Source organism: Homalodisca vitripennis, chromosome 2 (genome assembly GCF_021130785.1).
Source record: "Homalodisca vitripennis isolate AUS2020 chromosome 2, UT_GWSS_2.1, whole genome shotgun sequence".
Lineage (NCBI taxonomy): Eukaryota > Metazoa > Arthropoda > Insecta > Hemiptera > Cicadellidae > Homalodisca > Homalodisca vitripennis.
Window position 1 is genome coordinate 33,971,323 of NC_060208.1, and position 72,089 is coordinate 34,043,411.

At 31.7% G+C, this 72,089-nt stretch overlaps 2 long non-coding RNA genes across 2 annotated transcripts in view; one reads left to right on the forward strand and one right to left on the reverse strand.

The window, feature by feature from the left end:
- The first annotated feature begins 5,951 nt into the window (after positions 1-5,951).
- LOC124353779 lies at positions 5,952-41,959 on the forward strand. The gene is made up of 5 exons (XR_006921627.1): positions 5,952-6,063; positions 16,831-16,931; positions 23,262-23,450; positions 35,132-35,217; positions 41,740-41,959. It is a non-coding gene; the product is annotated as an uncharacterized LOC124353779 (long non-coding RNA).
- Positions 41,960-71,942: 29,983 nt separating this feature from the next.
- Positions 71,943-72,089, reverse strand: part of LOC124353781 — a 9,874-nt gene continuing 9,727 nt past the window's right edge. The window contains exon 3 of the long non-coding RNA XR_006921628.1: positions 71,943-72,089. This exon is cut by the window's right edge and continues 679 nt beyond it. This is a non-coding gene — a long non-coding RNA (uncharacterized LOC124353781).

A 72,089-nucleotide genomic window follows, 5' to 3' on the forward strand; every position in this document is an offset into this window, starting at 1 on the left:
TGGGAGTGATGTAGTACAATGTTATATTCAGTTTAAACTGATTTTAGCCCAGTTCCACAGTCCAGCTAAAAGATCTATTCTTCATATTAAATCAACAACCTATATAAATTACGGTTGACCGAAGATAAACGCAAATGTCAGTTGGGCAGTTGACATGTTCCTGCACTTGCCTGCGCCCATTGTCAGTGAAGACAAGTTCCTTCTATTTGTCTTCCGTGTAGTACCACCGGATTGACCACTTACGTTCCCACGGTATGAACGTCTTACACGTGTACACAACACAAAACCAGAGCCATCTGCCGTCTTGGCCGCTTCCTTTGCCCAGCCACCGCTCCCACACGCCAACAAAGACAAGGCGCTTCCTGCTCCAGCCTTGGTCAGGACTTGATAATGGAGTAGAGAAGCTGGACTGGTTTCACACCTCCTCCATTGAAGTGCCCCATATGCATTCGAATCGGTTGGACTGGATGGTAGACTGTCAGAAAATGGTCTTCAAGAGAACCTAAGATGGATCCTAGATGTCGAAGTCAAACTATTAAGAGATGGAACCTACCTGGCGTACCCTTATCAAAATAGGTGACCTTCAGCTTTCTCATCCTTCTACCTATATCAGTGTAAGTTGTACCTGTAAGTTGTTGGAAAAATCAGGAATTATATGGAATATGAGTGATACTATCAAAATTGTGTTTACTACAGTTTTGTTTGCAAATACTACATATTCTTACTCGAACCGTATCATACAAATCCAGAGCGACGTGCACCTATCGATGACCTAAACATATCTTAAGTACTCAAAGTATGAATAGCAATAAATTATTAAATTTCTTATCGTTCACTCTCTAGCTCAAATTTTTCAAAGTTATTGTTCCAATAGACTCGCTGGCCTTGCCTTGTATTGATAAGAGCATGCAATCTCAGGCTACTTGTTTATTCTATCGTATAAGCCAAGGTGACATCCCATTTACTCTAAATTGACCTCAGAATCAATTTGCTTGTATTGCGTAAGAAACCTACCGCCGGACAGGAAACAGGCTGTTAACTCTTATCGCAAATTGAGGATTAATATTCATGAGCAATTTTGTTGTAAAAGTACTAAATGGCGGCCTGTGGCATATTTATGTGGCACTACATATTATCAAACGCTTTTGGAAGTTTTATTGCTCCATTTCATAACACGTTTCTTAAGCACGCCACGATGTGATTATACATATTTACTTTAGTATTTGTGTATGTTTCTTTGGTTCGTGTTATGTACTATTGCGTGCTTTGGAATTCTCGAGTAAATAGTTAGGGGAATCTAACCCATTTTGTGTTTTGAAAGAGTTTGAGATTTTTTTAATACAAGAATAGGACAAAGTCTTGAATTTGACATTAAAATCACTCTTACTCCAATGATAGATATTTCTCTTATCCTTGCTATTACGTATTGTGTGTGTGTGTGTGTGTGTGTGTGTGTGTGTGTGTGTGTGTGTGTGTGTGTGTGTGTGTGTGTGTGTGTGTGTGTGTGTGTGTGTGTGTGTGTGTGTGTGTGTGTGTGTGTGTGTGTGTGTGTGTGTGTAATTAGTATAAATAGTAATAGCGTAATTTTATTTCAATACACATTAAATCACAAAATGTACTCGCCTCGCGGGACTTGAACCCGAATCTCTCACTTGCCGGGTGAGTGCGCTACCACTGCACCACATTGGCCTTACTTTTTATGATAAAATTATTTTGTATTTGCACGTTTCTCTCACATATTCTCATCCGGCAAGTGAGAGATCCGGGTTTGAGAACTATTCGTGAAGAATTTTTATTGAAATATATATACATAATGTTACAGTACTATTACGTATTATTATATGTACGAGTAAATTATTTAAATTTAGTACAAATAATTTAACTAATTATTCAATTTAACAAAAAACTGTATAACATGTGTAAAACCTGCGCAGTTTAAGTTTTTGATTTGAAGAAACAAACATTCATTTGAAAATTAAGGTTTACTTTGTTGTCATAAATGAGTACAAACATTTTTTGTTTGTTTTCCAGATATGAATGAAAGCTATCAATCTCGAATTTCCAAACCTTACACTCTATCTCCCCCTCCAATGATCCCTAAGCTCCTCCAATCCACTGTAACACACGTCAGGTCACCTTGACTCGGAATGACGTCATCAAGAGATGTAATGCTCGACGTTAATTAATTAGGGGCTAGTTAGTCCCTTAGGTCTTCTACTTGGCACTCGGGCAATCATACATCGGTTGGATTTAGATAATACCTAGGTGACGTGATTTGTTGAATGTGCAATACAAAATTGATTTATAAAATTAACAGTAAATATTGGTCGAAAGGATATATTCCCGAAATGTCTAACATTTGATAGTTTTTACTACAGGGCATAGGGCCAACATTGTTCATCTAGACAAAGATAAATTATTTGAAAGACATTCCCTTAAGCACAACCAGGAAACATTTGAACAGTATTTACATTAAGAGGCATTTTTAACATACCGTTAAGCCCCAATTAAAGTGTTAATGATTAAAAATTTGTTTAAATGGAGTCAGTTCAACAAATTATATTGAAAACGAAAAACCCACAGAGATTGAATTAACCTAAACAATGCGCCAGTTTAACTTTAAAATATTTCACAACCATTAACTTATTTAAATTTTTATTTCTAAAATAAGCAATTAATTGTTATAAAACGATTTAATAAGTTTTATAGTTGGCTGGACATTATCAAATGGGTTGCACTATGTGTAAGTTTATTGTGTTATTGATTATTTTTACTTTGTGAAATTATATAAACCTTTCTAGGCATATTATATAACTCTTAATTTAATAATACTTACTTTTCTTATTTCTAATATATAAAAATGTATTTATATTTAGTATAAAAATATATCATTAAAAACAAACATTTGAAAATTTGAAAGTGTTAAGACCAATTCAAAATTTCACGATAATCTAAAAGCCAAATTTGTATTTTACACCTTACTATATAAAAATATTGCACAAAATTGAATCTACAATCCATGATATAACATCTTAAAATTTTTTATTTGCTGAAAGTTAACTAAGCCTAATTCGAGCGGATAGAAAATTATAATTTCTGCCTCTCTGTTTGTCCACACTATATTTCGTAAACGACCTCACCTACAGAATTGAAATTATGCTTTATTTTTTTATCAGGAATACGTTTGATTTAGTGCATGTCATTCTATAGGATTTAGTTGAGAGCGAATACTTTTAAATTGGTGTATGATTGACCATGGTGGCAACTAGTAAATACATTTGTAAAGAAACTAAGTATACTGATAAGAGATTTTAACATGTGAGATATTAACACATGTGGACTAAATATTCCAACAGTTACAATATAATTTTTTAGTGGCTTTTTATTGTGTTACTGACATAATTTTATTGTTTATACACTTATATAAAACCCAGTTTAAGAAAAAAAATTACATGTATCATGTAGCAAGATTTCCAGAAATACTTCATTCCTAGACTTGAAATTTTAAATTAAATCTCATTTTTACATAGACAACATTGAGTTATATGATGGTGCATGTCCTAGCATGGAATTTGGCTCAGTATTACTCAATCACTCAGTAGGCTGACACATTTGTTTTAGGGGATGTAAACATTTCGTTCTCTCTGTCAATAATTAAATATAGACTTCAAATTTTGCATTGGAACTCGACGAAGTCTGTTACGCGACACGTGGTGTGGTGTATTTGAATTTAAATTTATATATCTACATAAATACATATAAGGCAGCTTCTTCTAGAAAATTAACATGTATACCATACGTGAATAATCTGATTCAGGTCTCATGCCAACAACTCGCCGACAAATAAATGCCCTAAACCACGTAGGAACCACAATTACTAGAAAGCCTCAACTGTACATACTAGCGTTCTCTAGGTCGACCCTAAACAGCCAGCTTGCAGCTGCTATATATTAATTATTATCCATATGCTAATCAGTAGAAATCTGATCCGACATTTCCGTTGTTGCAGCGCCAGCACATTGTCTAAGCGACCAGATAGCGGACCGATTTTTTGCCGATTTTTTCTCGCTGCTCCCGACATAATGGTCTAATAGATAACATAACTCATTGTGCCTATGATTGTTCTACATAGATCTCTGAGCTTGACGCTTTTTATGAATGTTAATACCGGTCGTTCCGGTTTTAACCATACACATTTGTTTTAATAAATCTTTTTTCCAGAGTTTTTATACCCACGTAAGTTAAAAAGAAACGTGCAATATATTCCAACTTTCTCTTTCTTAAAATAAAATACAACAATTTTTAAATACATGCTCTACAATTTATTATTTAAAACATGAAACACAATGCAAGTGTATGTATCATTTTACATTAGGGGATGTTAAATTCTTTTTCAAGATAATAAGTTAAGTTTATGAAATATTTTTAAAACTTTAAAAAAGTGTACACGATCACCAAAAGTAAAACATTTTATTGAATATGCAACGTATTTGAGCTTAGATCTTTCAATTTGACACTAACATGTAAAACAAAATTAATTTATTGGCATTTCTTTTAATTAGACGTTTTTATTCAAGTACAGAAACTGTAAACTCGTCTTTTGTTTATTGTAACCATAATTATTTTTTTAGATGTTTCGTCTGGCAGGAAATGGCAATATGTGAACTTTAGCTCAGTAAGAAGAGCAGTGTGAAAACAGAACCTTGTGGCACGCCCAAGAGTGGTCTGCCAGGTGTAGAATACATTGTAAGATCGCAGGCGGGGAGCCCGGGGTTAATTGCATTGAGACATGCAAATGTCCCAAAGGCCCCCCACTAAACACAAAGACCTTAATAAAATAATTTAATTGTAAGCCGTGTGAAGTTCGCTCAACGGCTGCTCTAAGACCCCGGGCGTACAATCAAGAAAAACAGTGGCATTTGCATAAGGTCCCGTTATAATAAGAGGCGTACCTGTCCTAGGTAATGGGGCGCGGTGACAAGACCGGGTCTTCTGGGCTGATCGAGATTTGGATAGGCGCATTTATTAAGTCTGATTTTCATTAGGTTTGATGAATCCGTACAGTGATGCACAATCCGGATCTAAATTTCATTTGGCACTTTGCTCGTCCGCGCTTAAGATTCGCTATGCGTATAAAAAACGTAACAGCAATTTGGAAATGAGGTAACGTTAGTATTAATAGCCAAACTTCACTTTTAATTTTAAATAGTATTTATTTATTTATAGATGCCTACCCATACCATATTGATAATCTATACTATTCCATCACCATGTCTATCTGGCCTCCTCTAGTTTCCTTATCTGTGTTAAATTCTTCTCGGAAATTTTTGTTTACTGTATTACTACAAAGAATAACATTTATTAGGCATGAATTCTAACAGGTATTACTCAGTATTTGTCGTGAACATAGTGATCTTAGGGATCATACGTATTCTGTGAAACAAACGGCAAATTTAAATTAAGTCGATTTTTACTCATTAGTAATTAGTAATTAGATAATTAGTAATAAATTAAAACATTAAAAATAATAACATCAATTACTTCATACTCGAATTCTTACTAACTTGCTTATTTTGTAAAGCTTGCGTTATAACTATATGCCTAGAATAATGCTTGTTACATGTAGTTTTTATAATTTTCATTTAAATTTAGAATAATATATGTGATGGAGCCTTTATAATATATATATTTTGTTCATATGATGGTACAAAAACACATTTAAAATTATAGACCTATATCACTCGTCCTCCAAGACAACTCTTACTGTAGACCTTCCCTTGAAGGGACACGCCCTTAATGACAGTGTAGAAACAATATCAAGCAGAGTGACAGACAGACGGACAGACAGACGGACGCACAAAGGTGCCGGGAGCGTGAGAAGCGTAGAGAGGTATGGTGATGCGCTCCTCCCATATGCAGATCTAAGAACAATGCCCAACCCTTCTGTAAAAACTATTACACACACTTTGATGAAGAGGGGGCACCCGGGAGGGGGGATCTTGTAGTGCTCATTCAGTGACCGGTCGCACTCATTTGCCTACTACGTTCTCTCTGGTTCACCAGGTATGTTTGTGTATGTTTCGATGTTTACAAATTTGTATTGTTGGTATTTTTTTACGTATAAAATGCTTGCATTTTTTAAATTTTGATGAAAACCTTGCCGTAGTTTGGTACGTAAGTGGTAACCCGACAAGAGCTGAGTAAATTGTATGTAGCGTAACTGTCATATTTCATGTTTATAATAATTGTATACAAAAAATAATTTTAATTTAATGTTTTATTCAAAATATAATAAATACTGTTTAAGGGACCATGTAACCTACAAGTTTACTAAAAAGTAATTTTATTGCAATAAAAATATAAAATGTTAAATACATATTTATTTATATTATGAGGAAATATAATGGAATTTTTAGTGCGATTTAATTGCTTTTATTTTGTGTTTCTAATTGCGACCTTTATATTAACTGGGAAGTCAGACATCAACATTATCTTTTGTGTTAAAATTTTGATACGTTACAATGAGTGTAGAACATCTTGCACCTAGCGGGAAAGTTCTCTGGAAGTACCTATTAAGTACATTTTTTGTTATTTAGTACTGTCGTTTTTTAAGGAGAGCTAGCTTTAATTTCAATAAATGCAATAAAGCTTTCTAACATTCTAAACGTAAGCCCAATATTTTAAATTTGTGTCAATTTGACATGTATTCGTTTCAAAAAGAATGTTTTTGAAAGGGTATAGGAATTTTCAAGTAATAATATTATGTGTTGTAGATTTTAGGGAAGGGTTTAGGGATAACATATCAAGTTATAGTTTAGATGGTTATTTTCTAATTATGATTTCTTGATCGATATTCCATTTCATTCTTAAAAACTTGCAACAAATTATTATGCATAATATTTTCTACAATTAGTTCACTTAGAACAACAACCATTAGATAGTTATATTCCATTATTTATATCGTTCCATCAATTATACCTACCTAGTATACGATCCACCATAACGTCATCCCCCTCCCCCCAACCTATGATCTAGCTAGAGTCAAATAAACTTGTCTGGTTATATACAAGAAACCTTCAATATTCAAAACGGATTGAAAACCCGGATAAATTCATATTTAAAAATAACATAAATATCTTATATGTGTAAAGGAGTGACTAAGTTAATATAGAAATACTAAATAAAATAATTTCTAATTGGAAGTTATATGGGAGGTTAGTTTAATAAATAATAAGTAGTGTGAAAATACTGTTATAGTTACATTTTATTGCGTTTCTGTACATGCATACCTTTTAAAAGTCTACATGGAGGCACAGTTTCAGTTTTGGCGATTTTAATTGTGTCCATACACGTGATACAAAATACATCAATTATTGTTCTATGTTTATGGTTATGACGCTTATACTAACCTTCAGTATGTTCAATATTATTAATAAATTAGATTCTATCTCAATTTTTAATTTATTATATAAACTAAACGGGCCGTTGATTTTGTCCTGGCCAACTTATACACAGGTATTGACATTAAAATATGATTTGCGAGGTTTCGTTAGTTATAGACAGTTTGCGGTGCGTGGTGACAGTGTTATATAAGCTTGCAGTCGATGAGCCCAATCAAACTTCCGCTCTACCCGAACATATGGCATAGTCCAGTGGGTACAGCGGTTATTCCTAGGTGACCGGGTCAAGCAAAGTCGAGCGTGCCTGTTCCATGGATGGGTGACCGTTGATTCATCCTGTTCTAGCCAGTAGCCTTCTTGTTCGACCATGAGTGAAAGTGGCGTGTTCTGCGGCAAACATTAAGCCGCAATTCGCTGGTTCAGTTAGTGACTGAGAGCTCTCCTCAGACTTAACGTCGCCCATAAAAATAACCATGTTTGAAAATCTATATTGCTCTACGTAATTTTTGTCACATATATTTTAGTTTGTATCATTTTGACACTAACAGACAGGGGAAACTTTCTGGTAACCCAAAATTGTTAACAGCTACATACTTCATCATCTTTACTCTTATTACGTATTCGAGAACTGTACTGCCCGTCCTTTATTAGAAAAAACACCGCTTGTTGTCCAACAAATCAGTAAAATATGAACTGATACTAATTCAAAAATCCTCATCTGACACAACAACAATATTAAATTACTGCCTCGATGCAGTACAATACAATACATCATTTCCACTACCCTTTACAAGCACTAGCTGTAATTACAATATCTCTTATTAAAACTTACAGTTGAATTAGAATCAACTAATTATGTTTTCATAATAATACCAAAAGGACAATTATCCCTTGCGTATAATGCAGCTCTGATTAAATATTAAACACGCTCTCATTTATTGATCTGGACTCGTTATCGACAAATGCGGCTTTAATTAACAATTAATAACGTGTCTCGTAATTTCAACGAATGCAAACATCATGCTGCCGTTTTAGCGACGAGGAGCCTTGATTAAAAGTACTGAGATAATTAATTCTCCCTTTTAATCATTTATGACGTAAATGCACTCTCAGCATTGAAGTGGAGCATAATTTAATGTAGGCGCCCGCTTAATATTGCTTTCGTCATTAATTTTGTAATATAATAATTTTTTAAGAACTTACTTTAACTTTAAAACGGTTAACTTTTAGTAAAATATAATTATTAGGGTAGTTGCAATGCCTAAAATGTATCGTTCAATAGTAACTTTTTTATATGAAAGCAATATATAAAAAATTTAAACACCTCTTAAACATTAACTCTATAAGATTTTAAACGTTTCTTGCCGATCCATAAATCCATCGAATGGAGTTAATATTCTTTTTGCGTGCCAGTGCATGTATTTGTCCTTACTCGCAGACGAACATGAGACATTTTAATTTACTAATTTTTAATTACTAAATTAATTTCTTCAAGAATTTGAACTGTCTATTATAGTACGTTATTTGTATTATAGCGTTTAGTGTTATGGATGGGAAAAATCAAGAAAAACACTCTCTATCTAGATTTTTCCAAGTTGAAGGAAGTATAAAATCGTTGTTAAGGGTTCATAAATAAAGGCAAATTCAAATATTGATATTGCACCACAAGTGATGAGAAATATAGTTATTTAGAGATGGAAAACAAATCTTCAAATCTATTTTTTATCCCCTTTAGAAAAAAAGTTTGTTCTTAATAGATCACCAATAAATAAAAAACCGTCTTCAAAAAACTTTTAACCACAAACATTTTGCCCAGCATATCTGACATAAGTTATGATAATTTCGAGAAATACACCATAATATCTGCACACTGTCATATTTCGATACTCCAGGACATAACTTTCTAATTTGTATACCAACAGTTATCTTCATGTTACTTATATTGCTATCCAAACAAAGTTTTGGTGCTCCGCATAATTATAATAATAACCTATAGTTGATTAATTTAGACAAAATTATCCACTTTGTGATAAACACAATAATACAAATAATACTGGAGAGCAAAACAATGAATAAAATATTTTAAAATCCAGTTTATAATTATTCGGCGAACATTGAAAATAAGCAGGTTTAAGTTTATTTTTTAAGAAACGTCTCTTAATTGTACATTTATTTTTCAAACATAATTTTTCTAAACTGCAGCAAGGAAACTCAGAAAGATTTTTTTACTTTTCGAGTTTTTAATTCGTATTTAATTTTATGTACTACCTTTATATAATGTTTTCAAGAGAAAAGCCTGATTGATATAATGAACCAGTTAACAAATTTATTTCATTTATATATTTAGCAAAATATCTGTATTGTCTTCGCACCTTACATATATGTGTAAGGAATATCTACAATATGAAGTATAAATTAATTTGCTTGTAATATTTATTAACAATTATGTCACTTTAGTTATTTTGCTTCTTGAGTGATTTACAAAAAATAGCGAACAAATAATACATTTTAAATGTGTAATACGTCGTGGTTTTGGCTTACCATTAGTTTGTAAATCTTTTCTAAAAATGTTTTAGCACCAATTGATATCATCTAATAAAGAAGAAGATGGAAAAATATCTCAGGCACTTTATTGGACAGTTGGATTCACAACTAAAGTGGCATCTTAATTGACATTTGAGAAGTAAGGAGGCGACTTGGTAAGTGAAGTGAACAGGCCGTCAGTAGGCAAATAGACACCACAAATCAACTCGTCATGTCCTGTTTTAAGTAAATCATTTCACTTTCCTCTTGAAACGCAAATTGTTCGATTACATCAGTGACAAGCCGACTCGGCGTAATTTGTCGGAAAATGGCAATCGCGGTTCAGAAACAGCGTGGAGACAGGTGGAGGGAGGGAAAGACTGTGTTAATGAATTAGATAAAAGGGGAATGGGGAATAAAGAGTTAACGAACGAAATAAGAGGGAGTCGACAGGTATTGGGTGGAGGAACGTAATCAACTTTTTCTAGAAGAAGAATAAGAGGGCTGAAATGATGCCTCTATGACAAAGAGGATTGGATCCACGGAGCAATTGAACGCGCTGATTGTAAAGAAGATCGCAGTTTTGAGTTAAACCCTCCCCCCCCCCCCGCCAAACGGTTGTGGTCTTGATCTGCAACCCTTTCGTGTTCGATACGCGTCAACTATAATTTCACAGTTTGTATCTTTTAGTTCATCGTGTACTGGTAAAGCAGGAACATTATTTGATTAGAAAGAAAGTATAATTGAATTCTTTCTGAGAGAATATTATTATAACTTTATAGATATTCGGGTGAGAATAAAGACTGCCTTTTGGGTACTTTTTTGGGGTATATATTTACTGCGAATCTATACTTAGTTAAACCAACTAATCTTACTGTGTACCTTAAGGCGTCTGCAGTAGTCAACATAATAAAAAGTAATTACTGCATAAAACATCTTAAAAAATCATACTCTGGTGTTTATTTTAAGTTATAGTACAGATTTTAGTCTTTAAGTGTGTGTCTTTTTATTATTGGGATTCTTGTGGCAATTACTGTATATTTAATAACTCTGTAATGCATGTGTCTTACTTTTGCAGTACTTTTCCTCAAAATTTGTAACGCTTTATAGAATTTTCAAAATTATGTAATAATTTTATTTTTTAAATGATGTATTCGCAAATAGTATGTTTTACCTGTAACACAAAAGCTATCTTTTTTAACATAAATAGCCCAGTTTATTATTAAAATGTTGGATTTTATATAACAATCTAAAAAAATAAAAAATTTTGTTATCTTGAGTTAAATTTTTTTTATAAGACATTAAGATAATAAACATTTCCATAAAATTTCCTTATAAAACATTTGTATTTACTTGGCGCTGCAATTTATAGTTGCAATTTGGTGATTTGTACATACAGTAATATTATTATATCGTATACTATGTAATATAAATTCCTTTTTATTTATAATATCTTCACAACCATTGAAACTTTATTGTCTGCTTGTAGCAAGATACGAACATTCATAATCCTACATTTATCTGTTTATTTTGCATTCTAATACTAAAATTCGTCGAAAACCGTTTTCTTTTTCTCTAGAGACAGTTGTACTTTTTTAAGTAATTAAAAGAAATTTCGTTTAAATTTCATACAATATCAAATAAGAATCTTCTAAATTAAATTTTGAAGGAAAAATATCGAAAATCATACAACTGTATAGATATGATAAAGAAACTTTGAATGGACTGGTATTAAAAGGATTTTTAATAGGTATAAGAATATTTCATTAAATAACAAATCTCTTTTGCAAACATACTTTCTTTTTATTAAGAACAAACAATGTCTTAAAAAGGTACTGTAACAGTAAAATTAATTCCAAATAAGGAATATTAGCATTTGCATATTTTAGATTTAAACCACTACAAAATTATCACAACTTAATGTACAATTACAACAAATAATCACTGAACACTTTTATTCTTTTATCTCTTTACTCGTTCAAATTACACTTTTTTCTGAAAATTTAGATATAGAATTCTTCGTAAATTCCCATTAGCTTGCCTAAAAGTTCACTACGGTTTTCTCTCGAAAATTCCCAATCGTGTGCCCTTACACTTAATAAACCTACCTTTATATTGTCTAACATTTCAAATATATCATAACCATTAAACATTTTCATACGTTACTATAGTTAATGAACATCTTGTACGTAGCAATAAAGTTCCTTAAGTTATCTTTTAAGTATATTTTTTTTATTGGGAATTGCTTTTAAAAAACATTGATTTGAGTAAATAAAACAAATATTTCTAAAACTTTAAACGTAAGCCCGAAAACTTTAAATTATTTCAATTAGTCATGTAGTCGTCTCAAAAAGAAAGTTATGAAAAGGTATAACATAGGTAAGTATTACTAATTTTGTGTTTTAGGTTTTAAAGGAAGAGGGTGGGGAGCATATCAAGCTGTAGCCTAGATGATTGTTTTCAAGTAATGATTTCTTGATCTACACCTTATGAAATTTTTCTCGGAATTTAAGTTTCGAGTTCTTCGAAAATTCCTATTATCTTGCCACAAAATTAACGCGTTTGCCCTTTTACCAATTAAACCTAAGAAAATTACTACTAACAACGTAATTATGATATTATATTATGAACTGTGAATTTTTATTTACATTCTGTTGATCACAAAATTTGTTTAATAACACACGGATACTTCAGACGTTCGCTCAGTTTCAAAGGTTATTACAAAATAACAGTTAATTAATGCCCAATTTGTCTATTCCATCGCGTATTCATACCCACTGAAATTACAAAATATTAATATAATAAAGGTAAAGAGAAACCGACGACATCAAAGTGAGATATCTGAATATACTTTTAGAATTATCAACGTTTTCCTCTTCTCCTTAATTACGGACTCTGCCTTATTCATAAAGTTGTGTTTACCATATCTTTACTTTCAGGCGAGCTCAGATCTTTATTCGTTTAACAATAACATAAAGCTAAGTGGCGGCGGAGGGAGGGAGGGGTAACAGACAATTATTTGTATCCACTACGATTCCAATTATCCTCCACAAAGCTCGACTGGAGCTGGAGTCCAGGAGGCCAATTACCGAAGAAGCAGGTCTGGAGGAGTCGGTGATTATAATATTGCACTGGTTCCTATGCAAATTTCACCTCATTATAGGGATTGTTGACATTGAGTGCTTATTTGTGACTGTCGTTGTTTTGTTCCAAATTAATGCCGCGGATTAACAAGTACTTGGAGAAATGTATTATTGCAGTAATTAAGAAGTAAATTTACATTTATCAGTGAAAAAATAAGCTTCATTTACGTGAAGTTTGCCACTGAATCATACCGAAAATAACCTATGTGTTTTATACCTTATGGTAGTTTCATTTAAACGACTAATTTGTAGGATATTTCCTAAATTATAAATACATAAAAGACTTACATAAGTTTATTAAACCCACATTAGTGATTCCATACACGTTTGAAATATATTTTTACATAAAAACTGAGTGTTAGCTTTAAACAATAATAAGCTTGTATACATACAGCAAATAATAAAAAAACTCCTTATCATGAAATATAAAAATTATATAACCACTTCAGGTTCTTGTAGATTTCTCATTTCGTTACATATGTTTCAAGTTCAGCCTTCCAAAATAAAGTACATATGAATTTCAATAACATTTGGTTTATTAGAAAGGAGTCAACTGAATTATAACTGTTGACCTCTTGTACCAAGCTTTATTTTCTTAATAGATTAGAACTGACGTGTTATTTTGTAATTTATCTATACAGGGCTATGCAGCATAAGTTTAGACATTTTTAGTTCAGTGATAGATCGTTATGTATATTAAAGTTAGTTAATCCACCATACAAACACCTAAAACAGAAGTTTTATGTTTATAGTTGCGTTGTTATTCTACGAATTCAGTTCCGCTAATTCGAGTCTCCTTGTAGTGCATTTTGTGAAATAAAAGTTTTCGGCTTACAGTTTTACGCAATATTAGTGAATATTAGCATTTATAGTGTACAATATTAGTGTATTTCCTTGGAAATAAGAACGAGAAATATGTTATTTACACCACTAGTTTTATATGATCATTTCAAGATTATGTTTTTAGTTCAAGGAAATTTATATAATTAGTGTTTATAAATTAAAATGTACAATAAAGTTTTGAACCGCTATTTAACCAGTACTGATGTAACCTCCTCGGAAAGTAGGAGGAAATCGCCTTTGTTAGGACCGTAACGTGGCTCACGTTTTAATTAACAGCTCTTAATATTTTTATGGAAACATACAAAATTTCAGTTTTACCAATAAAAAATAAAAACTATATTATTTCCTCCTAATAAAGTGGAAGAGTAGAATCAGATTGCACTTAACTATCACTTAAAATAATTCTTATTTTCTGTCTGATTGTTTGACTTTCTGTTTGCCTCTCTGTCCTTAAGTCATTTTGAAAGTAAAATGGGTTATAGACTTGAAATTGTTCATGCTTAGTTAGCATAATTCAAATAGATACTTATCAATTAGAAATAATGATTTTTCAGCTATTTTATGTTCTGATTAATAATATTTTTATCGTTTACTAGCTGTTGCAAACAGCTAGTCAGGCTTAGTACGAAGTTTCAAAGGAATGTTTGAAACAAGTGTCAAAAGCTGTTTAGTGCCAGTACAATTTGGATTATGTCTCAGTAATATTACAACATTTCCTCAAATTCTGAATATTTCGAGTAAAATTTTCAATTTTTTCTCTTCTTAACAACATTCCTTGCGATTCATAAAACATAAAAATAGCCTAATCGGTGCAGCCGATTTCTAGGTTAGCGATTAGCAATGCATTTAGCGAAACAAGATATAACAGATCTATGGAGATATAATATTGTTAAAATACTACATATAAAATAAGTTCGTTTTATTGTAAAGATAAGACGATATTTTTGGAAAATCGCGTAGGCCTACTTTTTAAAAGGAATAAGCATATAGATAACAAAACCTTAAATGTCTAACCCTGTATTACTTTCATTATAAAAACCTCTCTTGATTGAGAACTGAATGAAAATAATTTTAAGTTTTTGTAGAGATAACTTAGTTTTGTCCTATTCTTTCCATGTTTTCTGAAAACCATTGCATATTATATGCTAATAGCCAAGCCTTCCTTTATTACAACACGATTTTCTATGCTTTCTTTGTGATCTATATGTAACCGAAACGAATAAATTTTCGTCACAATAACATTTTTCATCCTAATAGTATTTTAATAATTACCTTTGTGGTACATCTATTTTTCCATTAAATTATAACTGTCGTATTAAATCAATATTATTCAACGTAAGACTTTTAATTTTACTGATCGCCTAAACGTTAATTATTTTTGGAACTTTCAGTTATAACTTCTGACTGAGCCCATTAACATAGCTCACATTTCCACATTAAAAATATAAATAGCAGTTTCTTTGGATTTACGAGTAATTTACCTTTTTATCGGTATGATAGCCACGAATCGGCGGAATAGAATTTTTAATATGACACTCTAATATCGAGAAGATCCTTTGTTATTGCATTCCAATCCGGGACGGGGGCGAGCATACGTAAATAATTGAAGAGGGTAGAAGGCTATGCGGGGTGGGTAACTGGTGCTGCAGTACCACGTCTTGTGAGGCCTCCATTTCGTCAGTCGCACGGGCAAAAATGAGAAGAAAGGGAATGTAAAGTGATTTCTTTGGGGGAGGACGTTCATCCCGTGCCCGAAGCAATACTCGACATCCATCTACGTGCCCCGTCCCGTCTCCCATTGTTGGGAGAATCGCGGATGAAATTAATTATCCCGTGTAAGATATCTGTTTGCACTCGGGATTTGTATTTTATTAGGATCTAATTTCACGGAATATATGAAATTCTATTTTGGTACTTACCGGTGTACCAGATATGTCTCAAACCTTATAACTAAAGTTAGCTTGCATATTATTATCACTAATACAAATTATAAAACCGATTTTCGTGTTATGGATAAAAATATGTATATTTCTTAACAGAAAATATTGTGAATGTTTCTAGTGAATATAGAAAGATAACATTGTTAAATTGGAGATTATAGTGTAAAATAAATTATAAGTTTCTGGTTATAATGGTTTTTGGAATCCAAGTTTCATTTGTGATATTCTATAAGTTAGATAAATGATTAATGTAGTAGATTAATGAATCTGTTTCAAGTAATTTACAATAATGTACTAGTTGATAATGCAACCTTGGTAGTTTGTATGAGATATTTTTTTAAAGTTGTGTAACATGTTTTGTAATCTATCCAAAAACGTGATTTTATAAGAAATTTGTTAAATTTTCTAACTCAGGAGGTCCAAAAACGTATATTTTATTATTTCCTTCCTCGTGATTGTTTTGAAAACATTTTGGATAAGTATTCAGAATTAAAAATAAATGTATATACTCGTATAAAAATCATTGGGACCATGTTAAAAATTTTTACAATTAAAAATAAATACTCGTATTATTAACAAATAATAGGACAGTAACATACACTTCACAACTAATCACAAATCGTCCCAAATATGAAATGACTCAAAAATCAACTTTGACAATATATATATACAATATATATTACATTGCTCATTCTTAGTTACTACTGGTACACAATTCTTCGTTCAAAATATACATACATACCTTGTGTGAGTGTGTGTTAAAGTGAATCTAAAAACGACACAATACCCAAATAGAGACTGTTTGAAGAAATATGTTAGGTCTATTTCCAAATCAAGAATCTCTTGAATATCTTTGAACCTGTTTCACTCTTGGATGCTTGGCACGCAGTAAAACAGGCAAAGTATAATGTTAACTATCTAGCAGTAGTAGCATCTAGCAGTAAATCACTATCACTATTCTAATATTATCTATTTTTTTAGGTTGAGCCCTGGTGGATTCTTCAGCTGTGAGTAGACAGAGAATGATACTATCCTGGATAACTTCAAACTGGTTCATCCATATTTCTTTTACTATAAGATGAGTATGTAAAATTGTTTAAAGTTTAATTAATAGATATTAGTGTTTTCAATTACAAAAAATACATTTGTAAAGAATTGTTAAGTGGATTATTTCTACGGCAATGTCATTTTCATCCATTAAATATACTTTCATAAGGAACACAGCTCAAACCTATTTACAAATTTGTTATTGATCTGACGCATTACACACACCTATGCACACTTGTTGTAAGATAATTCGTATTCCACTCAAAAGTGTCTTAATTGTTTGTAATATAAATGATATGTCACACCATTATATTAAAATTATTGTTCTTTTATAAAGAAAATAATTAACGATTTATTTATTTATTGAGACAGTTGAGTGTTGGCAATCTTGTTCTTTTTTTTATTTATTTATTTTTTTTGTGTTAAAATACATAGTATAGTAATCAAGCGATATATTGAAATATTTAAATAACAATTTGTTTATTTTGTGTAGGTAATCAATGTAAACAAAAGTTCTATACTAAATTGAATTACTCATTATAGGCTTGTAAGTTTTAATAACAGGGTTGAGATATGCATAAAAAACTATGATCGTATACATTCAATAACTTGTATATGAATATTATACATTATGTAGTATATCAAGTAAAAAAATTCAAAGTAAAGATGTCCTAAGAAGCTCTTTGTAACACAACCTGAGGACCAACGGCTTAAAGCTGACTTTATCCACCACAAACAGCCGGGCAGGGAGTCTGCTTGCAAGGATATAGTCGCTCAGCGGTCACCCTTCCGAGCAGCAGCCTCGCTCGACGTTGCTTGATCTGGTTATCTTGCGATAAGCGTATTGCAATACTAACGAGTGTGATAAATAATTAATAGTTAATGAGCTGTATTACACCAGGAAGGTTATATGTTGCCCATAATACATTGAACCACGATTTATGTTCATACAGAAAAAACGTTTTTGATTAAGACCCGAAAGGGTTTAATTAAATCGTGTGATTGTCCGCCTGTCTATCTGTCCGTCTGTGCGATTATTTTTTGTGTACGATCTGTTCGTCGCGTCCACTGTCCGCTGTAACGGTTTATTGTGTACTAATTTTATAATATCCACACTAAGTTCTGTTAAATATTAAATAATTAATTATTGATATATCCAATATTATTTATTAGATAGCCATCCATTTTTTTTCACAAACTTTACGAGCATGGAGATGTCTCAGACTCATACTGCGATATTACTTTGGTTATTATGGATATATTAGATATTACTGATCCACCTTACGGGTGAGAGAGAGTAGGATCCTTGTAGTATTATGCTGTTAACATGGCTGTCATTTCCGTTTTATTAACATCTTCCAAATAACATAAACTTGACGTTAACATACGAGTATATTTGTATTGTATTTTATTACTAATATTAAAATCTAATACATTAACTAAATCATGTGCTTGAATGATGGATACAAATATTTGATAATTTGTCTGAATATAAAAACGTTTATCGGTCCCGAAAGTTACAGAAGCCTTGCTAAGATCCAGGCAGTTAGTCGGACTCAAATGGATTAAAAGTTTAAAGGAATAACGCGGCAAAGTGTAGTTGGTAGAGCTGTATCTTAGTAGGTTTCAGATTAAATCAAATAGTATACTTTAACATTTGAAACTGATCAAACCTTTAATTGAACTTGTATTCCTGTAACCACTTAACTCCTACCACGAGATCGTTAACTGTAAATGTAAAGGAGGGAAACCACTACTTGAGCAAACAGATTAAAAATTACACCCTCTAGCTTGATTATTAAATTCGTCGGGATATGTTTTAAGCGATTTTCCGATGGTAAAATCGTGAGAGAGCCTCATTCGGTCGTGAGGGGCCAAAAATCGGTCGACCCTTATCACGAAACGAACTCATCTTTAATCAGTTGTTTGCATACGTTCAAGTGGAATGCTTCCCCTCAAAAAAAGAAATAAGAAGAAACGCCCCTTCTTTTACCCCACTTGGACTTCTTTCTCCAAATTGTATTTCTTTAATAAAAGAACATCACGGTTCAATAACATCGGCAGCGAAGACTTCATATCAAAAGCAACGATGCGATCCAATATCTCGTCCTGCCCAAGATGCTCTTTGTAATTCTTTCCGTGCCTAATTAGGTGTGAATCGTGTTACTTTGAATTAGTAATTAACACTCGATTTTATCAGTTTTTACGCCACTCATTACACGTTATTTCGCCTTTGATGTGCGCCAGACGTAAAACATTTTTATCTCATCTCTTGTTCGGAAATATTTAAAGAATCGAAGGAATTCTCGAGTGGTCGTCTCGTAATAGTTGCACTTTTTGACGATTCTTGAGTTACAAAGAATATAAAACATTTTGTCGCAATTTAGAGTTTTGCCACTGTCATCGAAAATCATGCCTGATCTTCTAAAAATTACATTTGATCATGTTACACTTCATTTTTCCTTTAGTTATAACTGTGTCCCGTACACATAGATGCCATGCAAACAATTTTAAATATTTTTATTATTATTATGATTTATACGTATGTCTCACGCTGATTGTTCCAAAAATAGCACCACTTTACAAAAAATCCTCTCATGTACGCTTTTGTAATGGCATAAAAATACACTGACTTCATTTATACAAAAGAAAATTTCACATTATGTTTAAATTTTAGCAGAGCTAACATAAACATGTCAATGTAGAAATTAAAAGGAATATAAATAAAAAATAAATATCATAAACTAACTATGATCTACGACATACAAGAAAATAAATGCAATCTACTTAAATGTTCTTCAACAGAATACTATTAATAGGTTTATAAGGTAGCACATTAGGAGTTTTTGTTGATTGTATTGAATAGCCAGCAAGGAACACAAACGTTACGACCATTACGTATTTCAATAATATTGAGCAGTTATAATTATGTTGAGTTGGATAACGTATTTTTTTAATGTTGGGCACGATAGGGTATTTACAAGTGTTTACGCCAAGAACAAATGACGTAGTTGTAAGTCCAAAGTTCAGCTTCCTTAAGTTGTTCACAATAGGTCAAAAACACCTCCTTGATATTAAAGAAATTTCTCATTAGGTGTACTAAATATAGTTGCCTTTTTTTGACGTGACAACGTCTTAAATTAGGTTGCGGCTCGGAGTCACTCATGAAAAAGTGTAACGCCCGGTAACGTTACGATGCCCGTCCAGTGGGTCCGCCGCACGGGATCCGCACGGGATAAAGCAGATAACTGTGGGTCCGCCGCACGGGATAAAGCAGATAACTATGTTTATTCGTGAAAATGTGGAGTGCTTAGATTCGTCATTTACAACAACTACAACAATAAAGGTAAATAATTGTACACTGATATTTCATTATCGTAAACTATGATTGATTGATTAATTGTTAGATTGGCACAAAAGTTGAGAAACTGAGTTTATAGGTTATGTCATACTATTGACAAATGTTGATAGTGTTAAGTAAATTATTAGTTTAAATCACTCTGCAATCAATCGTAATTCAGTCGATTGAGAAGAAACAGCGCGTATTGCTAGTCAAACGTTTAAAATAACAAATTATAACCTCTAACCTGTCATAACAGTGCGACCAAACAAACGAACTAAACCGACCAATCACCACGCGCGGAGTTAGAATTTAACTGTGTTTAGCAAGAATTTCAAATTCCAATTTTAGTAAATGTTTTATTCAACTTTACCATTTACAATAACAAATTTTAATTAATTTCAAATTATGTACAATGTTTTAGTAAACAAAATATATTTCTATAGTTAAAATTTGTGCAATTCTTATTTTCATTCAATTCCTTGTTCCTATTGTGCAATTTAATAATATTCATATCAATAAATATTCTACCGAGAAAAAGACGTTGTCACGTAAAATCTTCGCCCGTAAAACCGACTTTACAGGCAACCATAATTTTTTTATTATTTTAAAATTTGTTTAACTGGTTAATGTGTATTTATTGCAAAAAAATAAAAACAGGTCATTTTTTAAACAATCTTTTTAGCATTCTAAGGTCTAAAAGTTTCCACAATCTTAAAATCAATACTGTAGATTGCAGGTATTTGCCAAATAGACCTGCATGACCAAATTCATCCCATATTTTGCCTTTTAACCAAACTCTGATTGAGCATTTATAAATGTTGGGCAAGATCTGTTTTGACGTTTTGAATTGAGTTAATTTGTGTTTGATTTATTTCAGTATTTTATGAGCTTCAATATTCAAAGTATGAATTTTAGAGCCGCTTTTGAAAGCATTTTTAGAGCTGTTTAGTGCATACATTTTTATAAGTAATAATTTTTTGCCAAATATAAAACACGGTTTAGATTAATGGTATCTACAAGCTACACCTGTATACAAATTTCACCAAAATGAGCCGTCTACTAGTGTTTTACAGTGGTATAACAGACTACCGACCTATGGTCTTAGACAGTTAAGTACAAAATTGATTAATTGGTAGGCCTATATTATGTTTTCAAACTCATAATACCTCACGATGATATTAATAGGTCTACCTCAAAGCAATAAATAGACATAAAGAAGAAAAACTAAGTTCTACATGTTCCTTACAATAAATCCTGCGTTTGTTCAATTTATGTGTATGGTCAAGCGGTAACATTGTGGGAAATTGGGTTATTGAGAATTGTACAGAGTAACGGGCTAAACATGTGACCTGTCAAAGTATACAGCGTTATGGGCTATAAATAGCATTGGTAGATCAACGCATTGCACTGAAAATATTAATATGTTGATTATTTTAGTCTTAAAGTATTCGCGATGGGATAGCCTACGCGTTTTTCTTAGTTACTCTTGGACGCAAATGAAAGCAGTGTGATATGTGATCCGACCCCTCATGTGGGAGCGGGGGACCCGGCGTTGTACACGGGATTGGGCAAGTCCCTCGGCCACGGCCTCACCGAAGTCGTAAGCTTATTACGCGATGAAAACACAAGTCGGCTGTGGAAATTTATTAATATTAATGGCAAAACCGAGCAGGGCAGGCGGAAAAGACGGCGGGCCGTGGGAGGTAAAAATGTCCATTGTTAGGGGATATCGAGTGATCCGCGGTCTGCGCATGCGCACACGTTCCCGCCATTCTGTCGCCATGGCAACCAGAAGCGAGTTAACGCGAGTAGGGTGGCTAACCTATTGCCAATAACAATCTGATAAGGAAATAAAATGGCGCAGCCTGGCGGTCGATACGGACTTGTTATTCCTGCCCGGTACACACACGCTGATAACATCCGGGACTTTGGGTTCTGCGGGGACCTTCCAACGGGAAATGCCTTTTATCTTCCACAAGAAAAGGGAAATATCGCTCTGCGATGCCGAGGAAATGAGTTTTTCAATGCAATAAATATTGTTCCTTGCCGAAAACTCGGTATCGTGGGCGATAACTAAATTCATAAGACAGTGTTTTATGCTGTAGGATACACATCCTAAAAAGTCAAGTAAAAATGTATAAATCATGTATCTGCTGTTGTTAAATCAAGTTACCAAACTTAGACGACCTAATAATGTTGTGAGTAATCATAGCTTTTTAAAGCAAATGATTAGGTACGTAGAAGCTCATTACGCAAAGCTACTAATCTGTCCTGAGTACGTTTCTATGTTTCAAATTGCTGCCTGTTACTATCCACACAAGCCCTGGGTTACAGCTGGTCTTCTCTCGTCTGAACGGGTATTTAATTATCAACTAGTCACACTTTCACTTGATAGATCAAATTGAACATACTAAAGGAAAGTCTATTCTGCAACTTTTGGTAACTTTTTTAACCTATAGGCTACTGTATATATTAATAAATAAATTTAAAAAATTTAAAATTTATAAACAATTGATAAATTCTGTATAAAATTATTTGAATTTCCAGTAATCTGTTGTTTTGTATTTCTTTCTCTGACTTTTTTACGTCTAATGATGTGGTAAACGCCAATGTTTTTAAAGATTCAGAGCCAGGCACAGAGTTCGCCTCACGTGACTTTTTTCTTATTGTAAGAAATAAAGATTATGTTCATTTAACTACCCCCAATGAATTTGAGAACCTATGAGTCTAAAGTCCATGTAGGTGACGTCTGACTTCACAGTTTAAGGTGCAAATATTTTTAGCCAGGCTCATTTTTAAGAGATTTAAATTAAAAATAAGCGTTCTAAGAAAGAAGTAGACGAAATTATTACATTGATTTGAAATTATTAAACGTTACCCAATATTTAAAATTTTTTCACCATTCATCTTACAGGGATCGTTTATTTTACACAGGTCGACTTGCCAGAACGTCATCCTATATTTACATGAAGAGAATATAATAAAAAGTTATTTACTATTGATTTTGTGTTATTTTTTCCAGAATGCACGAAAACCCTGCAACAACTACTTATTCCACGCTCGGTCATGATACACCGTACCAGACCACTGGAGCTGGTTTCTAGGCCGATTATGTAAAGCAGAGAGTAAGGGTTAGGCTGACAAATAGCCCGGTCCCACCTGCGGCGGCTGGGGTCAACGCCATCTCACCGGGCCGCAGTCCTGTTGACAGGTAAATGATAGGGCAGTTAGCACCCGAACACGGAACCTCCACGTAGGGCAGGTAGAGCAGCCAGCGAGTTGAGTGAACTCAGATATCCTATAAGGGTGTACCTCAAGGTTGCCTGATTCCACTTTCATTTTTCCAGGTTTCTTGTAAAGTTTTATTTCATTAGAATCTTTGCTTGTTTATCAACAAGGCTCCTAAAACGTTGGCTAAGCTTGTGTTCTTTTCAAGTAGCTTTCATTATCAGGAGAAAAAATCGTTTTTGGTGAGTAGGTCTAAAATTTGAGTTGCCTTAAGACAATTTGCTCCCTTTGGTGAACAACGGATTTTTATCGAGAAACGCATGTTTTATTCAATTTGTATTTCGTAATAATCCATCATAGCTATACTGTCAGGTCTCCTTATAAACACAATTGTGTTTTTTTGTATTTACTTTTAGTGAAACGATAAAAAAGTTTGAGGTTAGAGTATTGAAAAACTTGTTTGCCACCTGATATTTCATATACCTGTTATAAGGTAACGAAAAACACTTCATAGATCAACAAGTATCAAACACAGCTATTTTTGTGCAGAAATGTAACATTATTTCTGTTTGCTTTACTACATAAAGTCCTCAAATAAAAATTCAGTTTGACTTAGTTCTGTTAAACTATTGCAATGTGTTTATTACTCGTAAGATCTGAAAAAATAATATATTATATTGCAATATTTATTAAAGAAAGAAAATTTGCTTCTTCTATACAAGTTATTATTTTTCTGAATTTACATTTTTCAAAAGAATTTCTATGATTGGCTGACAATTACCTTTAAACTATTGTATGTTACCATAATACTCCGAAAATGTAAACAAGATAACTCTGGTATATATTTTTAGAATTTACATTACAATGTTATACTTTTAATGTTTTATTTATTATATTATTTTAATATAATATAATAAATAGTATTTTAGCAAAGGTAAATTTTTTTAAGAAATGAGAAAAAATTGTATTATGAACTTATTATTTCTACTCTGAATGGAAATTTGTTATATTAAAACATATTATCCTCAATTTTGTTTCTAACGACAACAGTTTTACTAAATATGTTGTACTATATTTATATTTTAGTAAACAAAGCATTAGAGAATTCGTAATGAGGAATTTATTATGATGAAAATCGAATACTGTCAAAAATATGCGATTGTTAGAACCAAACATAAATTTTATCTGCCCCACCTCCTTGACCGACACATTACTTCCTAAACCACTTTAAAATATCTATATGTACTACTATTTTTATTAGTGTAAAATGATTGTATTGTCTTGCGTTACAAATCTGTATATGTTTTGCTTTGCTTACCAAGTTCATGCATATAGTAAGTTTATGATCAATGGATTAGAGATTATTAGTCATACGTGAATATGTACACAAAATATAATTTCGAAATGACTTGGTGCTATCAAAAATGTAGTTGATGATTAAATCTACTTAAAAAATCAAATTAAATTTGATTTAAGTTAGCGATGCAGCTTGAAGAAATAGGATTGTATAGGAAGAGTTGGAACTAGTTGTGAACACCGCCGAAAACGTGTAACCACTAATACAATTAATCGAAAGGAAACTTTATCATTTATCCTTCGATCAGTTACATTTCCTGCCACAGGAAGGATCGGTAAACGGTCGGAGAACAATGAACGACGCCGCTTAACCGGCAGCGAGGCTCGGGCGATCTGCGCGAGTAAGTGGGTCTAAGTGTTCGGCAATTACACGGATCGGCCGGGAAACAAAAGTTCAGCCCCACATAATGTATGAGTTCCCCACCTTCGCATGTTTTCAAATTCTCGGGAAAATGAGATACACGAAATGCACCGTGGCCCAGGAGGGGGAGGGTGGGGCCTCGGGGGAGGGGGAATTGAGTTACCAAAGAATAATGACGTATGCGTTCTTTACATTTTATAGTTTACTTTACCAGCGTGTCCTCCTCTCCCCTCGACGTCTCTCCTATTCCCTTTCATTTTTCTGGAATAAAAACGTCTAAATTATTTGCCAACGGTGTATGACGCAGCAGACTCAGTCTCATTATTGGATGATTATTTGCCCCCACCTCCCATCACTACCCGAAACCTCCCCTAACCTCCATCTGACGAAAACTCAAACAATGCACCGTGAATCAAGTATGTTTCTGGGCTTGAAACAAATTGCCTTCAATAACTTAATTGCTGCTCTCTCTATCCGAACCGGGAGATGGTTGCCGTTTAATTGGCGGAGGAGCGACAATTTGGAAAAGTAGCCCTTAAAAGTCGAAACTCGTTTAATTGTATGAAAGCAAATTCGTTTAATTGACCGAACATTCGCGAAGTGTCCATAACTCAAGCTATAATCCATATAGTAGCCTCTGCACTTTTTCGTTACAATCGATTTACCAAATTGATTAAGCACTAACATGCATGTGTTTACTAACGGAAGATTTCCAGTGATTTGCAGCATGATTACCGGGGAATGTTTGATCATTTCTCTAAGTAAAAGTATGAATGTAAGTATATAGATCAATATCAAGTGATCCATCTAGATATTGACGAGACAGGACGAATAAGAAAATTATATGTATTATCTCGTCCTCAACCCGTGTCCCAATGTCCCAAAAATGCTATTGATTTATTCTATGAAGCTGAATTATGGCAGGCCTATTTTAGCATTAGTGTAAAGTAAAGCAAATAAAAGTTTCTTTATGAACCATTTTTTTTATATAGTTCAAACCATCTTTTTATAAAGTATACAAAATAATAACAGAATTTCAAATGTATTATATTAAAAAGTGATGTAAGATTTTAAAATAATTTCAGATTTTTCACCGTAATGACACTTAAGGAATCATTTTCCGATAGTTAATAATACTATTATGGTTATTAATATTTAAAAATATGTAAATAAAACTCTATGGTTTCTACGAACCTAGATCTTTACTTATTTTTTAGCCCTAAACTAAATTAATGAGATTCCTAAACAAAGAATATAGAAAACGTAATACGATGATAATACTAGCTCTACATTAAATTATTTAAACCCATTGTTGCCCTTAATGGCGCTCTTGTGACACTCAATAATTTTTTTAGTGATACTGATTATAATGTTTTTATGAAAGAAAGGGAAACAACAAACTAAAAAGACTTTAAAAAATAAAATAGAATACTTTAGTGTTATTACTATGTAATAATTATTCTTGGCACAAAACTGTTTGCAAATGATAAATATGACCAAATATCTATGAATCTATTTCGACATTTTTGTTATTTATTTATATAAAGCTATATTTATGTAACTCATATACATCACTAAAATATTCTTAATTATTATTTAAATCTTAATGAATTTCCTTTTGTTACAGAATAACGTTGCTTGAATAAATCACTAAGAATAGTTTTTGTAAAGTTATTATAATTAGGATTAAATTAAAAACGCGTATTTTTCAGCACAAAAAAGTCTCTTTTATAGCAATTCCGTTTTTTACAAATTGTTACAAAGGGATTTTTCACCAAAGGCAATAAGTAAAGCACTTTTGCTTGTGCCTTTATTAAACGAAAATACTGGCAAATTTGTTTACAGGTGTTTCAGAGCTGTGTGTTTTTGTGTCCACTTTTATTGAAACTCCACAAGTGATCCATAGATGAATATTGAACAGCAAATCAAATTTTCATCGCGAGCCGAGAGGAGTCAATGACGTACGGCTTCTGTTCCTACCGGCCGGAGTCGGGTTTCCCGACAATTCGTCGGGAATAAAGCCAGGTTATTGGAGACCGAAACCTGAATTTGTTAGCGGCCGGTTTCCCGGCTGTATTGAATAAACATGATTTACATTGGCCCTGTATAAAAGAGTTGTAAAACCGCTTTTTTCTGGGGTTATTATTGAGTATGTATGTGGGTATATCTGTGTCTGTATGAGGTAACAGTGACCAAAGGATCAGGTTAATTTTGACGTGCGAGTTTAACTTATAATATCCGTAAAAGGCGTTAGTTTTGATTTAGTTTTTTTTTTCAATTCTATGTTTAACTTTACGTTTATTTAGTGAACCACCTATATCCGTCTGTAAGAAGAGATTTGATAGATAGAATTTTATTTTAAGATTATTCGTTTTGGTAATAAATATTTGTTACATACTGGATTATTTTGAATATAATGAGAATTTGATAAAAAAGTTTAATTTAAACTGGTGCAAATCATGCCATTCTCGAAACAGCAGCACAAGCTAGTGCCACCTGTCGTATTAAACATGTTTTATTAAGTAGAGTCGTTTGCTTTGTTTGCAATTTTAATCTTAGCCTAAATATCTTACTTTATGAGACCTGAGCACCGAAAATCTGGTGAGAGTATGACGTTACCTGTTGAGACTTGATCCCCGACACCTCATGGGATCATCACGTCGCCTGATGAGACTTTCGTACTCGAGACGTGATGAGATCTTCACGTTGTCCGATAAGACACGAACAACCAAGACCTGATAATATACTCGCTTTACCTGATGAGACTTTCGTACTCGAGACGTGATGAGATATTCCCGTTGCCCGATAAGACACGAACAACCAAGACCTGATAATATACTCGCTTTACCTGATGGGACTTTCGTACTCGAGACGTGATGAGATATTCACGTTGCCCGTTAAGACACGAACAACCAAGACCTGATAATATGCTCGCTTTACCTGATGAGACTTTCGTACTCGAGACGTGATGAGATATTCACGTTGCCCGTTAAGACACGAACAACCAAGACCTGATAATATACTCGCTTTACCTGATAAGACCTGAACATCCACGACCAGACGAGATCTGTACGTTGCTGATAAGATGAGATTTGAGCACCCGAGACCTGATGAAATCATCACATTACCTGATGAGACTCTATCAACCGGGAACTGATGAGATAGATCACCACAATGCCTACGGAGACTCGAGCACCCGGTACCTGATAAGCAGCCCATTTTCTTATGTTTATTTATTTATTAATGGGAGTTTACTTGTGATTCTTCTGTTGTTTTTTCTTTAGTTTCCAGAGTTGAATAAGTGTCTATTTAATACAGTAATAAATACAATGAAGAATAGGCCACTCTACTAATGTATTACGATGCTCCCTCAATCAGGATGTGGTCTCATTTACAAAATAGTAGCACCAATTGGCTACAGGTCTCCGTAATAATCTGCAGTTAATCACTAAAATATTTCAACATCATAAATATACAGTTCAGACTTGAACTTCCTTCTTCTGTGAAGTTCTATACCAGATAAATGTAACCAAATTGAAACAGTTTAAATTTTCGTCCTTATGATATTTATACATATTCGTATGTTTTCGCATTAGGTTACCAACCAAAATATAAATCTAACTTTTATTATAGAATTTAAGTCATGAGGAGTACTACTCTAAACATTTTACGTATCGTAAAATGTCATAAATAAATAAACAACGTTTTATGTCCATAATTATATTGAAACCAACGATCAACATCTGAGTTGAATTAAATTAAAGAAACTGTTAGTGGTTAGACATAGACATCACCGAAATATTTAAAACGTTTACACACATAGACATTTTGCCAAATTTTACTGTTTTAATAACGCCCTCTTTATACACTTTTTTTAAATTTATTAGACATCAATTTCAAACCAATTTGTATATAATTCCAATGATATTATTGTTTACTAGAGTAAAACGACTTAAGATAAAATAGCATTTGTATTGAATAATACCTCGCAGCTTCTTCGGTGCGATTTGGTCTCTTTTTAACAGTTTTTTTAGTAGTGCATTATTTGTGAAAATTTGAACACAGGCAATCAATCTACACTGCATCTAAAATTTCATAAATATCTCACGTATACATAGCACTGATTATGATAAAATGCAGATATAGATATAGATATTGCAGAATATTCTGCAACACTTAATTAATAACAGAATATTCGTTATATTGTAAGTGACGATACCAATATCCTTACTGTATCCGCATTCTCAAACGATTCAATAATTCTTTAAAAGATGTCAGCATTATAAACACGATAAACCTTTCCAGTATACATTAAAAATTTTAGTTTATGACATCAATTTCCGTTGATGAATATGTAGTCTTTTCCTCTCAATAAAATTAAGGATATGATTTTACGATTAAAACTGTAATATCCTATAAAACAAGACCTTTAACCTATGCTAGTGTAGTCAATAATAAGAAAAGGACATTATGATCAAGTATATTACACCGTAATGTAATGACTTCTACAAATGTGTGGCAGCACTTTTAGTTGAAATGAATTGTTTCCGGTGCGATATTTGAGTTTTCCTTGTTGCCACTTTCTAGAAAGAATGTAGGCTACATACGTATGTTTGAGAAGCCTAGTTCAATCATAAAACGTTTACCTCCACCCCTTGTAATCTCCTTCCGGTCTTAATGGTTTTGTTGAAATCTAAAAATTCCTCACCCCTGAGAAAAACCGATCGTCACCCATCCATGTTTTGGTGGAGGATGTGTATGTAAAGGGTTAAACGATATTTTTTTAGATAATATTTTTTTAGTTTAGTGCATTTAAACCAAGCGTCAGACAAGTAAATAGGTGTATGTATATAATGGTTAAATCCGCGTTAGGTAACCATATATAGTCCGAAAGTTTAGCAAAACTTTGCACATTTGATTCTGGTTAGACGATTCCCTAAGAAATAAAATAAAAAATATTGACCACGATAGAATTTAATCAATTTTTCCTCCCTCATTCAAGTTTTAATTGTAAATTCAGGTGCTGCAATAATGCATCAGGTTCCTTATATATAAACTGCTTCTCACAACATTAAATGTCAAAAATATCTCGTTTTTCAGTGCCATCTAATGATGAAATAGCAGAGCGTAACCAAGTAATAGTTTTTGACAGACATCTTCTAACTTAAACTTGCACAGTGATCTCCTGCGAGCAAATCCCAGGTCTTATCATTTAGACCTCCCTAACTACCAAGTAAAAGATTTTACCAATCTACAGTCATTTTATTAAACTCTTTTTCCACTTAAATTATTAGTTTGAACCACAGTGAGTCGGTCTCAATACAACACCCTACCTGATGAGAAATATATGAGCTTAAATCCAGTTGTCAGTTTATATAGGTCATAGGACTCAATACATTGGATTTTTTGTTTCAGTGTTAATTGTTCGCTCTCATAGTTTACTTAAATTTGTGAAAATAGAACTAATTTTACATATTCTTCGCAATAAAATATTTTATAAATATAAATTTACCTCCCGTAGCGATGTTAGTTCTGTAATGCTCCTCCACTGTCTTCTTCTGCTATATCATAAAACAAATCAAGCAGCATTTTGGGATGATGCACATATTAGTTGACATTAGATCTATTTCAGTGATGGTTCAGACCCTTTCTTCTAAAAGCATATGAGGTTTACCGCACGTAGTACTTATAATGTGCACGTGAATCACAAACTGATGTTTTTTCTAAGAGTTTCGATATGTTTATGTACATAAATTAATATTAAACTAAATGAAAACTTTACAAATAAAAAATATGTCAAATACAAATATCAACAAATAACAAACACCAATAAATATTTATGTCTTTCCAATAGTTTAATGTTAAATATTTAAAAGTGAAAATTGTGGATAGTTCATTCAATCTTATTAATTAAGTTAAGTGACAGTTCAAGCTAGTTCATTCGATCTAATTCTCAGAATTTATTTTACAAATTATTAATTTATTCATATTTTGTTATATTGATCCCTGATTGTTCATTATTAACCTAACAATAATTATAAATTGTATAAATTTATCCATCAATAAATTGTTGATATTTTTTTTATTGAATTTTAGAGGATACATATAATTATCACTTATGTATTTTAACTTAGCTCCAACTAAAGAGATGTTGAGGTATACATTCTAAAAAATACATACTTTACAGTAAAATCTCCCTGCCAGGTCCTTAAAAATCTAAACAAAATATTTAAATTCATGTTTAAATTGAGTGGGTACCGCACTTACAATATCTTGATAGAGTTTGTTGTCAAATGTTCATTCACGAAGTTATGAATATAGTTAAGTGTTTGTGAATTGGATGAGAGCTATTTAAGTAGCACTTTCCTACTTGAAACCCAACGGTTGGGCTAAGAAAGGTTTATAATTGGTGACACTTCATTATTATATATAATTATAATGTAACTGATGGAAGATAATACCAAATACCCTCAAGATCCACTTCGTACACAAAACATTCATCGTTGTAAACCTCATTATCCAAGTGGAATTAGTATAGCAGTGGCAATCTTCATCTTCATGGGGCGTTCTTAGTTGTATTAATGTAATTTACTGAAAAAGATGTTTCCTCGTTTTGAAAACTCCAGTTACCTTTGAGTTTTATAAATCACATTAATATTTCTCTGTACGGTATGAATTATAATATCTGCGATTTATATCAAGTTAATTTTAAGTAGCTAATTGTTAATGTGGTACAAAGAGGAGTAAGACCCAGTCACTTTAGGGGAATTTAAATTTTCTATGGGTGCATACAGGGGAATTTTAAAGAGTAGCTAGGAGATTAAGATCATATACAGTGTCTAGATATATGTATGGAGTAGTAGGCAGTATGAAAAGACATGTGCTTTAAAATTTAATGATTGTATTCGAAATAATATGGAATGTATATTCTATACTACAACAGCATGTAAGTATAGGTTGATTATAAAGCTGAAGAGATGATATATTTTAGTCTAGATGGAATATGAGTAAATATGGGATGATATACAAGCTCGTATGTAACTTAATGGTAGTTATCACGACATGGAATAGCTAACGTGTACTATTTTACATTATAGAGTAACTATTGGGACTATGCCAAGCAAAGGAGTTCCTTATATAAATATAAGGAGTCAATATGGAATAATTATATAGCGGTTTTGACTACAATAAAACTTTATTGATTAAGAATAAGTGAATATAGAACGATCAATGGTAGCAAGGAACAATGTGGAATAGTACAGATATTTATGGATTATCTATGAGTGATTGATGTGGTTCTTGGAATATTAACCGTTGCGGAGTACCTATCAATGAGTTTGGGGTCATTTGGACTGGTATGGCGTGTCATTTTGAAGTAGTATGAAACTTTAAACATAAGGTTTTAGTACATATGGGACTACTAGTAGTAGTATGGATAAACAATGAGTGAATATGGAACGATTTGGAATAGTATGCATATGTATGAGTTAGATATGAGTGCCTGAATCTATTCTAGGCAATACGAACTTTTGAGAGTTGCTATGAATGAATTAGGGGGAATCATGAGTAATTAATATTGAACAATTAGGTGTAGTATGACACAGTATGGAACAGCTATGAATGAGTATGGGTCTATTTTTCACAGTGCGAAACTTTAAATATTAGGTATAAGTGAATATGGGACAATTAGAAATAGTAAGGATACGTTAGGTGTAAATATGGTACGATTTTGAATAGTATGTATATTTATGAATTATCTATGAGTGATTGGACGATTTGAGATAATATGAACCCACACGGAGTAGCTATGAATTAATTTAGCACAGTCTGGATTAGCATTAAACGATCAGGAGTAGTATGAATGGGTCGATATGGAGCAATATGGAACAATGTAGAGTAGCTATGAAACAGTATGGTCTGGGGTGGAGTATTTGGAGACTCCTGCAAATGTATTAGTAAGTAGCCATTACCAAACACAGTTGTGCGGTTGCAGATCATTAAAATGAAGTTGCATTGCTGCATCCGCCGACTCCCAATACGAATTATTAAGTTGCACAATGTTACCGGAATTTGTGTCTCGTTAGCTCTCCATTTTGACTAATATTGGTTATATGTAATTTAAGAAAATGTTTTATTCAACTTAATTTTGGGATCTTAGATAATTTGAGGATATTTGTATTCGTGCGTTATATATATATATATATATATATATATATATATATATATATATATATATATACAATAAAAGAAAAAGACTTCTCATAAATCCTTTAATATTTTGACTAATACTGTCATTTTCAAAAAGGATACAAAAAGTGTATATAAGCTAAGAATTAAAAGTAAACATCAAAATTTTTAAAATCAGCTGAAATGTTCTATTCTGATTTATAGTGTAATTTTTTAAACTCCTTCGTATATTATAAGAAAAGGGCTTTATATTAAAATTTAGATTAATCATAAAAAAGGCGTTCTAACAGCTTAAAATTAAATTCAATATTAACAATTTTGTTGTTTTGGAGTTGTACATTCATACAAAATAATATATAGACAATACATTATTTTGTATTTGCTAGATTAATGTAGACTATTTTTAACAGATCATTTCTTATTTAATCCAAAAGGTAATTTTGACTTATTGACTAATTGGTATGCTTGTTCTAAATTTTCTAATTGAATTTTGGAAGAATATCCTGGTACTTCACAACTCCCTTTTAATGTGTAACAATTATTAAATATTTCGTTATGAGCCAATGAATGTTGTGAAACCAATTTGTCATCTTCTGTTGGATGAAGACCGATGGTTATTCATCCTAATATGTAAGGGATTTGTCGTTAAACCAATATAGTCCTTGGGACAAAATTTGCATGATAACTTATAGATTACATTCTTCGATTTACAGTTAATTTTATTTGAAATTTGATATGTTTTATTAGTTGTGCTACTTGTAAAAGTTTTAGAAGGATTTAGAATTTTGCACGTAGCACAACGCTTGTCTTTTTATCAGCATCTGAATTTGGAATTTCATTAGGCAATAATTTAGGTATTACCAAAAGGTTCTTCAGATTAGGGGCTTTACTAAAAATAAAAATACATATACATACATGCTCCACTTCAAACTCTGTAAAACACACTTTCTCTAATAAATAGAGGAGACACCTGATCGCGTCGCTGACTAACCTTGAGTGGATACGATTGAATGGTAAAGAAGTAGGAAACTTCATGGGCCATTTTCATGTTGAAATGTCTAAAGCATATGAGATAAGGAAAATAAAGTTGATCTTACCGACTCCTAGTCTTAATCGTACCACAATAATATAGTCGTTCCATAGTCGGCACCGAGCCGTAACAGTTGGAAAGCTAAGGTAATGGAATAGAAACAAAATTAGCCACCCCATTACGGCAGAAAGTTGATCGGGAAGAGGGTTAAACCAATAAGCAGATGTTAGAATATCCTATAGAGCATTATACTAATATTGATCTTGAATTTAAGGAAAACCAGTGAAATAGGAACAGTAAAACCCTGCAAGTGAATATATTAAGTAAATTTACTTAATAAAAGTTGAATAAACCTAAACAATGGAGTATCTACCCGAGAATACGAGCGTTACGAAAGAGATAGCGTGTATACGGACGGACAAACAGACGGACAGGCTAACGGACGGATTGACCTTTCACTCTTTGACACTAAAATCAATAGACCAATTGGATCAAGAGTAACCTGTGTATCAAGCTTCAAGACCTTTTTATCAAAAGTTATCACACAGACATACGGACAGACTGTTCTTTGATGAATTGGCCAATAAATCAAAAGGATTCTTTTTTGGAGCTATGTCCCAAATTTAAAGTCTCTAGGGCTTCTATGGAGTGGAATAGCACAACGGATTGCTCTTTTTTAAAATCACCCAATTTTAAAATTACTCTTAAATATAGTATTATTCTGTTTCAGATTCAGGCCAATGTAGAAGAGTTACTTGGTACAAATATTCTAAGCAGATGGATGGCTATGATATTGAAATTGACGTGGCAGCCAAGGTAAATAAATGTTTAGGTCTCCATAGATGAAGTATACAATACATGGAACACTTAAATATTAAAAGAAGTAATTATTATAATTATATTAATGGGAGTTTTTGAAAAAGTACTCACTGGATCATTAGGATTTATCACATTTTATTTGCAATGCTTGGTTATTTTCTGTACATTTTAAGCTTTACATTATTTTCCTATACTTTGTTTAATTTTTATAAATATTAAAAATAATCCTTTCAGTTAATTTGAGAACGTTCAATTTCGTGCTAGTAACGAGCTTTTATTGCAAATTTTACTTGGAAAATCATTTACATGAAGAACGAAAACCTGGAGACGTGGGTTGCTGTATTTTTTTTGACTGGCCATTTTTATATAGGCCTAAAATGTGGTCCATTACGCTTTACCAATATGTTCAGACATTATCCCTGGACCAAAGACAATTCAGTATCGTATTAAAACTTCACAAACTTAATAATTAGCTGAAGAACTATAATTTTGATGATGTTTTTTGGTAAAAAAATGTTTAATTTGCAACAGGTAATTTAAATTGTTTTAAATTTGGTATACAGTTTTATAACCTATAAGCCTACTTACATAAAATATAAAAAATTTACACTCTACATGTTATAAATGGCGGTTTCTTAAGAACTTTAGGTGTAATCATCTTAAGATATTCGTATAATAAAATGTTAAAGTTATTAAAACTAAATTCAGTGTTATCCTTTTTTTCATTAAAACACTTAAGGATATTTTAGTGTCTTTATTTAAATAAAGTTATTATTTTTGTATAGTATAAAGTTGTTTTATTTTATTATGAGTCAGCTCATTAGAACAGTTAAAATTAAAACAGCTCATTGTTGTGCTTCACAAAAGCTCTGTTATATAATGACAGTGGATATTGTTTAGTACTTGGTTTTATTAAAGCACATTATTGCCTGATTTATAAAAAAAAAATTTATAGTTGCTTTTTTAATTAACTTGTCTAACTAAAATGTAATAATTGTGACTTATTTTATGATATGTCGTTTATAAGACATTTAACCTTAAATATTTTAGGAACCCCTCATTTTTTAAATAAAGCTTCTAATAATGTTTATATTTTATGTAATTAGGCTTTTAGGTTATAAAGGTATACATTAAATTTCAAACTATTAAAAAAGTGTCAAAAACAAAATTGTGGTTATTGGGGTAATTATTGAGTTTTTAAACATTTTATGTGATATTTTGGTTTGCCTTTGCTCCAGGAATAATACCTGAAAATACTGATATTTCTGGGACACTGTAGAGTATTATCTGTGCGTGGGACATTAATACAGTGGGGCTGCCCTTGGAAAACCTTGACACAATACATACGTAACCAGTAATCTAACATTGCTTATGGGATTTAAAGTTTTAGATATGTTTTGGAATAAGGCAGTTTGAAATTTTAACCAAATTTATTGTTTTAAACGGCATAAAACATATTCTAACTGTAAACCTGTCTATTAATAAAGTTGTTGAGTTTTAATCCACTGCGTTCTTGTAGCCAGTGCCTCATTTGATTTCTTCAAATTTATTTTTAGATAAACACTAATATCAAAGTGGAAAAATTATTATTTTCGTAGTTTTTTATTATTAATAATGCAATAAACAGTTTTACCAGCTAGCGTAATTGGAGGTTGTGGATGGAGTCCCCATTATTGATGTTAATATTTTTTTGGAATATGGAAATGCACGTTCACCAATTTCGTTATGGTTTGTATTGTATACTTTAAGATAGGCATAATATAATCTCTTTATATTAGTATGAAGACGAGGAATAACCTTTCCACAAAATATGACTTCTGCATGAAATTTTTAAATATACCATTAAAAACTATTATACACTATCTACTGGTATACTTTATTTTAAATAGGTTTTTATTTAAACGAAAATTATATTTTGTTGTTTGTTTTATTTTAAATCTTACGTTGCATTTATAAAAGTATTTCACAATATTTAGAATCCTTCATCAAAACAGGTATTGTACAAATGTATACATGTATTGACTTATTTAGATATAAATCGTGTGTATTTGAGCAAGTAATATGATGTATTTTTCCAATAATAAAAAATAAAACTTAACTTAATAAGTAATAATATATAAGCAAAAACATTTAAATAGTAGTAATTACTAATAATTAAGATATTACTAATGTCTTAATAACTTTTAAACTAGAGAGTATTATAATTTTAAAGTTTAATTCATCAAACTCCGTATAAATTATAATAATATCAGTCATTGCGGTTTCGGTGAAGCTTCCACAGCATATTCTATTACATAATTAAAACTTCAATATTTAGAAGAAACAAAAAGTATACAAAAATAGCGGATGGATGCTGCAGCAGTAATTAAAAATGATTAAACAAAAACAAGCAATTATAAACAACTTTTTATAAGAAATAACACTTCTATAAATATAAAAGCTTGGGGTTTTAATTATGACAGTACAAATTAAAATTACTCTCTGCAGGTTAAGTTAAGTGAGACAAATTAATGTGCACATGAAAAACAAATTTTATTATGTAACACAAATATTGATGTAATTAAACATGTGACTGTAATACGAGACTGTGTGTTTATTTACTTCGTTTCACCTATTTTCTATTTTCATTTTGTTGTGTTAATAACATATCATTTTCTGCAAAATGTCACATAGTTGGCTGCATTTGAAATGTTTTCATAAAACGTATATTATTTATAATGTAAGATAGTATTTTCTTTTGTGAGCTAGTCAATAAGGCGTTTGTAAAAAAAGTCATTACGCTTAACATATACTCGTATATGAAATTACTAGCAATTACATGCTCCTTCGCACTTAATTTCATAGTCTTTAAACATTTATAAGCACTTTTAGTTCGAGTGCCATGTCTGAAGATATCTTGTTGCCACGATCAAGGAAATAGGGCTAAAAGTTTATATTTATGGCCATTGTAATTAATTTCGTTCTTAGCACTTTGTGTGCCATAGTTCATTATTCCTTGTTTCCCCGATCAATATATATTTATATTACATGAATAGCACTGAGAATCCTACTTCTGTTAAAAGAAAACTAAGATGGGTTTTATAATAGTCTTTAAATGAACAGTAAATGTTAGATAGTAACTTTGTATTTGATATACTGTATGCATTACAGTACTGTCCAAACACTGTATATTTAATATTCACTGAAATTTAAAATTAAAAGTTTATTTCCATTAAGACTGGTTTTTTAATATTTTCTCCCTTTTCACTCAACAGTGGTTACAAAACATTTTGAAATAAGAAGTGTTGTTTCAATCAAGCTATGCTTTCAAGACTATGAATTTAAAAAGATTAAAATAGGGGTAAATGAATTAAATATATGGTTGTACTGTTATAAAGCAACTATTGCACAGAACTATTTTTTGCACTCAATAGGCTCTATCAACCTATACTGTTAAATTGAACCTATTTCTATTCTATTCACCTTATTTTTCCCCAAAATCCGAATGCAACAAATCAGACATCTTATAATCTGCAATTCTTGAGTTATAAGTGGTGTAACTAATACTACTTTGTTTTGTGTATGTAGATACCGGGTAATACTAGACGTCGGTCTATGGTAATGTTTTAAATTTCAGACATTAAAAAATGTTCCCTCTACTGGGACTCTGAATAGCGTACAAAACCGGATCTGGATATTGAGAAGAGCACTTTAAAACTCAGACGAAGGCCAATTTCTACTTTCAAGTCATGCCCTTGCTAAACGGAATTAATCCCCTCAGAAGCACATTAATAACGTCGAACTGCCCCAAATCGAAAATCGTCCTTCACTGAAAGCCTAAGCTTTATAAATCTACGCTGACTCAGCCGCATTACATATTCGAGATTAGGCCCCATCAACAAGACATTAGTCGGGAAATCGCTGAAGCTTGAAAGAACGTTCGGAAGTTGCGGCGCAGGGGCAAAACAGGGAGAAAAAATGGCGTGGGGAATTCCCACATTCGCATTAAGCTTAATACTCCCCCACCCCACCCCTCCACGACCAGGGCCGGCGGCCATATTTCTTTTTCAACCACCTCCCCCGATATCACGCATCAGCCTATATGTATGTATTGATCTCCCCCACCACGGCGGGACATTTTTGTCCCTATATTGCCCTTACGCAACGCTCCGCCACAGCGTAACTCTAATTTGTTTTCAATTCGCGTAGCAAACAAAGAGAGTTCAACCCTAATTGACGACGCCCTTGATTCGGCTCGATTTCCCTAATAAGTGGGGCAAATTCCCAGACTAATTGCAGACTGTGGTCGGTGTTTGGAAGTTTTAGGAATTTGACCGTTAATGCAGTTTTAATTTAATATCTCTTAACAGTCGAGGTGGCTTTTCCCATTTTTGTAATACGTTTGGAGATTCACCATATCACAAATAAAAAATTAAAAACAACGGATATATTTTAGCTCCATTATTTTAGTACCTTTTGAAGTTTTTAGGAAAAAGAGTTCATTTATGTAAAATGTACATCTCGAATATTGGTATACACCTTATATATAATCATTGCAATATTCATGTTCTTAGGGCTTAACTTACTTTATTAAAACCTGATCTTAGGCCCCGAGATCAATTTCCGGTCTGGCGAATCCATTCTCACATAATGACGAATATTTATTTGAACCTATACTGAAGGAATGTGATAAAATGGCTCAAATCTAAATGATCATTAAAACGGGATGAATAGGATCGAGTGGCCTATGTGTTAGTCTTGTAATTTCGAGGATTTAATTTTCTATTCGAAATTACTCCACTTTAAACTTTAAACTGTGTTTTTCACTTATAACAGCATTTTAATGTCTTTTACAGTTTTCATCTAGCTGAAAATATTCAATTTTCTGAATACAACTGCCTCACATTAAAAATATAAATTATAACCTATGCTAAATATTTCCTGTTCCCGAGAAAGTTTTTTGACTTTACCGTAATAACGCAAAGACGGAAAGACACAAGTTGTGAAGCTGTTTTATTTTCCTGGGTCGTAGAAACAGCGGCGTCAATTCCTCCAGAGGCCTAACTTTATTTTCATTTAAAGCTCAGTTTGAGGATAAAGAGATTAGAGATTATGAAGGCTTAAGCTCGTATCTTTAAGAAGATCTCCAAACTCCGGGGCTCGTACGGAACGTACCACTTAGTTGGACGGAGAGAGGGAGAAATTGCAGGAAACTTATGTCCATCCTCGGAAGTTTCTCAGAAAGTCTGATTTAATATTTACTAGGCTCTTCTCTACATATAGTACGGGATAAATTATTACAATGGTGAAGAAACTACTTTGGTTTCTCAAAGAAGTAGCCTATGCGTTGGGATCCTGAGACAGAAATATTTTTTGAAAATATTTTTGGACGTGAATGCGGGAAGCGTTTGGTACCGTTGAAACAGCAGATGGTAAATTAATATAGAGTTTTTTATTACTTAAATTTTTTATTGGTTTTAAATTTATTTTAGGTCGAAAATGTTAAATATCTTTAGATTTTCTACAAACATATTTTTAACTGTCTATATATTATCTATAACTAATCAGATCCTTAACAAAATTGTTCGATTATCATATCGTTAGATATGTTAGTACACATTATAAATGATAAAATTTTAATTAGAGCCATTGTTGACACAATGATAAAAGTAACTACCAACATTATTAAATGATATTAATATATATTCTCCATTTAAATTTAGCCTCTAAATGTACAGGCCATTAGTTAGGAAAAGATAAGGTGGTAATATTGTTTAACCCCAAGAAAACGTAACTGTTACCCTTTAAGAAGAACTATTTTATTAAAAAGTTGTTTTTATCAATGAGTCTGATTGTTTTCCTTTTTAGTAACTAAAAAGCTGTAGGCTTTATGCTTAAAAATGTTCAACACTTACGTGATAAAAATTATTATTGTAACAATGTCTCCAAACTGTATCGTATAAAGTCTAAATTTGTGGCGTTGAAAAAATACAATTTGTTCTATAATAAGAAGGGTTTCAAGCGTATTTTGTCACTAATGTGAGTAATTGATAATAACATATTTAAACACATGAGTTATGGTGCGTATAATTTTATACTTTTATTTATTCACTGTAGCCTACTTATAAAATGTTTAGTTATCATAAGGCATTAAAGACAACACGGAAAAACTCCAAAAAGTTCCAAAAATTAAAAATTATTACTTTTACTTTGTCATAGGGCCATTCTACATAAGTGCGTATATCATGTAATTATTTGTAACACCTAACTGTTAGTTCATGTTAAAAAGTACTCAAAACGAATTAATTGTCATTGCCAATTTACTCCTACTTGGAATGGGTTTTGTACATACACCATCCTGACCTCTGCTACTCTTCGGGTTGTCACATGCTTAGTATATCCTGCAAATTTTAACTGGTTAACGAACTTAAAAAATCCAATTTATATGAAATCATCTGTATATATGCATTTGCAGAAATCCATTGCAGAACAGTAGAGCTTATTTTAAAGTAATGTGGTAACTAACTAGGTCGTTCTCAGGTTTCAGGACTCCAATCGTAGAATTTCATTGGTTCGGAAGAAGTTTCGAACATGGAGTGGTCTGCAGATGACTCATCCCGGAAATACTTGGAATAATTTGTTTACACTGGAAATACCACGCACAACTGCCAGAAGATTATCAGTTTAAAATTTTCTCCCATTTCTCAGCACCTTTGAACTGTGGTATAACATAGCTCATAAAAGCAATATTACAAGTTTATGAAGTTTCACTTGTACAATTATTTACCATTGATGTTCTCAGAGCCAAGTAAATCGTTTATTGGACTTGAACCATCTAAAGTAACCACCTACATGAGCCAAGAGTACTAATATCTCGCTCGCGAACTGGTGGGGAAAGGCTGCAGGACGATTTGAACTGGAGCCAAGAACTTCGCCTCCGTCTTGGACGACCTTTTCCTTCAAATTTGCATCTAAATGTCGCCGGCCCTGATAAGAAAGTGGGTGTTTCTGCTACATTTAGTCAGCAAAAGTTAGAAAGAATAGAGCAAATGCTCAAAATATCATTACACGGAGTGATTTTTATTTTAACACTTGTGAACAAAGTGTTTTGACTTTGTTCTTAGCGTGCTTGTTCTTGTTTTCACTAATCTAGAAAATTGCATCTACGTAGAAGGTCTTCTCTGGGATTATTATGGCACATATTAAAATTTCCAAAATGTATTACGCTCTTACGTATTTTATTGTAGATGCCCTCCTGCAAAACTTTTATTCTTGCTAACTCAGTGATTATCAAGCTCAGAACCGGATTGTAAAAAAGTCCAAGAACATTTAAGTCTTTACCTAAAGGATCTCACTGATCGATTTATTCACTCGTTTCCTACCAAGACTAAAATAAATAGACTTATTAATTCTCCTACTTTCCTTGTATTTGGATACATACATTCCATATGTACATCTATTAGACCGTAATTATTAAAGTAGATGATTTCAAATTTGATGTGGATAAGAATCATTTTGAAGTGGTTAGAGTTTTCCAACTTCAACGAAGACTTCATGAACAACTAAATCCTAAAACATTCAGTAAATCAAGCCACCGGAGTCTACGGAACGTTTCCGTCATGTTGCAGTAATTTTTCAAGTCACGTGATTTCAATAATTTTAGGTTGTATAATTTTTGTTCTGTGCAACATTTTCTCTCACTATAGAGGAAATGATTTTTATGACGTCATTATTGAATATCACAATGCAAAAGACCTTGGTGCCATGAGAAGTTATACAGCTATAGAATATTTATTTAGTACATTTTCCCTCTTTTTTCTGTCTATTGACTACTACTTCTGAACGTCTTTTTATAACAGATATGAAAGCAGTAAAACCTATGCATCAGCTTCTTAACCGCTACATAATTGTAGAGCCTCCAAGACGGATGTCCTGCAAAAATACAGACACAAAACAATAAACAATATTGAAATTTTCCATCCTCTAACAGACAAAAGGGACATTGTACGAGGCTGCTAAATTCTAGGGTTTAATGATACAAATCCTATATGTGGAAAACCACTATCATAGCACAAAAACCGCATTCTTGTTTATGTTTAATGCAGAATTTGAATCCAACTCACAACATCTTTCTGAACATATTTTGCGGATAGATAAGCTAAACGTGTTACTTTGTCACAGTTTTCTCGTTGAACCATGGTTACTCAAAAGGCCAATGTAAAAATATGGGTTAACGCTCAGCCAAATATCTTAGAGTAACATGCACCATCATCTAAAGTGTTGCTATTTATATAGAAATGAAGAATCATGAAAATTTGCAAGACTATTAATCATTTAGTTCTTGAGATATCTTGCGGACATGCAACCAGTTAGACTGACATTATTTGTCATTCGATTAATTTACAGACTTCACTAACGCTCAGACAATAACCTGACACTTATTTTCGTCTATTCCATGAAAGAATTCTCTACCATTCTTTAAGATTTAGTATTTCATTCATCTCAGCTCACATCGAATCTCTACCATTCCTGTATTGGTAAATTTACAATGACCTTTCGCGATATCAGCCACTGTTGGATTCATATTTTTTAGATATTTTTAAGTTTGTTATTCGTAAAAATGAAAAATTGTTGGACAGTTTTTTAACACATATGTATGATGAAAGAGAGTATTGAATTGATCTAAAAAAAGCACTTAAAATGCAGCTATTAAAAATCGATAAATTAATATTTTTGAATAATAGCTTAATACTTAAAGTTGTTTAAGAATAAAAAAAGTTAGTGTAAAAATTGAGCCAGCCCGGCTAAGGATGAGATTAATCTGAGTGAGGTCTCAATGACCAGAGCACAAAGCCCTATGGCAAAACGTTTTAATTAGCAAACTTTTGTACAAAACCCAGTCAGTCCCAAGTTGGAAGTTGTTCGGTGAAAAGTCTATTGAATAAAGTCGATACTGTTAGTTTAGATGGATGGAAAAAGTTTTAATCATGATATTTAAGTCGACGTGCAACATTTAAAGATTATGTTATCCACAGCAATACAGCATTTTTACATACCTGCTGCTTTATATAGCCATGAAATTAGCTCATTTTAAAATGTGCTTTTACAACATGCTTAAACTTATGGGTTATACTACCCGTATGTTTAAACTATAGAGAGTATCCTCGTAAATTGTAAAATAAATACATGACCTCTATATTGCCTTTATATAACTATGATTTTCTTAATAAAATACATATATATATACAACTATGTATTGAAGGACCTTGTCTTATCGACAAATCTAACAAAATAACTACATCACCTGTGTCACTATGTCACATGATAAAATGTCATATGATTGTATGTACTCAGTTTGTTTTAAAATATACTTATACTGCAATTTTTATTGCCAAAATGGTTACCGATAAGACCAAGTTTAAATTATTACTATTTTGTTACTTTAATTTGTCCTTTAGACTCCAAAATCAATTTATGTATTCCTTAAAACGAGAAGAACCAATGTACTATTATTAATGTCTCTAGGGCCTTTCTATCAAGGGCTCTCCCACGGATGGACAGTTAGACAGACAAACGAACAAGGCTTTAAGAAAGCCCTGAAGGTCTTAATAAATCTGACACTATAGTTCATTGTATATTATCTTTATAATATTCAACCTGACTAAAGTATATTCTTTAGCAGGTATGTAATATAATGGCAAAGCCTTGTCTGACGTTCGTACTTCTATAGCAGATGCTTCACCAAAAAATTCTCTTTTCAGGCACGAGATCTTGATATTGCTACTACTATATTACTACCTAGGTAAATCAGTTGCGGCGGTCATCTACACAGGTCTGTAAGATATTATTGAAACATTGGTTACCTGTCTAACCATATGGATAGCCTCGTCACTAACACAGCCATCTATAATGATGCCTAGTGCCTCAAAATACCAAATTAAGGTATATAAACTAGTTTCAAAGTGGATACAGTTATTTCCATACCGTAATCAAAACTGACTGCATTAACAATTGATTGAAATTATTTGTACTTTCGAATTGTCATCTGATGGGATGTAATGTAGTTGTAAAAGCAGTAGAGCTAGTATAGTATTTTCCCCTTCCTCACAATACAATGCTATTTGGGAAAAGCATGTGCAAAAAAAAGTACTTGGACCATTTTCCTAGTACGAGTTACAAAGATTTCTATTCATTCCCGAAAGTTTCTTTAAGGTTGCAACTGTATGTTTTAATCTTTGAACATATATTTAATTCATCCAAAACAAAACTATTGGGACATCAAGAGGTTATTTTTCTTAAAGTAAGTTCCAGTTGTGATAGACCCCACATACTTAGATTTAACAACAATAACCAATTCCACTGGTCTTTAATTTCATTGAAAGGGGTTTATTACATTTTCATAACATCTGGGTAACATTGATAATTTTCAAGTAGTAAGGAAAAATTCTTTCTAATTTTTTATTTGTACGGCGAGGCGTCTTTAGTTCAAAGTCATAATTTTTAAAATCTAAGTTTTTCTCTTCAAAAAAAGTAGTTACAAAAAGGGTTAGTATGTCTTTTTGTCTATTGCACACAAAAGCAAAGCACTCACTCACTAGTTCACTGAATTCCCACTTCCCGATAGCCAAGAAAGTTGAAATTTGCATACGTTCGCCCATGACTTTTATGGGCTAAAGTAATTTCATAAAACTATATTTCGTTTTTCAACTATCAATATCTCAGAAAGATTAAATTTTAGATACAAGCGTCTTATGGTTTCAGCAGACAAATAAAGAAGGTTTTATGAATATTAACAAGTAGATTTTTTATACCAACACATATATTTTATTGATCGGGGTAATAATTCAAACGTTGTAAAGCCACCGGATATAACTTATACCGGTAGAAGATTAAACGTGCCTGATGTAGACACTTTTGGAGCAAATTAGGCTTCTCAGGCCTGTTATGTATATACTATTTTCTATCATCGAAGCAAGGAAAACTAAATTGTAGATGCGCGTAAAAACCGGATTCCAACCAGAAATGCTTCTTCAAATGCTAAACCTGTAATAATAATTGCCATGACTACTTCCAGTTCAAAATTATTATAGGGCTCCATCATATTACATCATATGTGCGTCTACAAATAAGTATTCCTTCACTCAGTCCTTAAATATTCCGGGTGTTACTGAATTGTTGGAGTTTTTCTTCAAAATACTATGCAATTTTGCAGAGGAATTGGTGTATTTGAATGGTATTCATAAAAAGTTTCAATCGCTGACTTCAGCGCCTAAAACTATTGCAAGTAAAATTTGAGTTATTTTGACATTGGAATTTATTCCAGTCACAGTAATTAATTTTATGGAGTATATATTATGCCATTTTAAAGGATATTCCGATGTCATACTTGTCAGGAATCTCCTGAAAAGCCTCGGGAAACTGCTAGTTATCTATAAAAAAGAATAATATACAAATAAATAACAACATTTTAACCACAATTTTAGTTTTAAATCACTATCAATGTAAGTTAAAATATATTTTATACTTTTTATAACGACCTTAAAACTGGACTTGTGCGTTCAAAGTTACAATTTACAAAATAAGTTTGCTTATTTTTAATATAAACTATGTGATATTTTTATAAGAATGTAAAAGAATACATTTTTGAGATGTTTGTATTCACTAAAACTAAACACATCAAAAGATGATCTGGTCTCAGCACGGTTTCTGGAGGAACAGCATATTCTGGGTGGGTATGATTGGGGTCAATTCAAACCGAGATTCCATGGCATAGACTTCATGAATTAATAGAGGGCCGCCTTGCAAGTCAGGCTTAATTTCACCTTGTAGCACTCAGCTTCATGGATCTAATGTTTCTCCCTCAATCTTTAACACCGAGGGAACCCTATCCACTTCAATTATCATCCTCCACACTAAACTAGACCTTCGGATCATTTTATACCATTACCCCAATACCTCATCATTTATGGATAATAATGTGCTAGTTTTGAACATGAACTAGCTGGCCTAGAAGACGTGAATGACAACATCTGTCGTTTCTGTATGAGTAAGTTCTACTGGCATTAGAGTACTATTGATTTAATGATTTAACGGTGATGATTTCATTTTAAAACAACTGACGAATCCTTTCGTTCTTCGACCAGCCTATTCACAGAGCGTATACTTATTGTATTTTGTGTTAAAGAAATTCTAAATACATTTCTTCCAATTTTTAAACTCTGAATATGTTTTTCATAGGAAATTTTTGACAACACTGTGAATGAAAATTCCCACTATAACATAATATTGTTCTAACTTTGATAGAGCTTATGAAATTTTGCACAGATAACTAGTGTTACATTCTAAGCTCTCACATGTTTATGGAGACTATTAATTTTCTTAAAAATTATTTGGTAAACAGGTTAGTGTTTCATTTCAGTGTTCCAAACAGTCATAAATTTATAAAGTTGTTTTTCTAATATCTATACACTGATAATAGTATATACTTTTTATTTGATCTTAAAAAAAGATATTACACGTTTGAATTTATTTGTAACTTAAATGAGAGCATACGCCGATTAGTACATCAAATTTAAAGGTTCAGCAAAAAGAACAAAATGGCTCAAATTTTATCTCAAAACCCTCAATCTTTAAATACATACAATCTACAATGTAGGTACTGTTGTACACGGTTAAATATTTTCTCTTGGGTCGAGATTAAGGTTAATTTTATTAAATTTATACTGGATCTAAGAGAGATTTTTTAGGGTAATCAGTAACACTTCACGTGCAGAGAGAGATAGTCTACGAGGAGTTCAAGAAAAGTATTAAACTTAAGCATACATAATTTTAAAGGTTTATGTCCAACATAGACGATTACCACAAACAGCACTTAAAAGACTTTTTTTCATTTAACATTGAAATTATTTTTATATTTTTGGCACTAAGATTTAATTATTGGTTTTATATCGGTATATAGGCTATACGGCTACATTCATTAAATTTGTGAAAGTGGCAACAGCCTAATTTAATTTCAATAAGTATAGAATCACAAAAAGTACTTCCTCTGACCTGGGAATATATATATATATATATATAGATTGTTGTATAAATATATACAATATATATATAGATACATAATTTATGTATGTATATATATACATATATATATATATATATATATATATATATATATATATATTTATGCAAAAAACAATTTTAGCCCTAATTGAAAATCCTTTTTCTTTTTTGGATGTCAAATATTTTTTTACAGCACTCCATTTTTAAAATCTCAAACTCTTTATTATGATCCTGGTCACACAGACATCAGGTACCCTCTTGGAATCTGTAACTCCATGACGATCGATGGTATTTTTGGATACACATAATACAAGGCATATAAGTTGATTTGCCTGTTTTGACTTCGATTCATTTCTTAAGCAAAGGCATTTGAGTGTAGAAGCAGTAGATTTTGATGCATCAAACACCTTGGTACAGGATGTGGATGCTAAATAATAACATAACCTTTTTCAAAATACCGCAATTTGCAAATCTTAGATTTTTTTGTCATGATCAAAGTCATACAGAGATTCGATACGCTTTTGGGATCCGTAACTCGTAAAGATTCGTATGCCTCTGGAGATCCGTAACTCCATGACAATTTTACTGTCTTTTGAAATGGAGTACAGTATTTCTTTCACTTTCAGTTATTTAAATTATTAACGCCTTTTAATGGTAATAAAAATACATTAATGATATTATCAATGCAAAATATATGACCTTAGAGGAAAAAATTATAATGGTTTAAAAAATTTAATTTTCAATTTCAGAACCTGTTAAATGATTGTTGGCACAGTGTCAGATGCAATATTTGAATGCGGTACGACCATAAAAACAACAAATAAAAGTAAATACAGGTAAAATCCCATACCCTCACCAGATTGACACAAAACAGTTCTCGCGTCGGGTTGCACTTCCGCAGCAAAAGAGGGAACAAAAAACACAAACAAACAAACAAAGAGAGATGATCACAAGGCATAAATCATTCTCTGTGGGCCACGGTCTGACGGCCTCATTTCATTCAGACCGGAGTCGAGCGAAGCGAGCGAATCTCGCTTTGTACACTTTACTCTTGTCTGCACGTTTGGATTATAATTGACTTAACCACCTCTGGATTCATGGTTCACGATATACTGACTCCAAGTAAGGTGCCTAAACTTGTGAAGTGCTTAGAGACCTAACGATAAGTCCCTATAATCATATTGTTTAATTTAGCAGCCCTAAGTCTTTGGTAACAGGTAGTACATAGTCTCTTAAGATTTAGTCAATGCATTTTTGCATGTTTACCTACTTCATCAGAATGACCAAGTATTGTAACAGCAATAAAGAATAAAGCAGTAATGAAAGAAACTGCATTTTTATATAACATTTAGGGAAAACATTAACATACGAACAATTGGTGAGGAGTAGATTAATATTTTCTTCTGCTCCTTACGGACCGTCCGCCTGATATAACATAAAACTGATAGTTAAACCCATATTTAAAGAACTTGTCTTCCTCTGAAGACAGTCATACAAATTTTTAGTGTTAAAAATTAGGTATTTTTGAGAAAGATTACTCTTTTATCAATTTGTATCTTAAACTAGCTTGAAAATATATAAACTATATAATCGCCCAGTAGGAAAGGCGTTAGACTGATTTAATCAAGAAAGCAAACTATAGCCTACAATTTAATCATACAGTATCTTTGACGTGTTCGTGAAACTTACCTCATTGAAATTTCCTTACAAACATAAAGATGGTATTTGAATAATTCTTAGAAGGGTGATCTTTTCATAACCTTCTTAAGAATTTACTTCAAAGAGATTTGTAGATAAAGTTATTTAGAAATGTATAGAACTAAAACACCATTTACGTTTTACATTCATTATTTTATACACCAAATATTCATCAATGTGTAAATAGTTTATTAAGAGTACTTAAAACTAATTTTGTCAGTGAAATTCTGTCTGCTCAATTGTGTATATTAACTGAGTATTTACCACATTTTTTTATTTATTTTCAACACAGGTACTTGGTTTAGATTCCTTCTATGCACATAATTTTCGTAAGATAGCAAGGAATGATTCGAAATTTAATAACAAAAGAAATATGACTACTTAAGACAACTAATAAAGTATATTGGGAGTGCTTTCTTTCTTTCTTTTTGTCCGCACAAAATATTGTGAGAACGAACTAACCTCTAGGTTTTCAATTTTACTTGAAGTTTCATCGCTATATAGGAAACATTGAGATCTATGATGATGCACGATAATTAGTCTGAGCGTTAGTGAACATTTTAACATCGGGCCTATGAGTAACCATGATGGTGATGTGAAAATTGTGGAGTAACCACATCTTTAAACAAATTAAGTACGTTAAAATGGAATTTTAACATAGTAACACATAATACATGTTTTAGAGCTATCCTCAAGATATCCTGAGGAAGATTTCATGTGTTGAGGAAAATTTTGGAGGAAACTTTATGTTTACATAAACAAGAATAATTCCTTTTATGGATGGCCATCCGTGGAATTTGGATGAGTGTCACTGATGTCTTTCACTCATTAAGATGACACAATGTCTCTTGTATATACCGATGTAAAAATGTCTTCCCAGGGACACCTCTAGAATGGAATGAGCTTGGCCAATAAACTATTGCCGCATGCAACTTTGCGAAGTCTATTACGACTATGACAGGTGGTGAGGCGTACACTTAACTTCTTTTTATTAATTAAAAGTAGGGAAATAAATGAATATACCATCTCCTATGTAGAATTACCATCAGGATTATAATACAAAATGGTAATAATCATACAAATAAACATATAATTTCTTCTTTTCTGCAAAAAAAAAAAATAAAAATAAAATTAAAAAAAATAAATAAAAAACACTAACTAGCCAAACATTAACTATCAATAAAATAGAGAAACACTTGTAATATAACACAAAAACTAAAAGATATTTCCCAGGCACTGCTGTGTTTTTTTTTTTCAGATAAATATTGTTCCGATGACATAATAAAACTTGAAAATCAAAACTTACTTAAAATATGTATAAAAACACAATAGTCTGTCTACAATATTGTTGCTAAAAATATAAATAATTGTTTTGAGATAATTATTTGAGATAAAATATAATGGAACCTATTTTAATTATAGTCTAGTTCTAGTTGTTATCTAGGAATACAATAGAATTCCTTTAATTCTTAATATTTGCATAAAATAATCACATTAATTATTAATTTATGGTAAAAATGCTATTGAAATATTAATATAGAATATATAGATATTATGTAATGAGTACACGCTGTATATAGTTTTAACAGCTAATGAATAGTTCCACCACTTATTTCCTATAAAACACTACTTAGTTATTTAGCCGTCTGTATAATCTGAACATATTGTATCACAAAGTACATGGAGAGGATTATAACAAAACTAAGTGGAAACTGAGGCAATAAAACAATGAAACAGCTCTATGCGCGAGTATATAATTAATTAGCAGATGTAAGAGGAGCGACCTTAAAGGGAGGGGGGATGAGAGGGTTTAATAATGTTAAAGTTAATCCAACTCCATACCGGGCTGCATGTAAAGTATATTCAATATTCAATAGGTTGCAAGTAGCCAATCATATGGAATGATCATTACAGATGGAGTACGTTGATGTTTCAAGGGTGTACACAAACAGGATCACAATAAAGGCTGCTCTCGACTGATTGTATTCATATATACCTCGAAATACGGGCAGGTTGCAATTCTAAATTCTATGAAAGGCAACATGGGTTTGAATATTCGTGATGCAAAATTGGTTGTAACGTTTACTACGAGATGTACAAAGACAGCGCTCACACTTGTTAAAGGCTGTGTAAACATGAGTAACAGCTGAATAAAAGATCAAAAAATTGTAAACTGCGAAATGGCTAATAGGGAATTTCACCCATGTGAAGAGTTTGCACTAAACGGAATGGTAATTTCCATTTTAGAAATTTTACTACATGCAAAACTAAAGTGTCGACCGAGGAAGTAAGACCTTGTTTTAAACTCTGTTGTCGTTGTCTGGTCTCCCACGTCTATGGCAAAACACGCTGACTGACTGAATCGTGATGCTTTTTGAACTTCCTTGTGAATAAAACAACCGATATGCGGATCGTGTGAACTGAGGGGACACGCCGGTGTTATTCGAGTTAATAAAAACAAAAAAGTTACTTTGACCCATAAATATCCTATATTGCTTCTTTAAGCTTCTTTTTTATTGTTAAGTAACTAATAACTCTAACACTGCGTAAGTTACAATTCATATACGTATACGAGTATATCTTTTAAATTATTTTTAACTAAATATAATATAATATACTCTGAATCAGAACTGTTAAGTTATTTGAAAAATTCTACCTACAATCTGCTGCCAATATATATACTCACAAAATTGAATAAGTAGGCAAGCAAAACTAATATTCAATAAAAATAGTACCACAGACAAACACGTGAAACACAATACTAGACCATTTTAGGTAATTTATTGTAGTTACGTGAAATTAGAATGATTATTATTACGATGTTATTTTTACCGCTTTAATACAAGAAAACTATGGTGATCTCCTCCTTGAAATAACAAATTCAGGAATGGAGATAGTTACATAAATCACAGGAATGTACCTTGATATCAACCTGTCCAAGACGAGCACTTGCCTAAATGTTTTACAGTTTCTAATTAACACTCTATTAAAATTTTGAGTCTGGTATGACTTTTTGCTCCTTTACTTCTGAGAAGTTACTCTAGTGATTCCAACCTATGACAAAAACTATCTTTGGGTGATTATTAATAAAACCACTTTATGTTCTTTACAATTTTGCATACCCACCTTTTCGTAAACTAAATATTTTTTAATGGCTCTATGAGCTTTGGTGTTCACTTTATGCATTAATACTACGTGTTTATACTTATGTTATGAATCTTCTACACTACAAACATTATACTCATCACCTGATGGAAAGAGTGTGTTAAAGAGTATCTAGTGCGTCCGTCCCTGCAACCCCACAATAATATGGGTAGACCCGGAAGAGTACATGCAAACCTAAAACAATACTTCAAAGGGAACAAAGATGTCTGGAACGACTTCCCCTCAATTACACGGAATTGAATCGTACAACAGGCGAAGGCTTGCGTGTGTGTGAAGCAGGTACAAAATGTCTCTTTTTTACCTCTTAAAAACATGTTGGGAAAATAATGTCATCACGTCTCCACTTTATGGAAGAGTTCAGCAGTGAGATATACTTCCAAAGAGTTTTTTAAACTCAAAACCCTTTACAGCGATTTCGTAAGATTGGTGTAAAGATTCTCAGAGAGTAACAAATAATGTTTCGTGCATTGTTTTAGAAAAATTTATTTGCTACGATATTAATAGTAATTTGACTAAATCAGAAGGTAATAAAAAATATAAAGCTATTGCTTGTTAATAATTGTGTCACTTTAGCAGAGATATTAAGACATTTTATTTGTATTCAGCAACTTTCAACAGTACATTTATTGAATCCATAGTTAACACTAGTTGAGCGTATGCGCGTGTTCAGTTTACGTCTATTTCGCCTTCCTCTTAGTGCAGCGTCTGAAATCCGAAGCTGTAACAGACTTAACACCTGAAATATAGAGATTTGTCTGTTTGAAGATATCCAAAATATCGTCCACGAAGAAGCTTAAAACGAACTAGTTCCATCGTTTCGACATCAGAGACACCTAGCCTACAAAATCAAGAGCAATCTAGACAAATGGGTCTCAAAATCTTGTCCACTACCTTTTGCACAGGATCTCACATCACGGTGTAGCAACAAGACTTCAGGAGTTAAGTGTGTTAAAGCATCAGATTTGAGACACTGGACTAAGCGGAAGTGGAAATGTAGCTCAAATCAACGTACGCATTAAATTTACCCTTCCCACCATAGGTACGTTATGTGTAAGTCAAGCCTTTTTCTTCATATTCCGGTAAATTTTTAAAAATCATTAGATACAATTGAGATCAGGTTTTTGGAAGTTTTGAAGCTATGATGCTTAACGTACTCTATATTACAATACTGCGCTGGGATCCACTAAGCCCATGAGTTCCGAAAGACAATATGAAATTTTTTAACCATCTAGTTTTATAAATAAGATAAAGAAAATTATATAAATAAGAGGTGGAAACGATAAAAACATTGTTACTCAAAATAATAAATGCATCTTTATAATCCATCTTAATTTCGCTAGATGAAGTAAATGAAATAATGGCTGGCTGCTCTCCTACATCCTCACCAGCTCCCGTAGTTGACGCTTGGAGAACGCTGGCTGATAATGTTGTTCTAAGCTGACAAGTTGCAATACTTAAATCAACATTACTGTTTTGAGACAGAACAAACGTCAATACCTGGCATATTGGTGTTTCTCAATCTTAGAATTATCTACAATAAATTAAGTGACCTCGTCTTAATTTGCTGAAGGATAACGAAGCCTAACATTCAGGAGCTTAGAAAATTTTCATTTTTGTTTATCTGCTGCACGACATCTCGAGAATGGACCTATGAATTGCAGCGTCGGAGACCTAACAGACTTTTAGCGAATATTATTACATTAGTATTTATTATGATTGACAGTTGTGGTAAAGAAAAAATCGCAGTCTGAGTAAATTTGTAAACAATTTTAACACTTGACATATAAACACATTAGGCAATGAAATGAGATAAAGGCTTCACATTTTGCACCCAACCAGATGGTCAAACTGAAATAGTTATTGAGAGTTTTAAGGTCAGAATAAAACAGCTGGAAAACAAGCTTGCTTCTCCCATAATGTTGCAATTGAGTTGCGTGAATAGTTCATGAAATTAATTATAGGAGCACTTAAATTCCAAAATAAGAACTGTAACTGGTGAATTAATATACGCATTAAAGAGATTATTCTCTTAGAACTCGAGAACTCTTAGACGATGGTCAGTATTGTAAACTTGGTTTAGTTTTTGAAAACCTTGTACTTTCTAAAAAAACTATTATGTGCATTCCACATACATCCTCATCTCAAATTTACATTAAATTGTATTGGAAACGATTATTGTAAGTGAATGTAACGTAATACAGCTGGATTCCTTCGAGTTAGAACGGTCTTGACCCTGATGGTCGGAGCCCTCTAGGTGCCAGGTGTTGCCAGAATAAAAAAGCAAAAGACCGGACGACTTTCACGGGATAAAGTCCTCTATTAATTACTACACGAGAATGCCTGTCATTATTGTAATGTTCTGTGTGGCCTGCCGCGCCGCTCACCATGTGACTCTAGCGCTGCCTCACGTGGAAACACTGAACTAGTTGGATTTTTTACTACCCACAGAACAGATTCCGCTATAAATTTGTTCACGTAGGCGCTTTTCTGTGTGACACAATTAATTAGTTTTTTTTTCATGACGAAACACGGAAAAAGTTTTAAGCATTATTCGTGTTTTAATTTTAGTCTAAGAGTTTTAAGATTTTTTTTTAACGTCTTAAATCTAAAGGAATATAGTTAAATAATAGCACATGCAAGGAAATAATTTATTATTATCAGTTCTAATGATTGCGACCAGGAGTTTCTTAGTTCCAAAAGTGAACTAAGATTTTCCTATTATGGCACGAGTTTCACAATTATCTTTAGTGTCTGTTTTTTGTTTAAATCGTAAACTGTAATGTACGATAAAATTATAACAAATTTTGAATTACTGCTATTACATTTGTTGTCCAGCAATTAATATCTTATTATAGTATTATAAACGATAAATTAAATGCACTTAAAACGTGTTTTTATAAAAATCAATTGTCATTAATAGAGATATTGGTAAAAATAATTTTAATTTTAATTAGTACATATTATTACTACAGTTATTCATATAATCACGTATAGTTTATGTAGCCTAATACAATATAAGTATTGGAACATTTATCCTGTAACCCCATAATTTCAAATACATCAAAAAAGAACTAAATTTGATGTTGTCCGTACAAAATAATTCATGAACAGTTTTTGTAGGATGTTGTTTTGGGTCTTTGTACGACTTCATAGAAATACAGTACACGAAATAGCAGTATATTACGTAGTATACTCAGCAAAAGTTAAGGCAACATATGTCTGCTTGTTCTAATTTAATTCCTTTACATAAGTAAATTTTCGTGCTGTTAATTTCATGTACGAGTAAATACTTTTTGTCACGTTTTGGAGGTCTTGCAGTTTAATATAAGTGTTTGTAAATAAATTTAATAAGCTTTAATATTTAATGTATGTAGCCTAATAATATTTACTAAAACAAAATAAAAGATTATTTTCTCTGCATTTATACAATACATACAGTTGCTGCTAGTGTTTAGTCTTATCCAATTATTGTAAAATATGGTATTATATGAATACATGTCATATGGATAAATGTGCAAACAGACAAATTGTTGCAGTGTTGGACATAACATATTATTTAATTCAGTTGAGGCATCAGGCTAGACAAACTCAAAATTAACATAACCACATTTACCCAAATTACGTTTGGCTCTGACTGTTTTTTATCAGTGCCATCGATCTTGAATTATACCAACTCTCCTCTTTTTTATAAAATCCTCACAGTCCAGTGGCCGATAGGACAACTAAAAAGCCTGGAAATATGAGATTGGACTCTCATAAAAACTCAAACTTGTATGGCATTTAAATGCATGACATTAAACAGTGCATTACGTTGTTTTAAAATGGTCCCAAAAGCATATCATAAACTGGAAATAGCTTGTATAGTAATAGTTCAAATATTACAAGTATAAATTCAGTTTAGAAAAAATTACAAACTGCAATATGACATGAATTATAATTACTCTTCAGCGTAGACTTCTAAAAGTAAAAATGATACAGTCTTGTGTATCTTCATATTTTTCTATATAAAATCATAGTTAAAGAAAAGAAACTGTAGCATGCTTTATATAAACTTGTCTAAAGAAAGTTTTATGTAAAGTGATCATATCAAACAGCTATTTTTATTTTTTAAATCTTTTCATTCAAATAAAAACGTTTGAACCGTTAGGGGCATGACCTAGGTCAAGCGTATTCAAAGTCGCCACTGACCCAAGATCCTCCCCTACCTCATCCCTTCAACTTTAAGTCCCTCAATTAACACCCCTCCCTTAAAACCCCTCCCCTTCGTCATCACAGATATTCACTCTAATATAACTCCTCCCTCCGGGTTTTAAATACAGAACTACTGCTCTAATTCTAATCTCATATAATTCGTAAAGAGTCAGTTAATTTTTCGGAGAAAGACATTTTCTCTGCCAGCCGAGAGTCGCTGTTATCGTGCAATTTGTCATCATTATCTCGGCGTTCAATCTTTCTAAGCAACGGATTTGTTAATTTCTCATCTCTTTGAGTTTTAAGCTGTTTGATTTTTAGAAATTTCACTTCAGTTTGCTCATTTAGGACTCACATTTTCGTGTAATTCATTGCTGTTGTTTTTTAATCTCGACTCGTAATATTCTAGGAACTGTATTGCAAATAAGTCCATAACGTTTTATATTATTTATACTAACAATTTTATGACGAATAAAATTTACATTTATTTTTACCCACAAGTGGAAGAAACGTGCATGATGATTAAAAATGAAATTTCTAACAAATTTAAGCGTATAACATTAATAATTTTAGAAATTTCCTCGCTATGAGAAAATGTTCCTAAAATTGATTTAAAGGTGTGTTATTCCAATTCCTAGGCTTATTTCTGTGATATAAGAATATTTTCTAAACTAATTTTGCCACTTTTATCTTCTAATTGTTATAAATATTTTAAAGTACCCACACAGTTCTATAAACTTATAAATTAAAATTCATACACACTAAAAACTAACAATAATATTTCTAAAATATTATAAAACCTGTTTTAACATACACTACGAACTGATGAACTATAGTGTCCATACGAAACCAATAAACTTCATTAATATATGCAGATATAAAACAGCTCGTGTATTAATGTCAGATGTAGATTACTTTAAAATAACCTTAGTGGCCTTTCCTATTTTAATATTCACTAAAAATCAATAATCGCTTTAAAAAGAATTTTTATTAAAAAAGTAAGTTTTATTTTTAACTCCTGATAATTTCTTGGTCAGTTAAATTTAACTAAATGCGTAATATTTTTGCACTGATTTAATCAATATGTTTTGAGTCATTCTGGTTTTATAGTGAGTAGTGTATTATAGGGATTATGATATATCAACAAATAGCTTGAGTTAATTGTGAGCGACATGGTACGAACCGCTATGCTTAGACGATACTCTTAGAATGAAAAACTGCCAGGAACTTCCTTTTATCGATCAACGCTACTGGGTTCCAAACTTTTCTAACAGGTTGCGCCTGCAGTCTTTTATCTGCTTTATTACCTGCCGTGAACGAATTCTTCTACACTTCTCTACATTGCACGTTTTGTTTGTCAATTTCGCATTGTATTTTTGCAGATGCCCCCATTTTATATTTCTTTCATTCATTTGTTAATAATTTTAGTGTTGTGCAATAGAAACACCAAAATAAAAAATAGTTTGTTACCCATAATAAATGAAAAGAATGATTTGAAAACGCTTACAATGTTTATTTTATTTTGTAATAGTTAAGTATATTTTGTAAGTAAATATATTTGGTTAAATCATCAAACAGATCTGTACTGCACACACTAAACATATGAATGACAGTCATTTCGATTGCAGTTATAATTTATTACCTCCTTTTCAAGTTATTTACCAATACAATGTAAGAAAATGCTGTAGGGACTTTCATTGGACTAAAAGTATGTTTATTGAAATAGGCCAATTTTCTGGCAAGTTTGTACGTTACTTACTAATAACTTCAGAATAGAACTGAATAAAATAGTACATTACATGCATTTTCGTTTTGAACACTAAAAAAAGTAATAAACATATAGGATTGTGATAGATGTGATTGGTTACACCATCAGAGTCGATAATTCTTGTAACTGGTCCATCAGCTCGCATGGTATGCGTCGGTTAGGTCAGAAATTTTATGTAGTGATACTTTTTTCAAAATAATATCAGAATATTTGTAAAATTATTAAGACTCTTATGTGTATTTGAGCAAAATCAACTGTATTTTATTATTACTATGGCAATATGACACGAAAATGCAATGTAATGCAATGAGATAAATGTTTAAATTTAGTTACCCTTTATTTCAATACATCTTATTGTAAAAGGTGTTATTTTCTAATTATAGGGAGCCAAAATATCAATGGCTATTACATATTGATTGTATTGATTCCATTATAGCTATTTTGATAAAAGGGCTTATATAAAATATTATTGGCCTCCTCGGATTCGAACCCTTGACCTTTTGGTCAGAGATCCACAGCCTTATCCCTTGATTAAGTTAAAGAGCATAAATTATTAATCTTTCAGGCACTTAAACTTTGAATATGTTACCAAGGAAATACTCTACAGTATTAGTGGATTTATACAGTAGCCTAGTTAGTTCTTCACAACGTACTATATGAAAATATCATTATGCGATGGTTTAATGAGTGAATGGCAAGACTAAATAATGGTAAAAGTGTATAAATTAGTTTTTGTCATTTCTCAACTCCCTCAGAAATAAACATCTATTCCGCTTGTTCTTTTAACTCCCCGAACCAATACCACCACCCACCGGGGTTCTCTATTGTATAACCAGATTATTACCGGCATTAATTAAAAATACTGGTCAACTTGTCCCAATGATAAAGATTTCCGTCTACTTAATGTCGTAACAGGCACAACTTCCTACTTTAAATTCTTTTAATGTCCGGTAACATACCTTTTCCGCTCAAAATCTCTCTGGTATGCCTAGATCTCTTGAATGAATAAATTACACCCATTGATAACATTATTCTCTTCTAAATATATACTTCAGTCTGCTCTACTCTATGGTAAACCTAATTTCTAAATTCAATGAAATATTTCAGCTTATCCCCGAGTTTTGCCAACTCCCACTAGATATGATACAAAGGCGAGTACAAATTCTACCTTTACGTTATAAGACATTTTGAACATATTTCCTGAGTAGTTTATATTAAAAAATTATATTTTACTGTAATTCAGATTTTATAAGAAATTGCTTTTTAATCGTATTAGCAATAAAACAATATACATTACGAGTATCAACGTATATAAGGTTATTAGTCGCCAACTGCTAACTTTCAGCTTTTTTCCATTTCGAACGAAATACATAAAAACAATAATGAGTTTCTTTAGTATATATTTTATGTACGCTAAGTTAAAAGTTCAATCAACATAGGCTAATTTTTGCATTTTTGCAAAAAAAACAATACAACTTTTTTATATAGTAACTAATATTTCAAAGAAAATATTACACTATTTGAGTTTTTACATAATGAATGGTTTATAACTTTAATATCAAATTATAGTTTGTGTAAAAGCTCAAACTTTAAAAATATTACAACTTTCATTGAATGTTTTCATATTTATGACTAGCCTATCTGAGGAAGGCTTGTTAATTGAAGCCTAAATATTTGAGTCGAAATTTAAATACCTGAAATACTTGGACTTGGGACCAACTGCGCCTTTTTACATAGTAATTTGTAAAAAATGCACTGGACTCGTAAGGAAGTCGTAAGTCTTAGATTTCAATTAATGCAGGATTTTAAAATAAATATAATATTTTGCAAGATGGGATTTTATAATGGCCTTTTTCCTCCTTCTTGAAGCAGGAATGAATGTGAAGGTCAAACAGTTCATCAAACTCGTGTTACACCTAAGAAGCGCTGTCATATGAACCACTCCAACTAATGGTGAACAATGCATGTAGTAATGAGCCATGTTTCCAACTCATTCCATCTCGTTATGTCAGTCAAACTCCAGAATGTTTTTAAATTTTACCTAGGTTACTCTCCAAAGATCAGTGCCTGAGTCCTATTTTGTTTTCATTCCAGAATCTGAAATATCAAGTTACGTATTATTGTGTTTAGTTTAGTAGCTTGTTTTTGTTTCTTTAAATTTAGTTTAATTTGTTATTTTCATTTCTCGCTGGACTCAATTTCAAATCCTTTCTTCAGAACAATGCTATGTCGTCCTTGACGAAGGAAAGGATGTGAACCCCAATTAAGTTCGCTATATATTATGGTATATATGTGCATAATAAATAAAGCACGTCCCAGAGCATTCCCTTGAGAGACTCCTTAAATAATGTTTGACGCCATAGCAGGCCTAAGTTCGAATCTGGATTTGTTTAGAAGACTCAAAATTAATCTATGGCTGTTTTCGTGAAGCGGTTTAATGCCAAATTGTCCAAAACTAGAACAGAATATATGTTATCGAATGCTGGGCAGGTAAATAGGCGTTTTCAACCCTCCTACTATCATATATTGCATAAATATCGTGACGAATAAATTCAACTAACTTTAGTAATATTTATTTTTTAATTTATATTGCCTTTTTCAAAGCGATTTGTTTGATTAAAAGTGTGCTTGATAACATTATGTCGTATTAACTGTTTTAAAATTGTAGATAAAAATAGTTTGAACGATAATCACACAGTTTAGTAGTTGATCCTACTTTTTGAAAGAATTGGTTCGCTTGCATCACTTCTAAACTTTTAGGAAAAACAGAATGGTTTAACTGGAGTTGCTATAAAAAAGAACTCTGTTGTTTTGTGTATTTCGCCTCAATAAATATAAGTGTTTCTATTCTATTCTAAAGTTTCCTCTTTAATGTTAAAATATTTATACTTCGCTCAATACAAGAATCATTTTCTTTCCAGACATTTACTTAAGATTTGATTATTTTTTGTTCATTTTATTAAAAATAAAGCTCATGAAATGTCTGGAATTCGCAATTTTATTATTATTGGGCCCTTATAACTAATGCTTTTGTCAAAGCTTATGTTAAGGAATTGTCAATATTTAAAGATCCCAAAATCTCTCTTTTTCTGGTTCCAAAGCTTTTATAAAATTAGTTATACAACTTGTTGAACAATCTAACTGGATAAATCAATTATTAATCTCAGATCTAAAATATTAAATATATTTGTTAAGTACCTAATAATGAGCCATTTAATGTTTTCTTTGTACGTCAAAAGTAACTTTAGCCTTTTCATATTTTAAAATGTCTATGATAAAATCAATCAAGTGCTATATGTCTATTTCAAAATGTATGGATTTGTTCCATGCAAAAATTAATTCAATCGGATCTACACGTAAATATTAGTTTCTCTAACAATTTCATTGTTTTATTGGTCTTCAGTTCGTTTGTACAGTTTTTCTTTACCGTTATTGTTGTACCTCCATTTTTCCCTTTGCTTCCCTACGAATATAGAAAAACGTATGTTCTGTAAAATAAAATCAGTCCCATTATCAATTCTTTTGTGAAAATTTGCTTTAAAGTCCTTAGGGATACAAATAATGAATCCACATCCATTTACTCGTAGACGTTTTTTCTGCAGTTAACTATTTGATTTCAATTTTCAGTGTAAATATTCCATAACCCAACATGTAAGGTTTACTATGAGTTTCGTATTTTTATCAGGGTCTGATAAGAGAAGTAAGTTATATTATGTAAGTAAATTTATGTTGAAATTAGTAGCCTAGTATTTGTGCCACGTTATTTCGGAATGTCCTACGTTTGCAGTTTTCCTAAATGCTATTTGCAAGCTTTCCCCAAAAATACAGGATATCAAATAAATCTTTTTTTGTGATTGCAATTTTTCTGTCGTGTTTCATTATGGCATTTGTAATAATGGTCTAGTATTCTCTAACGAAAACATTCCGCGGGGTTACGTGAGACGCCTGCCAGAACCATCCGGCAATTTGTTTGCACTTCATTTATTGGAATTGCCTTTTCTAAATAGAAGGCGTTTTTCGTTGCACTGCAAATATGTTTACGCATATACATGTTCAAAGTTCATGATTTATGCAAATATATGCATTATATTTCCATATTAAAATGTCAATCTAGCCAAAGGCTTTTAGTATAACAATTATTACATATTCATTTTATCCATTACAGCAAATACATCGTCATTAAATAAATAAATAAAATACATATATATTTTAAGTAGCCTATATACGTACATAACTGGTAACATATTTTTGCTACATCGTAGTATTAAGCCTTCCTGTTGTTCATTTAATACTGTAACATAGTATTACCGTTGAAATAAATAAAATTTGTATTACTTAAATTTGTATGGCTCTTGATACTTTTGGGTAGGGTACGATAAGCGGACCCGGTTTTTTAAATCGAAGAATATAATCATCGGTAACTAATATTCGCACCTCGAATCCTAGACTATCATTTGATATAAAATTATCCATAGTCCCAAATAACAATCATGTGTTTAAATTAAAATATAGTACATAGGAATATGGGAAAACTCATAAATAATTAATAAATGACATAAATAATAAACGAACCAGAACGAGATCGATCAAACAGGAAAACTCATAAATAATTATGAGCCACAATTCATATGGTTTATGTCATAATTATTGAATTGTTTATAATTATACACGTAATTAGGCTATATATTATTACGTGTATGTATAACAATTAATTATTATTATTGTTATATTTACACGTAATCGTATATATACGATAACTTTTTGTGATTCAATGTTTATTGAAATTATATATATATATATATATATATATATATATATATATATATATATATATATATATATACTATTACTTTTTGTGATTCAATGTTTATTGAAATTATATATATAATAATAATAATAATACAGTTCAATGTACTATTTGAAAGTTTTTACAGTTGTTGATATAGATTAAGTTAATTGTTAAAAATAATTCATCAGTATCGATCGGTTATATCGATCATTATGATTAAGTAATATCGCTTGCCAATTTCGATATAAAAACCGGGTCCGCTTATCGTACTCTACCCATACTTTTAAATAAAAAATTTATATGGGTAATTGGAAACACCTTGCTCCAAGAACACCTACTTTCTAAGGAAAACATTCACATTCGGATCAAACCATACGAACACAACTTACACTTGTGTTAATCAAGGTGTGGATACTGCTTTTATTGGAACAAATTCAATATTCCTTACAATCAATCATTCATTAATTATATTTAGTATTTTTAATTTGTATAACTATGATGTCAAATAGGGTAACGTATACGTTTTCTACAATAATTACATACAGTATTAAACAAAGATATTTCGTTCCTTAGAGGCTATATAACCACAAAAGCGCAATATATTCCGTATTTTCTTTCTACCATTTTTTACTACGGATGCTTAAACAAATTTGGGCTATGTGCGTTGTTATGTTATGTCTTTATAGTTAGAACATTGTTGCAACATATTCTTGTGAAGCCACGCTACAGGTGTGAACATCGCTATTTAATGCTTTGTACATTGATTGTTTGATTTGGAATTTATACTATTTCAAGTGTAATTTTTTTCCCACTTTTTTAATAAAAATCGAAAAGGACCACAGATACACCTACCCTGTCAATTATACTTTCCTTGCAAATTGTGATAAACAATTATGTAAGTTTACAATTAATTTTAATTTTTTGCACCACGAGAACTGTTACTTAATATAATTTACAAATATAAAAAATCTTTTTCAATGTACTAATAAATTACACGTAGTCGACTAATTCCAAAATTAAATTAACTATTCCGCAACCACTACGATTTTACTAGCACTAAACAGGTATTGCTATAAAAATCTGATGTGATGTATTCTATTAAACATAGACGTGCAGTGCTGCAAACGTTTTAAATACGACTTTTAAAAAAATAAACGTTATCATAGAAATATGATTTAGGTGTATTGGCAGATGGATTGGAGCTGCATTGTGTCGTCCCAGCAGTTAAACATGTAAATTCACGCAGAATAATTTGTCGGAAAAATTTCTGTTGGTATTTTAGAAGTACGAATCGTATTAAAATTTCTTGTACTACTCTAAAACGATTTTTCTGCCTCTCTCCGTGTGTTTTATAAAGCACATTTACTTGTAACAGTGAATAAAGTTCTACATTACCTTAATTATCGACAAAGGCAAATATTATGAATTAAGTGATTAAAATCAAACAAATTAGAAAGAAAGGAACAAAGATTATTTAACATATATAAATTTGATATGAAGGAGGGTGCATAGTTTTGACATTAAATATTATTATAAAACTGTTTCAAGAATGTAAGTTTATATATCAGGTAGTATTAGTAGTTTTCCTTCCATACACATAGTGCTACAGATTCTCGTACTCAAATATTTAAAACGTTTTACGATAAAAAATATAAATTAATTAACTAGTTATAACAATACGTACTTAACATATTAATATTAATACTTAAATCTGAATAGTCTAAACTTATCGTTTTCTATGGCTCATAAACTGTGAGAAAATTAGTACACTTTTCTTTAGGTGGTTTAATCGGTCATTGAGGGGGAAGGTTATTTAGTTATTTTACTATAACTCTTCTGAATTAAGAAAAATTTATAATTTGTTATGATACGAGTGATTACAGGTATTTTAAGAAGGAAACTTGGGTAAATTTATGACCCAAATCTAACCCAAAGGTCTAAATAAATTTGCATGAAGATAAAAATATCATTTTTTACAGTATATACATATTTTTGTAATGAAATGTAATTTAATAAAATTTTATAATAAAAAAATGTTACTTATGGATATCCTACTAGTAATTTTGTATATACACAATTTAAAGATGTATGTCTTCAACGATCTTTCTTTGTTCCTAATTATAATATGCCAAATATTCAACTTCTAATGGCCACAGATTCTGGTTGAGTGATCAAAACGTTTTATTGTTTTCATATTCTGAAATATATGAGCTGGGACATTTTTTAGTTATTAAAAAAACTATTTCGACCAAAAGCTATGTGAATAGCTTAACATTGAGCAATTAAAATATTTAAATCGCTTATTTATAGAGTAACTAAACTTCATTTTCTATAACTCTCATTAACATCTGTAAGATAAGAAAATATTCTTAAGAAAAACTTAGTTCACAAAAATTTACAGTTCTACTATTTGTGGAGTATCCTCTCGAAAAATTTCATACAGCTAAATAGTACTTTTCTTTATTGATTTGTAAAGTTGTATTTTTATCATTTGAAAGGTATAAAACTTGCTAGTGAGTTATAAACTCTTTCTATATTGCCAATAGTCCAGTTAGCGAGTTCGGCGGTTATCGCAAGATGACCAAGTCAAGCAAGACGGTCGTACCTGCTGCTTGGATGCGAGACTACTGGGCGATCCTGTCCTTCCAAGCAGTCCGTCAGCCCGGCCAGTGGTGATGGGAGGAAGTCACCGTTGGTTTCCAGGGTAAAAGAGAGATTCTTACCTCTAACTTCGTCTGGTAAAATGAGACGTTCTATACTTTGTTACCTTTTTAAACGTACGCTTAAAAAGTATATTCGGAGTATAAAACAGCAAATCCATCTTATGAGTTCTTTCCTTATTGGAATTCTCAATAGATTTGAAAATAAACGTTCCAATAATATCCTTTTTATTTTTGTGAGGCCTTTCGAGTACAAGGAAAACGTCATCAGAAGCCTCATAATGATGATGATTTTGTCTACCTTGAACACGAAAGGCCTCACTAAAATAAAAAAAGTATATTATTGGAGTGTTTGTTTTCAAATTTATACCATAAATCCATTTAAAATTAAAATCATATAAAGACGTTAATTATGTTCAGGTATTTGGAAGCAACATATTTATTACTAGGCTTTACGTAGTTGTAAAAATATGGAAAATAATTTGGTAGCTGGTTTATAAATACATTGGGCTTTTAACAAATTAAAGTTTGATATGAAAATAGTGGAAGTCTTAAAAACAATCTGCAGAACAGACACAATGTAACATTTCTTATTGGATTGAAATTACTAAGCACATGATTTTTATTGTTAAAATTCAAACGTAGTGGATTTTAAGAATTTATTTCAAATTTAAGAACAGTATTTATTTTATAAATATTAATTTGTACCAATCCCATTCAAAAATTGTGTTTATAATTGGGCTGTCTATAGTAGGAGTTTTGTCATTTGTCTTTACATTTTTACAATGAAATGTTAAAATAACTGCTCGGAAATATGCACTACTGATTTAACTTTTACACAAATTTGCAACGTGTAACACTGCGCGTTTAATGGTTGCAGTTTATTAATAAATTATAATTTAAACTTATAGTAAATTAGTATAATATAAACAGGGTCAAAAGTCTCTAACAAATAATGTGTTTCAAATTTAAATTTTAACTTGCTTGCTGAAAAACTTTTAGAACATAATTTGGTAGTTCCCAGATACAATGAATACTCACTACCAATCTTAACATTCACTAAGTCTTACTAACATTTAGTCAGACTGAATTAAGGAAAGACTGCATAGTTGCCTGCATATCCATCTACCTCACGAATTGAGTAATCATCACTTTATATAAACTTTTTAATTGTTTCTTATTAGAAGTGTTTTAGTACTAATTCCACCCGAAAACAATATGAGTTGACTCATTCATTCACCCACTTATCACTACATCATTCACGCTGAGCGGTAGTCATGCCAAAGCTCAGGCATAATATTTGGTATAAATAATTTTTTTATTTACGACATTTTAGAGCCAAAAAAGTGACAAGATTCTCCTATTCTAAAACCAAGAAAGCTAAAAGAAATACCTGACCATATATCATAATATCTTATGGTTAATCTGGAGTCCACATGTAGGTATGGTGGTCATCTTCTGCGTTTAATGTGGATGCCCGCCTCTAGAGGTTCTGCGTGATAATTCCATATACAGGTTAGAAGTACATATACTTAAGACAGAGATCATTAGATCGGTTCATCGGAACTGCACAACTTTTTCAACTACTGGAAAATTCCAAAATAGCTCATCTTAACAAAGCTGCCTTAATCTACAGAATACAAACAGGAAAACTCTGCAATAAGCCAAGTATTCCTTATGTACAAAACCTTCAGGCAAATAAATCTGTACATTTTTACAACAAATTTAATTAACCAGTGATTTATTTATTAAAGTGATAAAAAGGATATTCCTGTATTTGTGTTGACAATATTTTGTGAGTTTGTACTTAATATACCCAACTGTTTAGACATAAATATCACTTGTAATTGCTCTAAATCTCTCAAAAGGGTTCTTCGAGGTATAAGAAAGAATAATATTAATTTTTAATATGTATATTCCATTCGTATAGTAATACTAAAATGTGTAATGTCCTTGAATCCTATAAGTAAATCCTTGAAGTAAATGTTGCACTGTTATGTTGTTGTGTAATAGAACATTTTGTTGTGATAAGAAATTTACACAGTTCTGGTCTTCCTATTTAAAGAAAGTTGTAGTGTAGAGTAGCCTGTGAAGAAGAGCGTTAATCCAAAATACCGTATTATGGATTTGTTGTAGTTCAGTTAAATCATCACTTGTTCTCCAGATCACACGAAATCACACACTTATCATTAGCCTACATCGTTTACAAAATTATGAAGCTCATTTAAATTTACTAACGACAAAAAATTTAATGCGAAATGTTAGTTTTCCTACATAATGAAATACAAATTTACCTAAATCTGTTTACAAACACTAAGGGCATTATCTTTAAAAATCATTACCATCACAAAATTGTATTAATTAACCATAATTTATGAATCTATGAAGGATAGTGGGATCACAAAGAATTAAAACGTTATTTTTATGGTATGTCTCAAGCTATGTTTGAATATTAAATCTTAACATGTGTGTTTATAGTTCACACCATATTTATTCTGCATCAGGTATGTATTATCTTGAGTAATAAGTAATAAATAGATTAATTTGGATAATCGTCTAGCCTTGTTCACTTCGTCGCCACTTTTTTGAACACAAATTAATTTCTGTAAATAAATTTGTCCAATTTGGATATTACAAGATGAATTTATAACGATACCACTATCCATTTGTGTATAGAAAAAACTATACCCTTTCTGACCTATACATCATCTAAACTTTGGACTTGATGATTGACACAAACTCCCAATACATACAAATCTTAAGGTTCAATTGGTTTTCGGTTTGGCAAGTATTATTAAGATCTCTTTAAGACTCATAAATTTCCTTCTCAGGGAATTGAAAACAATATTATCAAACTTTCTGAACTTAAAAGTTTACGAAAAACAACTTTATCAAATGTATACATGCACGTTTTGTAAAAGATCCTCTACTTTTTTACATTAGAGGATCTTGGTATAATTATGAGGTGATTTTTATAAGAAGGGTTCATTCTTAAAATCTGGTAACCTTCTGCTCGTGCTTTTTACATAACCTCAATTACTGTACTGCTCCTTTATCCATTACACTCGCCAAATTCAACAAATTAGTGAACAATGTGGGCCGCCCTATATTGTCACTCAAGCCAACACTGATTTATTCAATACCGTTGTCTGTATTTTTATTGACTTTAGACATTATAAAAAATCTATTGTATCAGAAAAAATATATGTTAAGGATTGTGTACAAACAGTTTTCGAGTTTAAAATTAAGAATTAATAATGTATGTAACAAGGTATTAGTCATTGCATGAACAATATCAATCAACATACGTAATAATATATGAGTATTATACACACCATGGGTTGCATAACAGGTTTTGCTGAGGTTGATAGACAGGCAGACACTCACAGAGAACATACATTTTTATATCCATTTAAATAAGAAAATGGAAATTGTGTCAACCTTCTGAGTGATAGACTGCAATGACTCAGCCAAATTCCATTGTTGAAAATTCACCATCATAGAACTATCTAGAAATTAATTTTTAAAATCAACAGATGAAATATTTCTTGAAATATCATAACACAATGTCTAATTCATATTTTTATTCATTAAGTTAGGTTTTATAACAGTATTAAAGCAATAGGTTCCGGTGAGCTAGGGAGACTAGACCTACTCTAAAGGCCAGAGTGTGCTGGAATTAAATTTTGACACAGACTCTTAACTTTGACTTTAAATTAATTTTTGTAACCCTGCAAATAAAAATGTAAAATTTTATAATCTCATATAGTTTGTACTCAGTGTGTTTATATATATATATATATATATATATATATATATATATATATATATTTCTTCTACTATTTTCGCATTGCCGTTGGACCCATAACCAACGTTGGACCTATAAGACTAATATGATAATATTCACAAATTTTCAGCCAAACTCTATGGAGTGACATGCACCATCATCGAACTCAATGTTGCCTATATAGAAATGAAGCTTCATACAAAATTGCAAGTGAGTAGGTCAATTCGTTTTCTAGATATCGTACTGACAGACGAATACAAAAGAATTTTTTTTCACTAACGTTCAGCCAATAACCAAAAAACTTAATATTCAGCCTCTATATTAATCATTAGGTTTTTATATAAAAACTATGAACGCTGTTACCTAAATAAGGTTAGTATAAGTTTATTTAATAGTTAATATGTGTGTATTAACATTAATAAATAATGTAGTTGTACATTTTTTACAACTGAACAATTTTAGCTTTTAACATAGCTTGAAGCATATATTAGTATAGGCTTAAGGACACTATTCAAGATGTAACGTAATTGTCAAGTATGAATAAAGGAATTTTATTTGAACTGAATTTCATCTTTGCTTACCTTTGTTTACAAACTCGCTACGTGCAAAGTAGTATGGTTACAACTTTGTTTACTCTTCCAAAGATTTTTGTGGAGTTTTCGCTGTAAGAGGTTGGACGCTACTAGCTATAATATTCTAAACAGAATGTAAAGGTTGGTTTATTCCAATGAAAGTCAACATTGAATGCTTGGGATAACAATTAAAGTGGTACCATTGTCACCTTTTTTACGTTGCAAGGTATGCAAGCAAAACTGTGGTCCCAGGCAGTAATTAAAACTATAATTGTATTAATATTACAACCGATACACATGGACTATGTGTAATCAATACGTCCATATCATGATAAGTATCTAATATGCTTTTAAGAATAAAGAAAAGATACGAGCAACAAACTTTCTTCCGGACGTTCCAACGACATCCTACCGGAGGCCAGGCCAGGTGCTCTGGACTGAAAATATTCATCGGGAATGCAGATGTGTATGCAAATCACTTATTGTAAATTGGACAACCCTTCAGGCCTAGTCAATTGGTCGGGCACAAAGGCTTTTCATAAATTGAATAAAAATCAGGCCTGATGTCATTGTCATTGCCGTAGATCTTGCATAGAGAATTAGCCCTGGTCCGATTGTAAGCGGGTCGTAGATTTGCATGACAGACCTGGCAGAGGTCGATTTGCATGTGGCCCGTAAGGGGACTCTCCGCGGCAGTGTCTACCTGGGCAGGAACAGCACCGGCTCCAAGTATCGATTCTGAGGGACTCCACACATTCTGCTTCGGCTGCTCAAAGTTTTCGTCGCAGAACTAAAAAATTTGTAGTATTGAAGAAAAAATTTGGAAGTATTGAAAGAAATTAATGCGTAATTCGTTTTCCATTATGTAATGATTTGATAGGAAACTAAATTATATCGATTTCAACAATGTATATCGGAAGACATTCACCACAATAATTTCTAATGAAGACACGATACTTTTTTAATTTTTTTATGTACTTTCAATATATAACCTCAAAATCATTTTGATTGTTTTATCATTTTAATTGACTAGAACCCCATATTTAACTTTTTTCATTTTATCATTTTAGAATCTATATTTTTGGAACACGGAAATAAATAAGAATGATATAAATACATAGTGAACCTAATTTGTTAGTCCTCTTCGTGCAAATTTTACTTTTTTGTTATAAAATTTATGTAACATTTAGTAATAATAAAA